General features: G+C 36.1%; 2 protein-coding genes across 2 annotated transcripts in view; one reads left to right on the forward strand and one right to left on the reverse strand.

Moving 5' to 3' along the window:
* Window positions 1-2,638: 2,638 nt before the first annotated feature.
* On the reverse strand, window positions 2,639-37,434 carry LOC100375940 (uncharacterized). Its single transcript, XM_002741816.4, has 3 exons — window positions 35,075-37,434; window positions 7,912-8,060; window positions 2,639-5,362 (listed from the first exon to the last, which is right to left on the reverse strand). The coding sequence occupies exons 1-3, from the start codon at window positions 36,352-36,354 to the stop codon at window positions 5,214-5,216; spliced, it is 1,578 nt and encodes a 525-aa protein (XP_002741862.2). The 5' UTR covers window positions 36,355-37,434; the 3' UTR covers window positions 2,639-5,213.
* Window positions 37,435-48,614: 11,180 nt separating this feature from the next.
* LOC100653401 (fringe) overlaps window positions 48,615-72,089 on the forward strand; it is a 36,014-nt gene continuing 12,539 nt past the window's right edge. Inside the window, exon 1 of the mRNA XM_006825333.3 lies at window positions 48,615-49,354. Coding sequence (XP_006825396.1) covers window positions 48,719-49,354 — 636 coding nt within the window. The 5' untranslated portion in view covers window positions 48,615-48,718. The remainder of the gene's footprint in view (window positions 49,355-72,089) is intronic.

Below are 72,089 nucleotides of genomic sequence, written 5' to 3' on the forward strand. Positions count from 1 at the left end.
ACAGAACCGCATGTCGTAGAAGGATGTGGGTAAATACAAAGTCCTTGGAGTTAATAGAACGTCTTCATACTAACTGATTTAACGAATTCGGTGTTAGACACATCGAATGATGAATGTCACGGTACATCTATATACGACATGAAAACTCACGGATTCAGTGAGAACCATTCTCCAATAATTTGTTTACAGTACAGGAAATGGTCTATACATTAAATTCAACAATCGATAATACAGTCATAACGCTCTTCGTTTGAATTGATAACTTACTATGATATAAGCATATCACTGTAAGCAACTATATGATATTATATACAATCCGACAAACGTTACAGTGGCGTCAGCTTGGTGATAGATAGACGGCTCTTGCCCATTAACTAGTACGTCACCGACGCGTTATCGGAACGTTTTATCAGCTTAATCACACGGACAGAAGAAGTTGTTGTAGTCGCCATGGCAACACGCATCTTTGTCGTGTTTTGCTGGCGATTATGACATTAAATAGTTGGATACAGGTGAATCGATATAGCGCGTGTCATGAAAAACTACATTGGCAAGGACGATGTAAAGCTATATAACTGGAATGGAACGAATGTGGCGTAAAACCAGCATTTTTACATTAAACTTCTGGTATGTACGTCTACCTGGAAACTCTAAGCAATTACTGTGGATTTAGAGTACAAGTACTATTGTTGCTGTCAGTGGTTCTACACATGACGTACTTAAAGTAAACCTATGCTTGCCTAAATGATTACTGACGTTATAGCCAGTGGTTCATTCCGCCTGACTTAATTAATCAGGCGGTTTTACTATAAAATATTACCCGCATTCATCAATAATCGTTACAGTCAAATATTCTAATAAGACATGTTGCTGTACTATATTTTTTCGCTGTGTGTACCACCACTCCACCAAGATTGGTCACGTGCCTACATCCAGCATTTGCCATGCATAAATTAACGCGATGTACTTGCATCAATGAACCCGCGATCTTTGATATTTGTTTTAAGGACAGCAAATCTCCATATTAAAAAAAAAAAGATGTAACAGGATGTATTTAGTTCCGTTGCTAGGATATGCAATTACGTATGTTGAAGTGCTCGCATACATTAATGTGCTTTCTTTTTTATTCGAGAAGCTGCGAACTACTTTTCAGTGTGTTAACGCTTGTTCGACGTATAGGAATACCTAGAAGCAGTACTATCGATCGTACTTTGCGTGTGTTGCCAGAGATAACGGGTGGTATTTGGGAAAACAGTACAACTGATGTTTTTGAGAACTATGCGCGGTTGATAATATTCAATATTGATACCAGTACTTATATTACAGTTATCGAATTTTAATTATTGCAAGGATCACCTGCTTGCCAGCTAATTTGAAGTCAATGCAGTTACACTTGCACGAGAGTGATACATAATTAATAATGTATGTGGTCGTGGGAATTTACAAATCTTAGGTTGTCCCATGTGTTATCTTAAGTTATCGCTTAATCCAAATGCACACCAAGTCACCCAACTTGAAACGATCGCTGACGTCACTTATATCCGCCTGGAGTATTAATCATTTCGTTGATTCAGAAATAGAAGTCACAATATAAGATTAGATTATTCTCGAGGTACTAATACAATCACGAATCTTTGTATCCTTATTTTTAATAGGTGCCTAAATGCAAATGTTTATCCGATTCTCTGCGTGCATTTTACAACTAGTAATTGTGTTAAACAACTCCCCATGTAGTTTCTGCCGAAATAGTATTGACATATACGGATTTAAATTGGCGTTGTGGTCTTTTTAATCGACGGTGTTACTAGCAGTCCAGTCAAGTGTATGTCTAATTCTATAACGTAAGGTTTTAATCAATGTGATGTATACACATATGATGTCAACAGCACATTTGTTGGTTCATCCAAAACACTCGGGTTAAGCGCACCTCCGTCAGAATAGACGGAAGGGGTCCATTTATTATTCGTGTGTGACCACGTTTGTCTCAGTGTTTCACAGAGTGAATAATCGCACTTGTGGGTTTTCACCGAAAACAAAATTATTTACGGATACTAAGATGTTATAAATTTTATTATGTCTAACTTCATTGTGAGTGTTTGTAGAAAATGTGTTCCATATTTTACGTAAACTTTCAAAAGTAACGTGGATGCCTGAATCAACATGTTTCTGTACAAAACTGAAGCTGATATGTGCATACATCACGTCGATTGAGTGTATGTCTATTTACAGTTTGACTTGTTTGATGTGTTACTGTTGAAAACCGTCACGTTTACAAATATGAATACATTATCGTAGGTTTTGAATCTTATATCCCACCATGTCCCATCTATTCTGGATGTCGGTATGAGGTACGTGTTCTTACATACCAGCGGTATCCCATGCATTCTGTGTGTCTATATTTACTTATACTTACCCACTGACACACTGTGTCCAGTCTATGCTAGGTGTCGATATGTGGCACGTATTTTTCCATATCCTTTTGTGTCCCTTCTATTCTGGGTGTCGATATGTATTCGGTTGTCGCTTAAACAAATTAATATTTTGAGATCCTAAACCGTTGTGGAAGATGGTATGTTGTTAGCTGTGTTTTGTGTTCAAGGTTTTCATCAGAAATGATCAGACCGTTAACACACGTCCATTTGTGGTTTCGATACTTTATTATGACGCATTTTAGCAAATTTACACAGTTTTCAACAACGAACATTTCATTCAAAATTTACACATCCAAGTACAAATATATTATAACCATAATCTCGTCTTGACAGCGGTTGCATCAACATCACGTGTTTCTGCAGTACACGTATCACGTGATATACGAGATTTTACAATAGAGAATGTCCCAAAGCTCGGATATTCTTCGCGGAATCTACATGTAATCACACAGTAACGGTTTTTTTTTCTTTCTACTCCACCCAGATTTATGTGTACAAAATTGCTTCAAAATTATTATCTGCTACTGAGCAATAAATGTGTGAGTAAATAACAGAAAAACTGATTGTGTTGATGCGAGCAGATAACCGGGCGAATGGCTGTGTCTATGTGAGCACATAGCAGGGCGAATGGCTGTGTCTATGTGAGCACATAGCAGGGCGATTGACTGTGCCTATGTGAGCACATAGCAGGACGATTGACTGTGCCTATGCCACTGGCGGATCCAGCAAAATGTATTGGGGGGCCAAGCTTCGCTTAAGATATACGGAGCGAAAATCGCAGAGAAACTATGCGTAATCCAGATAATATGAATCGTCATGCGTTTGTGGGGGCCATGGCCCCCCTGCCCCCCCCCCTGGATCCGCCACTGGCCTATGCGAGCACATAGCAGGGCGGTTGACTGTGCCTATGTGAGCACATAGCAGGGCAAATGACTGTCTATGCGAGTACATATTAGGGCAAATGAATGCGCCTATATAAGCACACATAGGACGATTGGCTGTGCCTATGCGAGCACATAGCAGGGCGGTTGACTGTGCATATGCGAGTACATAGAAGAGCGATTAACTGTGTCTATTAGGGGGAAATAATGCCTATGCGAGCACATAACAGGGCGATTGACTGTGCCTATGCGAGTGGGTAAAATGGCGAATTACTGAGACTAAGTGAACACAAAGTTACTGTGTCTATGTGGGCACATAATATGGCTAATGTATGTGCCTATGCGAGCACACACCAAGGCGAAAACTGTGCCCATGCGAGCATATAGTGGAACAAAATACAGTGCATATGTGAGCAGCAGGGCGAATGACTGTGTGTGCGAGGACATATTGGAGTGAATGACAGTCTATTCATAGAGTAAAATTATACAACAATTGAAAAAATAACAATAATATAATGTATCAGTACTCATCTTATGATATACGTCAAGTGAAATCGGTTTCTATGGAAACAATGTTGTATCTCTCGTTAAAGTTATTTTTAACGAGAGTGGAGTTCTCCTAACGTTTATGCACCTAGTTTGGCAATATTATAATTACAGTCGTTCGTACAAATACGTATTTTTAGCTACAATTCCCGACACCATACACGCCTTGTACAAAGCCAATATATTTGAAGAGGTTTCGGTGGTCGACTACCTACACGTCGCGTTCGTTCGCGACGCAGACGCACACGCCTGATATTCTTCTTCGCTGTTATAACCTAATCAATATCGTACAAAATGGTGGTTGTAATTGTACTCCGAGTCACTTTCAGAAGTTGGATACTGACGAACAAGTTATCTATTTGGTCTACTAAAAACATGATCTTTAATTATAAACAACTCAAACAATTATCTAATTATACTGACGTGAATGTTCTATTTAATGTTCTTGAATTTATGTACACTAGTGCTGATTTTCTACATGCATGTTTACTTGACATACAGGCACAGTTAGATTCGAGTTGTTTCCACCCGCATAAATAAAGCAAATATGACGCTACACTCATATGAGTATGACAATAACAGAAGAAATTAAGCGACGCCAAATTACGACACACGTATGCAAAGCAATCCGCACAGATTCTTACTGTACTAAAAGAATCCCCAAATTTATCAACTACGTCTCATGAATATTTGTGTAATACGTACTCTCATATCATAACAAATACAAATGACGTCACTCATCACATGGAAGCCCCTTAACGACGGAGCAAATAAATTATTAATTAATTAATTACCATATTTACAAATTACCTTCGATTTCCCTCTTAGAATTTTAAATAATGTCAATATACTATATAAAAGATATTTAGTACACGAACATTTGCTCCAGTTACAACCAGTGAACTAGTACGGTTATGACAAAATGCTCCCATTAAATGACAGAACATAACCGTAACTACTGAATAATAATGATATAAACATCTCATACTAACTAGAAACTTCTTGGGAAATACTTCATTGTTTATACTCTTGGTTGTTGTATGTTGTAAATGATTTCCACAGTTTAATTTCAATTACTTAGTAATTATTAAGTAATCCACAATGCTTTTGATCCTGTTCCGCTGACTGTTCTGTTGTCTAAACCGGTTTGTAATGTTTTACTTCAATGTAGAAGCATCAGTGTTATCAATATCGACATTTATGCCACTCGGTCACCTACCATTCATTATTTGTTCATTGCGGTAACTTAAAGTTTTAACACATCCAATGTCGTGTTTACATATGCAGAATAGGTGTACAATCCACTCTTGTCAAATCGAATATTCTTGTATGAACACATATGCTATCATATGATTTATTGAATGACGACACACCATGGCAGATGCATCATGAAGTACTGTATCAGCTCAGGAGAAGATCCAGGGCAGTTGGTTAGCTCCAGTTCTTCCAGGTTACGTAATTGCACTAGTCCAGATAGCCCAGCCGATGTCAACAACGGACAACCTACAGAGGAACGGGGATAACATGATATATTCAGTTACGATTGTTCTAAATATCTTTGTTGCGATAGTTAGTGTTTAATGATACTACTGAGGAGGGGGTCCTCCTAATTGGCATGTCATGCTACGTATTTCTAATGGGCAGAATGAGGGATGTGTATCCGAAAGGACACACTGTGGACGTGTCTATAAAAGGACACGATGTAGAATGTGTCTCTAAGTACATATGGGTGTCGCCAAATGATCATAATTATATGGGATGTATTTCTAAACGAACATAATATCAGATGTGCAATGTATGGGACAAGAAGTGAAAAGGGCACGGAGTCGAACGATTCCATTCAATGTGCACGTCAATGTAGTTTAAAACCATGTGTCATTCTTGGAAACATTGCTTATGAGCGTATGTAACATGCAATAACATTAAAAGCATCGTCTATATAATGGATGGATAATTTAGATTGCAGTCTTCAACTGATTCTTGTGAACAGATACATTGTAATATATATTCATGTCGCACACAATAGAACATCCACTGCAATTTAACATATCAATGGCCCAAATAAAATGTCAAAACTGTACTAATGTCGAAGTAATGTATTTTAAGTAGCTACTGAACGTCATTTTCTCCGTAAATAATGTTCATTTATCGTCGTAAAACGTTTTATATCACAGTGTATAGTATAGTAGTGTGTGATTCATGACGAGATGTTAGTGAGACGAATTCCTAATGTGGACGATGAAAGATTATGCTGGACTCGCTAATGCGTGATTTTTGGTTCAGTGCGAGATTTCACGTATTGCGTGATTTTTTGTTTAGTGCGAGATTTCGCGTAATGCGTGGAAGGCGCAGATCAAACGTCTGCCGCAAAAATATAATAATTTGAACTTGAATTCCTTATATTTGTGTATTACTCTCGTTGTATACGTCATATATACTTGAATTTGTCATAGTGTCTACATGTATGTGACTATGTAGGTGCACGTTTTCATTTGGGACAAGTTTTTATTGGTATAAAGTTATAATCTAAATGCCACCTCTAAAACAACCATATACACAAGGCTACTTTTGTTATAGTTGTTATATGCCGATCTTTCATAGGTAAATGTGGCGTTGAGATCACAATTGATTATTATCAAAATTGTATAGCACATTATTGGGCGTGGAAATACCCCAAATAATATTTCGCGTTTCTCGAATGATTCGGGCGATTTTTTGACGTTGTTTCCCGCTCCCATGTTCAATTGCATGCACAACGCTGAGTCTCATAGTGAATTGAAAATGATATATATTAGTCATTTCCATAAATTACGGTTTGTATACGACTATGAAATTACGCCTACTCAATGGATTCAAATTGGGGGAGCGGCACTGTTCGTGATTACCGCCTCGTTACGTTAATTTAGCGACAATAGTGTGCGTGCATACGAGGAATGGTTTCTGTGATTGGTTTTGCTGTATTCAAAAAATAGTGGCTTTTATTTAGAGTGTATTCGCTATACATGATGTGAATAATAATTAATTCATTTGGATTTACCAGCCTCAATAAATGTGGATAACCTGTGGCCTGTATAAAAAATATGCCCCATTGTAAGCAATTTAATAAGCACAATATATCAACGTATATGTCCGTTGTTGGTGAAATAATTGGGAGTATAAATCTTTGTTTTGATTGCTACTAGCATCGGTTTGTAAAGGCCCCATCCTCCGTAAACACAGTGTGTTTTTTGAACGAGTAGCGGAATTGTTGTTGCAGAGAATTTTACTGCAATCTTTTATGAGTCGATTTCACAAAATCTTGTTTTAAGATTACGTTCATTCACAGCTCAATAAATATTGTTGTCCGGCATGTCCTGGCTACATCCATCAATTATAATCGACTGGAGTTATTCACTGATGCAATTAATTGGATCCCAGATGATTTGAATGTGTCAAAAAAAATCTAAAAAGTCAAAGTCGGTGTTTAATGCATAAAGCAGCCAGATGAAAACTATTCTTGCTTGTCATTGAGAAAACCCAGTGGTTTCACTATTTGCATGGCCACCGTCAAATAAAGCATATTGAATGAAATCTAATGGCATGTACATCAACATGTGTGATGGTTATGTCTATAGAAATATACTCTCCAGTTGTCGGCCAACCTCAAAATTTGTTCCATTGTTTAAGACCAGTAGACAATGAGACATTATGACCATTTGGTCAAAAATTATAAAATCAAATCAAATTAAACATTCACTGCGTACGACATCCAATAGCCTACGTCGGTGTGGACGGGTTTCACATTCTGCACGTAACAAACTCGGTTCTTGGGCCGAGGGAAAACATGCTCTGACGTAAGGCTAGGTGAATAGGCGCCCAAGCCACATGTGCCAAATATAGATATATTTGTAAACATGTCAACTATTGCATCTTTTAAGGTTGCTCGCCGTATATAATGTTTCTGACTCGTAAAAATTGTGCTATCGTATATGTTATTGATAATTTAAGACCTCATTAAATGACGATTGCTGAATACTACTTATATTAATACTGCATATTGTACTATATAATACCTGCTAGTGACAACACGTGTAAAGTTCTCATACTGTAGAGATGTTGTAGTCCGAAGTCTTGTACTTGGCAACACCATCTCAGATAGAGTGTCTTCATGCAGCTCATCGTAGACAGAAAACCCATACCTGTGTCTGTAATCCGTACACACCTAGGGATGAAAAAAAATTGAATCAGCAATAGTATATGTGATAATTATCAGTTTTGCTATACAATCAGACTAAAGACACGCACACACTCACTCACACGGAATTGAACTCTCGTTAACAGTGAAGTCTTGTTCTGCTAAATAACGTGGCGAACTGTTGCATTTCGTAAGGTGCCATTAGATAGCGTTTGTCAACCAAGACCGGTCAATATTCTTCATTTGTCTTCTGGCCGTGACCATGCTATATATATTTGTTTTGTTGCCTTTAAAATATCATAGTCGTATGACTGAGCGCGGAATGTGTATTACCCGTGTTGTATACGTCATATATATATATTGGTTGTTGCATACTAGTATTACAAGTACGTGAATTGGGGTTAAAATGTTTAAAAGGTTGTGTGTATTGCAAGATACATTATGAGTAGAAAACCAGCGTGATTTTCTAAATGATAGAATATCATTAAATCCTTGTATTGTTCGATGAGTATCTGTTTACCACACAGCTTGTCCTATTCACTTTGCACTCTTAAAACCTTTCAGACGAAATGTCATACTGATCTTCCTTTCATCGAAAATGTTAAACCACTTAAACTCGATGACACCTTTCCTATTGAGTGGATTTCTATATGATACGTTGACATGTGACTAAGCGAGTATTCTATGTGCGATGCACTGTTGCTAGTCCTGATATTTTTAAGTGGAAATTAGAAGTGGTATTCTTCAAATAAAGTACATTTTTATCACAGAAACATTTATTCCTTGTTCCGGTTGGGAACTACGCGAGTCCTTATTTCAAAATGTATTTTTTTACCACACAACATAATGTCTACGGACATTAACACAGGATTTCAATCCGGGATCTATCAACAAACCACCACGCTTCTGGTGACAATGCCATGTCCACAATGAAGAAATATATACATAATATTTATTCTAATAAATGCATGTAAATCAGCAATAACGAAATGATATTGTCCTACAATCAAATTAGTTTTCGTACTAGAAGCCGATGGCACTGTATAATACTTTACACATTTTTATGTAATTTACATCCCAGTAGATGATAGTATTAAATGATGGAAATAAGTGACAGTTCGTAACGCAGATACGGCAACTTATAACAAATTATAAGTAAAAATTACTTGACAGGTCGTCTTTCCGTGTCACTGTTCGACATAAACTATGGTTGATAATTTATGTGTTCGTTATATGCATGCCATAATTAATATATAATCGTCATTTGGGATTAAAATGATATATTGCAGTCACCTACATCGTCATTACGCCGTACTCAACATACATACATAATACGGTACAAAGCGAGGCTCTCTGTGGGTGTTACATTACAGAACAAATTAGGAGCGCTCGCTTTCTAAAATGCAGCGATAATAATCATATTGTAATCTTTGTATGACCAAGATCGCAAATATTCTATTAATAAAGACACGTCGGCATATGTGGCGTCACGGTCGTCCCACACGACGTATGCTGTATATGTAAAATTATAGCTTATTTGCATCAAATTTTAAAATAATCGTTTTACATTTTTGTATTATAATATATTTATCATATAATTCCCTTGTCCGATCACTGTCAAAAACAACTAAGTAACTATAGACATGCAAATATTACAATGATCATGTCAAATTATACATCTAATTTACACACTGTACGTAACTACAGATACGCCCACAATAAATCAGCCAAGAAAATAATTCTGTGTTCTAATTATCGGAGTTATATTTTAACTTGTTGGGTTGGTTGCTATGGACACGCAACACTCCTCATCAATGTTGCCGATATCCATTTTATAGTACGTGTGTATATACAATAGCATACTTTTATGTATATGCCACATTACCCGTCATTCCCTCTCCATAGCTAAAGACTGTTTGTGGAAAGATACCAAAGATGATTTTTCTTCATTAACTCTTTCAACGATATCGTCAACTTTTGTCACTTATTACAAAAAGTAAATTCTGTGTTTTTAGCTTTTGGAAAATAATGTTTATATAAAGAAAATTGGTTCTTCTATTTTAATAGTTCGCGTTTGTAATTTATGTCATCATGTCAACTAAACTATACCGAAGATGGATTTCAAGGGTTCAACCCCTAACACCACGTCGTTTTATGATTATCCAAAGGTACTCGACCTTATGACGCAGCTGTTCATATCAACCCTACACGGTACACAATTTGAGAAAAAGCTAAAATGATTTGAATTGGTGAGATAAATTTCCCCATACACGGTTGTCAACACATTATTATTAATGCAGTTCGGTGACCACAGGAGTAGCTCCCCGGGCAGCCCAATGCCAATCTAAAAGTCCCCTCAGACATAACTAATGATCTTTGCATATCGATGTAGGGGGATTGGCAAAACAGGCTAAAAACTTTCAGTATTCGAATATGCTTACAGCCAATCATTATTTTTATTTACGATGAATTATACTTAATTTTTCATACAAATGCAATGTTAAACAACAAATTTTAACATGCTCAAAAAACTAAAATGTATTCACATTAAACGGTCCTCTTATGATTTATTCCAATTACTCAAACGGTGACGTATCGAATTTGGTCGTGGAAATCCCTGATCAAACAACACAAACACATTCAACCTACTATTAGACCCCATGATTAACTATTTCACCCCATCCACAATCTCTGGGCACTATTTCACGCAATCTTCATTTCGTTTACACCATAAGTAAACCCCATTCATCCCACCTGCAGCCCATTTTCGATTCACCATCACTAAATCCCATTCGGAACAATCTCATCCCATCTGCAGTCCAATTCATCCCATCTTCATCTCATTACTTAACTACAGTTGGGACTACCTCACCGAGCCGCAGGCCGTTTAAACCCCATTCGTAACCCTCTCGTCCCATCTGAATTTCAATATCGTTCAATCAGCTGCTCTTTTTCAACATCACTTTACCTTATTCGAAACCACCTCACCCGTCATCACATCACTAAACCGCATTCGCAGCCATCCCATCTCATATGCAGCCATTGTCACCATCACTAACCCCAATTTGAAACCAACACATTCCATCTGTAGCCCAAATATCTTACCGTATATGAAACCCAATCTAGTCCTATCCAATCCACAAATTATTCGTCGTCTCAATAAGTCTAATCATATACCATTAAAAATAATTATTTCTCCATGACCAACCACACAAACGTCGCTTCATTAAAGTCTACCCGCACATATTTCTCCAATTTTAACTAACATTGATTTGGATTTGACTTTTGGACACGTGTTTTGGTGGCACGTTTCTGTAAATTTGATAATCAGTATTTACGACTAACCGAATAGAATCTGTAAGATGTAAATTACGTACACCTTTCTTTTGTCATTCATATCAATTGCACTGAATTGAATGTTAGTGATACTACTAGTATATTAAGCTGAATGTAAGACGATCCCGTCTGTTTTCGTAGGAGTGTCACCCCCGCATTTGCATATTTCACATTTCTCTTCCGGTTTTGATAATATGGCTGTTCCATGGACGTTAACATGAATCGTGAGTCAATTTCAAACCTCATTACTGTTCCACCCACGCCTCATTAATTAAAGAAGGACGACAGGTTCACCGCCGTATTGAATGCATTTGCATAATATTGCAATGTTTCAAATCTCATAGCACGAGACACCTGATTAAAGGCGACGTGAGCAATGTTATTTTTTTAATCTGACTGAGTAAATAAATGCAAAACTATCATACGTAATTCTCGGAATAACATTAATCATATATCATAACATAACAGGTGATATACTTTAAAGGTGAATAAAGCGATATTATTTGTTTTAATGCTACTGTATGAATGAACGAACGAATGAACGAACAAATGAATGAATGGTTTGAAGGACAAAAGTATGATAATTATATTTTAGTTCTGTCGATGGTATTTACAAGTTATGAAATATTAATTTAACATGGATTTGGAAATTGTTCCCAAAATGTAATTTTGAAACAGTTTTATTTACCAATCACATATTTCGTACAAAGCACAAAATCCAAAAATTTGGTGACTTATTAGGTTAAAAGCTGTTGCTGACATTTTTGAAACAAAAATGTAACAGAGTTCCCTATTTATTATTTATTGGAGTTATAGTTATAATATTTAAAATAATTCCGCCCACATACACATATGCAATTAAAGCCATTACATTTACATACTTCCAAATTAATAGCATCACAATTCGCTTTCTCTGATTTGGTAGTTTCCATGTTTTTTACGGTTAAAGTGGTAAATCAATATAGTAGACAATATCGAAACGATATATACGTGGCATATTAATTATTGTGTCGAAAGGTTTGACGAATTAGACAAGTTTCCGTTTCGCTTACAGGCATTCAACCATGTTTAAATCTAACTATTGCTTGATTAAGTAGCACTTGATTGAGTTGTTTTTAATTAATTAATTAATTAATTAATTAATTAATTAATTAATTAATTAATTAATTAATGAATAATGTTATGTCAAAATTAAACACGTGATACTTTACGTAAATTATTTCAATATATTAAGCCCGCATCGTCCATAATTGGTGTGAGACGTTTTAATAATAATGATTTTAGCCAATTAAGTAATCACCGGTATGATAAATTTGGGAAAAATGCAATATATGTGTCGACAATTTCCATAATGTCAAAGGAGCATTATTGATAACTTTGAGTATTCGGTGGTATTTTGTTGGTAAAACATAGCGTTGTTTTACTCATAAACTGACTGAGTATTCGTTTGTTAATACAATGAACTTTTTAATGAACTTTTAATTGCGCATGTTCACTGAATTACTTGTACGTACTATTAATTCAAAGTGAATTCCCAGTATTTCAGCGTGTATTTTCTCATCAACCGAATACCATATGTAGTGCAGAACAACATTTTAATTTATAGTTATAAATTATAGTGCAGTGCGTATCAGGTATATCGACAATATTTTAAACAATATACGAACCATATAACCCTAACGATCGTAATTAAGCAACGTATTTGAGCTTCATAAGCATAATGCCCAATACAAATGCCAACGCTACAAAAAAGCCCATGACTGGCGTACATCATAATAGTTTCTGGAAGTATATATTTCCTCAATAACAAGTCAGTTTATTCATATATCAGCTAAATGTGTTGTAGCCATGTTAAATGAAATCGTTCTTGTTGTTCAGTATTCACAAACTTACTCCATCCCTACACGTGATGCACTTCAATGAGGTTACAGGCAATCAGAAATGTCAGAAAACACTGAATACATCCTGATATGTTACATGTTCTGCACCATAATGACAAGGTCAATTCATATAACCTTTATCATCTGTTTTAAATTGCCTAAACGTAAACACTAAGCTTGGCAGCAACACCTGAACTTATTCATTAATTCGTCTTTATTGTAGTTTTCTTTTCAAAATGATATTTTTAACAATATCAAGCTTTGTACATGTAGTAAATAACACAGGCGGTACAAGATGACTTGTAATTTTACGTAGACGCCATCTTATTTCACTCAATGCAAAACAACGTACAACCACAGTCCCGGTGTTGAGGGACCAGTGGTCTGAGGTACAACCGAGTGTATTTCACGCTGTCAGCCAGCCCAGCGTAACGAGTCGTCGGATTTACATTGTAGAGCAGTGGTATAATCCAGCCACAATATATATTTGCTGTGTCATGATCTCCTAATATCTACCGACCCCCAATGTCTGTGAATCACGGTAACTGGTGGGTCTCACCACGGTTACCAACCGTGGTCTCACGCAGAAAATCATGCAAGTGTTGACTTGTGGCATATGTCCTGTTATAAAAACAAAAGCATGGCACGCCGAACACGCTGAGTTCTTTCCGGCCGCTGTGTGTCTGATTGTTAGTACGTGGCGGTGTGTAGACCATCTGTACACACAAACCTAACAATACAGCCAGAACGTGACATACAGTATATACATATATATAATATTTAACATAATATAAATGAATTAAACGTCACAACAATACTAGATATAGGTAGTTTCGGGCACCGTCACTGAAACTATGTTGAGGAACGGTGTTTCAGTTAAACGTGGTATGGTGCTAATCGTGATATCGACGATGGGTTTATAACCAATCGTAAGTTATTCAAAATAAATAGCAACTTAAGTAACGCAAATGTCAACTTTCTCCTCTCAGGCTTCACTTTACGAGCTCCATCAAATGTGACAGATTGTCGCGATGTCGTGAATTGGATGAGTTATTTCATTTGAGGACGTCTCATAATGTTATCTAGCATCGTATGTCTAACGTGCTCCATGTGTCAACCACATCTATTCTCATCGGAGTAGGTTCGCTCAAGCGTGAATATTGAACACTCGTGATGTACTGCATTCTTTAGCTTTTGTATGCAAGCCAGTAATATTACTACACGCATGCGTAGCAAACCCCAAATGAAACGTTATGGAACTGAAGAGAAAACGTTTCATGAATACAAGTGAGACAACAACATACACGGGCCTCAAATAATAAAGCCGAGTGTCAGGTACACTGTCCAGTATATCCTGTCCCGCATGTCGTTTTGGCACAGGTTGGATGCAAGAAACAACTATAGGGAAAAGAAGTATAGTATATAAAATAAACCGCAGAAATGCAGGATACTAAAAACTTATATACAACACGTACTAAACGCCTTTTCACATTGAACGGTAACGTACCCTGTTTATCATAGGGCTTATGAGCATTTGACTCCTTAAAGCCCCTCATTTCATCATTAGATATTCGATGATTTATTTTATCACCATATAAACCTCGTGATAAATAAAGTATAAACATTCGATTTAGATTTCTATTAAATTCACCATTTAGGCTAAGCCCTGCCACGCAAACATTGACACGAATACACGTAGTCACGTGCCTAGTAATGGCCAATCATGGATGCATGCATAAGTGAGTTGAAAAGAATAGGTCACGTGCCAAGTGTAGATAAGCAAGATAACATCGAGGACAGCGTTTATTATCCAATTAAAGCTCGGTGGTCATCGCGCAGCGCGTTTTCGAATTTCATGTAAATAAACAATGTATTTTACACGCGTTGTATACGTCGCTATGAGTCTCATATCGAACAGGACTGTGACCTCACAAAACTGCTATTCTTCTTAAGAGTGTGCTTGAAATCCAGTACTTGGTAAATTAAGGTGTACTAGTAATACACCATGCCCTCTAGTGGCGTTGTTGCGTAACTGGTATCCACTTCGACACAACCTAACATTGAAATTTGCAGGTGATTATCAGAAAGCGTTACTTTTGGAGGTAATTGGAGTACTGGATATTTGCTGAAGTCGTGGCAGAACACAATAAATCAAGAATAGCCTAATTACTGTATAATGTAAAAGAATGAAGAAAATACGAGCCCATTTCAGAGTCCTGCATCCAACAGTGTACCGGTATATTGTCGACCATTTGGCGTCAAATGTTAATAACGCCGAGGGAAAGTTAATGTCTGCGTCACATGTTTGATACACGCATATTAAAACAATTCCGTGATCGTGTTGTGTTTGCAAATCTGTTGAACTGAATCAGCTTAGCAACTGAATAAACCGAATACTACTTTATTAATCGACAAAGGTTACATTATTATCCCATTAAAACAAAGGTCGCTCACGCGATTACGCAATTCAGTGCTAATAAATAGACATGCGTGGCTAAATGTGTTGTTATACAAATTACTTATGACATAAAATATGACATACAGCTGAATGTATTCTTGCTCTCAAAATCACTGAAAACATATTGTAACATTACTGCTAATTATGGTTCTTGAGTTCATGTTCAGGTGATTGACCTTTTGTTTTCATTTCACCTTTTTCATTTCCATTTAATTGTGCTCGTATGCTATCACGTATGACAAAATACATCAATCAGTGTCACTGACATTTCCGTGTTGTAATTGTTTTAAACAGGTAATGTGTCTGTGTGTGTTGTTTTTCGCGAACGAGCCTTCTCGGGCCTCTTTTGTCGCCGATTCCATTCGTTGCCATGACAACGAGCGATTGGACGTATACATTTTTCAAAAACGCGACCAGCTACACGCGCACGGTTTTAGGGAATGCAATGTTCAATAAATTGAGCGTGTTGTTGTAGAAAGATTGTGAATGCGGAAAGACGTCGTCTTGAAGAACAATAAATTCAAGATATCGCCGTCAGTTTTCACACAAATTATGGGTTGTGGAAGAAATGCGTGCATCGTTGTTTTTTTGTTATTGGAACGTCCCTGATTGTAACTGTGTGGGTTCCCCGAGTTCTGGGTCATATCGTGTCACCAGCACGTTGAATCATATATAAACAGCCGGCAAATACATTGGTAATGAGGCACATTTTGAACTCTGAGTTTATAAATACTTGCCTGCGAACATCTGGAAGCTCTTTTTTGTGTCATGGTTGCATTACCATATTATTCAAGACACAACTAATAGTCTGGGTGCGGATCACTTCCGAACTTTGGTTTGACCTTCTCAGCAGAAGACTGCTCACCCACAATGCATTCCAAATTCTCGTTTCCTGTCATACACGTATTACGAGAGGCCTATTTACCCAATAACTTAATGTTTACTGCGACCTATATATTTCGTGCAGTTCCTTCCCCAAGAGACATGCTTAAAACGACAGCAGTCGAGAGAACGTATATATGTTTGGTCCTCTATCAAAGAGTCATCTTCAAAAATTAAATTAAATTAGCAGTAATTGTGGAAACGCGTTTGTTAACAATTAACAAATGACTTCCACGTCTGCACTGCTCGAGCTCCTGTGCAAAACGCAAAACGATGTTTGAATCATTCATTTCCAATAAAGGGCCTCGATCCGTATTACATTACTGTTCAATATTTACACTACTCTTAGTGGTAGACAGCACATTGAGGTTTAGTTTAAAAATGCAGGTAATAAGGACATTTAAAGTTGCTAGGTAATTACAAGGAATTATTGTGACCTAATCAGCGAGAAATTTCAATGATCGTCTTTGACATGATTTCATCAAAAATAAAGCCAGTTGTGTTATGATATTTGTTTGTTTGTTTTTTGATACTTTATAAATTGAATAATTAAATGTAAAAATGATGCTTGGTATATATTATGTTCTCAATGGAAATATAAGCAATATAAACTATATTAATATTTGTATAAATCATATAAGGTATATCAATATTTTTTACAAAACACATAAACTATAATAACATTTTTACAAAACAAATAAACTATATTACTATTTTTACAAAACATATAAACCCCCTAATGAACATGAATACTTAGATAGCGACCAGGTGCATTGTTCAACTATTGCGCAGACAAGCGGAAATGTGCAAGAACCAGTTTGTCTTTTCCATCTAAAATATGCATATATTAATTTGGTTCCAGGAGTGACCTAAATTCACATTAAAATCAAGGTGATCGGCTCATCATGAGTCACGCCGCCTCCTTTTTTGATACCAGATTCTCTAATCTAAACTAAAAAAACATTCAAAGTATATGTCATATTCATAATAAAATTTATCCCATGAACGACTCTGACAATTTATGAATATGTACAAAATCTTTAGTACACAGTGTTAGCGCATTACAATTGAAATCGAAATTTGAATAAAATAACTTTTTGATATTCAATTTATATATCAGAAAACAACAGCAACAAATATCGCTTGAATCATTTTTTTTTTTTTTGAATTGAGATGTGAACTAACCATCGAAACAACACCGTGGTAAAAGTAAATGTCACAACTCGCTAGTAAGCCTTCAGACTCCAATTCCAATGATAATTGTTTGATCGAAACTGTCGATAGTTGCACAGAAACCATGATAATGGGTTACTGGTATATCGGTTCATTTAAAGCGCGGTAGTCGTCGCGCTGCGCATGTGCGAGATATATGGGTCTCATATAAACAAAGATGGCGACTTTGACTGTTGCGCAGATCAACGAATACGAACTGACACGTTTCCAAGCTTTTTTCATGTGATTGGAAGGTATCGAAGGAGTCACCGGCGGTAATCAATGCAAGTCGCGCCAAGGTCAAACCTCATACTTGTGATTTCCATTTGAAGAGCGCATTGGATTGTGGGAAAATCAATGTTTATCAACACAAATGTCGAACATGCGCAGCGCGACGACCACCGCGCTTTAATATTACTGGTGTAAATATTTGAGTAAGTGTAAACAAATATTTCTTCAAAGAAGCGGAAGAGTGAATTTAAATATCTCCTCGATGCACAGACTACTATATTTTAACGACGTCGATTTTCATTTCTTAAAGGTTATTTTTAACTCCGACTGCCTCAAAAAATTGCAAAGCATCAATTAAAGCACGACTTTTTTGTATTGATGATGAACGCAAGGCGAAGGTACTCCCTTAAAATATACCCATATTTTATAAGCAAGTAAATAACAAGACGAGTTTTCCCTGAAGACGTCAATTTATGTGACATGCCGTTAAAAGCGTATGCGATGACGTAAATGCAACGTGATAGGAATCACTAATATATATATTTTGGTGGACGATTCCATATGTCAACGAGTAGGGGGGTAAAGAGATGATGCAATGCGAGAGTGGGTGGTGGTTATGTGTGCGCGCGATGACAACAAAGATATATGCACACACACACACCCCCCATCTACAGCAACTGAATATGTGTTGACTATATCGGTCATCTCTCAATGAAAAAAACGGAATAGATATATTATACATTCGATGCCTAAAACAGTACCAGCGTCATAGCGGTTATACAAAGAAACCATGGATACGGTTGGTGAAATAGAGACACAATGTCAGTCTATGTATAGTTATTTAAAGGTTATCGTTGCGATGCGCATGCGCGAAATATGGGTCCCATGTTAACAAAGTAGGTAGTTTGATTTTCGCATAGATTAATGCGTACAAGAAAAGTCACTGCTAAGGTATAAGGTGATTTATTGGATGACTGGAATGCATCGAAGTATTAAGAAATCAAATTTGGTATTAAAGTGAAAATCGTGACCGAAATTCACATACATGCCTGCTACTAGGAGAGCGAACCGGGTTGTGGAAAATTCATTTTATCAACACAAATCCCACGCATAAGTTGCGCATATTAATAAGTATTAATTGTGTATTTCGACGGAAATAATCATAAGCAGTTTTGACAACAATATCAACGATGACAACAAGAGAATAACATGCACCATGTCATGCTAATCAGCAAATTGGTTACTTTAAATGCAGTAATTTATTGATGACGTCAATGTTGACATTGTCAAAAATCTAAAATTATCCAACACAGGTTACCTTATTAATGTAGGTCAATACTGGAAATAAGGAGTGACTATATGAGTGGATACAGCGAGGATTGAGTAAATTATATAGCATTACTTGCTGTCAATTATCGGTGATTACGTCGGAAAGGTTGGTGCTTTTACGCCCATTATTACTATTACACATATTGATGCATTTGTAGCCGCCAATTCAACCAAAAAAATACATTCTAAATGTAATTTTGTCATTGCGTATTTTAAATAAAATGTTCCAATGTGAAATAAACACAGTTACAGCACACCGAGTTCGAAACCCAGTGAAATCAAATACGAGTTAACATACGAGTTGTAATTTATAACCACCCTCTCGGATATAGTGCATGGGATTGCGGAGCCGCGCTTTAAGCAGTAGTTGGCAACGAACTAGAAAAGAAATGTACGACAATCAAAAAACTGTGTCGTGTATCTGGCAAATCTCCATGTTTAAGGAATGAGTTGCCACAGTTATGTATTGTATTCATATGGAGATTGTGAACCACACACTTTTATTCATACGGAGAATGAAAAAAACACAATGTAATCATATGGAGATTGTAAACCATGGCAACAGTAATCATAATTAGGTTATTAACCACACCTTTCATATATTCATATGTAAATAGATATAGGTTCCCATATGACTACAATTGTGTGGTTTACAACCTTCATATGAATACAAGTGTGTGGGTTATAATCTCCATATGAATACAAGTGTGTGGTTACAATCTCCATATGAATATAATTGTGTGGTTGTGGTTTATAATCTCCGTATGAATACAAGTGTGTGGTTTATAATCTCCACATGAATACAAGTGTGTGGTTTACAATCTCCATGTGAATAAAAGTGTGTGATTTACAATCTTCACATGAATTGAATGTGTGATTTACAATCTCCATATGAATACAAGTGTGTGGTTTGAAATCTCCATATGAATTCAAGCGTGTGGTTTACAATCTACATATGAATACAAGTGTGTGGTTTATAATCTCCATATAAATACAAGTGTGTGGTTTATAATCTCCACATGAATACAAATGTGTGGTTTACAATCTCCATGTGAATAAAAGTGTGTGATTTACAATCTTCACATGAATTCAATGTGTGGTTTACAATCTCCATATGAATACAAGTGTGTGGCTTACAATCTCCATATAAATACAAGTATGTGGTTTATAATCTCCACATGAATACAAGTGTGTGGTTTTCAATCTCCATGTGAATAAAAGTGTGTGATTTACAATCTTCACATGAATTCAATGTGTGATTACAATCTCCATATGAGTACAAGTGTGTGGTTTGAAATCTCCATATGAATTCAAGCGTGTGGTTTACAATCTACATATAAATACAAGTGTGTGGTTTATAATCTCCATATAAATACAAGTGTGTGGTTTATAATCTCCACATGAATACAAATGTGTGGTTTACAATCTCCATGTGAATAAAAGTGTGTGATTTACAATCTTCACATGAATTCAATGTGTGGTTTACAATCTCCATATGAATACAAGTGTGTGGTTTACAATCTCCATATAAATACAAGTGTGTGGTTTATAATCTCCACATGAATACAAATGTGTGGTTTACAATCTCCATGTGAATAAAAGTGTGTGATTTACAATCTTCACATGAATTCAATGTGTGATTTACAATCTCCATATGAATACAAGTGTGTGGTTTGGAATCTCCAAATGAATTCAAGCGTGTGGTTTACAATCTACATATGAATACAAGTGTGTGGTTTATAATCTCCATATAAATACAAGTGTGTGGTTTATAATCTCCACATGAATACAAATGTGTGGTTTACAATCTCCATGTGAATAAAAGTGTGTGATTTACAATCTTCACATGAATTCAATGTGTGGTTTACAATCTCCATATGAATACAAGTGTGTTGTTTACAATCTCCATATGAATATAACTGTATACTTTATAATCTAAATATGAATACAAGTGCGTGGTTAGCAATCGATATATGGTACAGTCTCTGCATGTACATACGCTTATTGCTAGAGACAGTAATTTGAAATTATAGACCCGCCGGATCAGTGAAATAAATGTTGACCTTAACCAGAGATCGGTGACAGTGACTTGATTAAAAATCTTTAGTCTACTAAAAAAAGGGACATATCCATAATCAGGGTACAAGTCACTCAGATGTTGGATGAAGAAAACACAGTTTGGCTGATGAAAAATGTATGAAGGCGAAACGCGTAATTTCACCGTGTGTTCACACAAGATGTGCACTCGTGTGGCTGGCTGACATTTTCAAAGTAGTTTCTAAAAATAATGCGTTCAATATTGGCATGTGTGGGTGGGTTCTGAAAGAGAAATCGACGAAATATCGACTTGGTTTTGAAACAATCTCATGTCAATAGTACAGGCTTTCTATCAGCCCTAATTTTATGGCTTATCTCGCCTGCTTTGTATTCAATATTAATGACGTACTTCCGATAAAACCTATAAAACAAGCTTTTATTTATAAGACCTGGTTTTGAAGTAATTTGCTAAGCGAAACGTGTTCTTTAATGTATATCGCGGCAATTCGCGTACCAGACTTTTCAAAAAAATCCAATTTGTAGTCACCTGCTTACGTCACCAAAACATCACTCTGACGTCAGAGAAACATTGAGCTGTCACGTTATCGAATGAAGTCATATTGTTATTTCGTCCACTCCAAGCTGCGTTTTAATATATTCCATGTACACGAAGCCTTTGTTTTCACAAACGTAAAATGAACGTCTAAAATCCATCCAAACTCACAGTATTATTGGAGCATCTTCATCTGTGACTTTTACGCACAGATCTTTTCAATACGTGCTGTACACACACCCATAAAACTGTGTGGGATATTACGATATTATTTCAGTAGCTGATCCTCCGAGTTAACGTCGTAACGTGTAGTACCGTTGTAAATATAAAGTCGTCATTGTATCTCATGTTTGGGTCATAACCGTTTAATAAGGGTAATATTTCATGTTTATTTCAAACATATATGTTATTTGACTCAGTTATTACAATGGTGTTAACATCATCATACTAGAACGGGTTAATAACTGAAGATACATGTAGGCAGTGATAAAATAGTTTGTAAATGTACGGTTACAGTGATCATGTCGAGAGGTCACAGAAAACATCGTAATTTTATCGCAACAAATGCGATATCATCATTATCAGTACCGTGTCATCAATTCATTTTACAATTGGACATTAATGCATACGTAAACCGATCTATGTTTTATGGAAAAGGTTGGGAACGAACTGATGCATGCGGATAATAAAAGTAGAATACGGACATCAGTATTACTCACAATGTATAAGGCAAATTGTTTGCAAATGATTAGTTATTGTGGATTGTGATTGCTTGAAGAGAACGCGACTGCAAATGTTGTTACAAACTTGTTATTTTCAATAATAAAATAGGCTGATTTTACCACCAGTGTGCTCTAGTTTATTTGATGGGTTTCAGTTCTCATCGAATATAGCAATTTGGTTAAACAGGAAGCAAGATTAGATTGCAGAATGTTGTTATTGGCATTAAATTGGTTTTTTAACGACGTTTGGACATTTGGTAGAGCGGACACGTACTACTACAGAATGTTTTTTTTTTCTCTCTCTCTTCAGGTTTATTCAGTTATTATGCAGTGTTTGATTGCAAGTTGTGATGCGTTGTAGACGTTAAATGCGTGTTTTTATACTCTGGGTAGTGTTTGATGCGTTGTAGACGTTAAATACGTGTTTTTATACTCCGGGTAGTGTTTGATGCGTTGTAGACGTTAAATACGTGTTTTTATACTCTGGGTAGTGTTTGATGCGTTGTAGACGTTAAATGCGTGTTTTTATACTCTGGGTAGTGTTTGATGCGTTGTAGACGTTAAATGCGTGTTTTTGTACTCTGGGTAGTGTTTGATGCGTTGTAGACGTTAAATGCGTGTTTTTGTACACAGGGTATTTTGTGGTGAATTCGAAACGTTTAATAATGTGTCTTTTATACTCTGGGTAGTGTTTGGTGCGTTGTAGATGTCCAATTCGTGTTTTTGTACTCTGGGTAGTGTTTGATTCATTGTTGACGTTCAATACGTGTTTTTATACTTGGGGTAGTTTTTGATGCGTTTTAGATGTTCAATACGTGTTTTATGAACTCGAGGTAGTTTTAGATGCGTTTTAGACGTTCAATACGTTTTTTATGAACTCGGGGTAGTTTTTGATGCGTTGTAGACGTTAAATACTTTTTTTAGTACTCAGGGTAGTATTTATTGGCTTGCAAACGTTCAATACTGTGTTTTTGTACTCAGGTGTAGTGTTTGATGGGTTGTAGATTTCAATTCATGTGTTTGTACACAGGGAAGTTTTTGATGGTTTGGAAACGTTTAATACTGTGTTTTTGTACTCAGGTGTAGTGTTTGATGGGTTGTAGATTTCAATTCATGTGTTTGTACACAGGGAAGTTTTTGGTGGTTTGGAAACGTTTAATACTGTGTTTTTGTACTCAGGTGTAGTGTTTGGTGGGTTGTAGATTTCAATTCATGTGTTTGTACACAGGGTAGTTTTTGATGGTTTGGAAATGTTCAATATTGTGTTTTTGTACTCAGGTGTAGTGTTTGATGGGTTGTAGATTTCAATTCATGTGTTTGTACACAGGGTAGTTTTTGATGGTTTGGAAACGTTTAATACTGTGTTTTTGTACTCAGGGGTAGTGTTTGGTGGGTTGTAGATTTCAATTCATGTGTTTGTACACAGGGTAGTTTTTGATGGTTTGGAAACGTTTAATACTGTGTTTTTGTACTCAGGGGTAGTGTTTGGTGGGTTGTAGATTTCAATTCATGTGTTTGTACACAGGGTAGTTTTTGATGGTTTGGAAACGTTTAATACTGTGTTTTTGTACTCAGGTGTAGTGTTTGATTGGTTGTAGATTTCAATTCATGTGTTTGTACACAGGGTAGTTTTTGATGGTTTGGAAATGTTCAATACTGTGTTTTTGTACTCAGGTGTAGTGTTTGATGGGTTGTAGATTTCAATTCATGTGTTTGTACACAGGATAGTTTTTGATGGTTTGGAAACGTTTAATACTGTGTTTTTGTACTCAGGGGTAGTGTTTGGTGGGTTGTAGATTTCAATTCATGTGTTTGTACACAGGGTAGTTTTTGATGGTTTGGAAACGTTTCATACTGTGTTTTTGTACTCAGGGGTAGTGTTTGGTGGGTTGTAGATTTCAATTCATGTGTTTGTACACAGGGTAGTTTTTGATGGTTTGGAAACGTTTAATACTGTGTTTTTGTACTCAGGGGTAGTGTTTGGTGGGTTGTAGATTTCAATTCATGTGTTTGTACACAGGGTAGTTTTTGATGGTTTGGAAACGTTTAATACTGTGTTTTTGTACTCAGGTGTAGTGTTTGATGGGTTGTAGATTTCAACTCATGTGTTTGTACACAGGGTAGTTTTTGATGGTTTGGAAACGTTTAATACTGTGTTTTTGTACTCAGGTGTAGTGTTTGATGGGTTGTAGATTTCAATTCATGTGTTTGTACACAGGGTAGTTTTTGATGGTTTGGAAACGTTTAATACTGTGTTTTTGTACTCAGGTGTAGTGTTTGATGGGTTGTAGATTTCAATTCATGTGTTTGTACACAGGGTAGTTTTTGATGGTTTGGAAACGTTTAATACTGTGTTTTTGTACTCAGGGGTAGTGTTTGGTGGGTTGTAGATTTCAATTCATGTGTTTGTACACAGGGTAGTTTTTGATGGTTTGGAAACGTTTAATACTGTGTTTTTGTACTCAGGTGTAGTGTTTGATGGGTTGTAGATTTCAATTTATGTGTTTGTACACAGGGTAGTTTTTGATGGTTTGGAAACGTTTAATACTGTGTTTTTGTACTCAGGGGTAGTGTTTGATGGGTTGTAGATTTCAATTCATGTGTTTGTACACAGGGTAGTTTTTGATGGTTTGGAAACGTTTAATACTGTGTTTTTGTACTCAGGTGTAGTGTGTGATTGGTTGTAGATTTCAATTCATGTGTTTGTACACAGGGTAGTTTTTGATGGTTTGGAAACGTTTAATACTGTGTTTTTGTACTCAGGTGTAGTGTTTGATGGGTTGTAGATTTCAATTCATGTGTTTGTACACAGGGTAGTTTTTGATGGTTTGGAAACGTTTAATTTTGTGTTTTTGTACTCAGGTGTAGTGTTTGATGGGTTGTAGATTTCAATTCATGTGTTTGTACACAGGGTAGTTTTTGATGGTTTGGAAACGTTTAATACTGTGTTTTTGTACTCAGGGGTAGTGTGTGATGTGTTGTAGACTTCAATTCATGATTTTGGTTGTTCGTAGACGTTCAATGCGTGTTTTTATACTCAGGGGTAGTATTTAGTCGCATTCAATACGCATTTAGATGGCTTAGAGACGTTCATTACGTGTTTTTTGCTCACTCGGGGTGATTAAGATGTACTATGACAAGGCTTCCTTCTGAGACTCATATGATTGGGTTGTATGTATGAGGGATTTATTTTTCGATAAAATTGGACATATTGTCCACTACACTCTTACTAACAAAATGTTTCATACTCATCTAGTGAAAACCAATGCTGAGTTCTTCTTTCACGCAAGAACTAGATGCAGATATTCGTGACAAGATAGATGGTTTGGATTATAAATGAGACGGAAGATAACGGTTCAACAATTGTCATGTAGGTCAAACTGTGTTAATGTAATGGTATATTCAATAACATCGGCCACACGTCCGTATGTTGCAACTGTTTACCCACTTGGAATGGACCGGTAAGTCGGCTCTCATGTCCCCGTATAATGTCAACTGCAAATTTCCTGATTACACCATTATTACCACCCATCTAATATTCCATTTCGGTTTTACTGATTCGCTTTGATGTTTAGTCCGCATATGTTACCAATCTACTCACTTATTTCATACTGTCTAATATATTATGAAATCGGTAAATGATCTATATGTTAATTGGCCATGGTTGTGACATTATGGGACGCTTGATCTTCCTGATATCTACCCAGGTTACCCGGGGTATCTTTCATGTTCAGACATGCAGACGCATGTAATCGAATCAGAATTTCCAGGGACCAATGTTATCTATTTTCATTAAATGTGTGTTTTGCGTAATTGTATTTGTAGAGTCCCGCGTCCAGTTGGTCCTGTCATAAGTAGCCTAATAATAACGTGTACTTAGTCTACAGTTATTCCTTGCAAAGTCAAAGTAGAGATTTAAGTGTGGCATACCGTTCTCATGTTCTACTACTCCGTATATCATTTACGCCGTCGCCATAGTTACAGTAGCCATTGGAGCTCTTGGTATTACATTCTGTTCTGGGATAATTGCTTTGGGAAATACGATAACAGACTCTACCATTCTGGTTTTAGGGATGATGGATAAAACTAATATAATATCCTAGCATATTAGTGTGTGTTTTTGCCAAATCAGGAACTTGTTTAACTAATCGGTTATTCTCACATTTCTGGATTTTGTTAATAATGACCGGACTGAATTTCAAGTGCCGTCATACAATCTTATATTTTGACGAAGGCCGTTAAATGGCCATTAAGAACGTCATTCAATGTGGAGGTGCGTCATTGGATACTTTATCGTGTGCATAATCCTCCCGATTATTTATAGAATTTGGAGATGAAAATAAGGAAAAACAAATGAACATCCAAATTCATAATCATATAATACAGGGAACTGAGCTGATTTTCAAAATGTTCATAATTTTGAGTTACATTGTGCTATTTTGATTATTATTGCATTTTCTGCTAGTAAGAAGTGAAATATTCATGGTCATAATAATTCCATGTTGCTAGAAAACACAGTTTGAATTGTCATTAATTGTTTGATTACATCTTCAATGTCAAATAAGAATATACTGGTCAATGACTGGTTTCCCGAATCTTAAGTTGCATTGAAATCGCTATACTAGTATTTAGGATTGTTTGTGGGAAAACATTCTGAATGTGAAATTAAACGAATTTGAATCTTCTCGTCTTCTGTTTTGTATACTAAGTTTACCACTGATACATACCTACTGTATATACTGGTTTGTAATTCTTGGTCATTAAAATTCATCGACGATTGTCAAAATATTCATGTAGGTTTCCATAATTTAGTCTACTTTATATTATATTATATCACATTGAATAAGAATCGTGTCCGTTATAATGTCCCATATTTGAACTTGAACGGCATCGATGCCTGCAGTGCGTGTACATATAAAAAAGTCAAAACATATCACACCACACATTGGCCATGGATAAATAAACACCGAATTCCGACAAGTCTCAATTAAGGTGTATTGTTGCATTTCACATTGGTACATTTCTGTCAGCGGTTTCACAATATGTTATATTCAGCGCGAGTGAATAGCCTCCGGTTGACTTTTAACAACTGTAGTCGGTTTAACTTTTTAGTGAAACTAATACGTAAACAACTACAAGAATCGGTTGCACTGGTGTTGTCTCGTAGGCATTGCGGGGCGTAGGAGCGTGAAATAAACATGGTCTGAAATAAACACTATCCCGATTGACAACATTATGTCTGTTTTGGTGAAGTCTGCGCCGAGGTCAACAGAACTTCATAGTCATACCAGCGGGAATTGACAAGAAGGGCATGAGAGGGGAAGCACGCCAGTCAAGTATGGGGGCAAAGAACGCTAAAGTATTCCGTAATTCAAAACACATCGTAGTTTCGCACAAACACAGACAGGCTCTTTCCATTACGCAATCCACTAGTAATATAAAGATTATAGCTGTATGTAATACTAAATTAGCTACTGTAAAACCATTTCTTTTCACTGACATTTTATTTCACTATTTTGATGTTTTGAGCATATTCACTAATTTGTCAAGGAAACAACGAGTTTTATTGTTATTTTACATGTTCAGGTAGTCTTAATTTAGCGGATTTTACTTATCAGCGAAAATAGTGAAATTAAAACCCAGTAAATAATTAATGCATTTACAGTCCTGTCTGTCTGAGTTGTCAGCAACAATAGTTCTATTATTATTAAACTCAGGTTGTCACATGTCATGCCAATACCGAAATTCAGGTTTTATGAACCTAAATATAAAGTGACGTCTTCTTACACAATACCCGTGTTTGTATTTCAAATTATATTGGGAATAACCAGTAGTATTTTACTGAACAATTTCCGGCACTACGGAGAGTAGGAGTCAGCTTGGTCAATAAATAAACTTCGAGTGACGATTCTGTTTAAAATTAGAGATCTTTTCAAATATTACTAGTAGTCATGGTCGGCGTATAACATGATCAATGCGTAAACGAGAAGTTTTTTTTTATCTACATTGAAGAGTTTAATTGTAATGTGAAGCATGTTAGCGTAATAATATAACTACAGTGTTACAGTACATTTAATGACAGCGAATAGGCTAAGCTATTTCACTAATAGTGAAAAACAAATGTTTTAGGTATCGTGGTCCACAAAAGTATTGGTGTTCTTAAAAACAGTAGCAAAGAACAGTAATGGACATACACATAAATTTAATATATTTGTGTCATGAATTAACCTTTAATGAATTATAACAATTATAATTAACATGGTATATTTCTGGAAAACCCAGTAATACATGTAATTAAAAAATACAAAAAATCATTGAAGAGTCATTTCATTGAAAAATATGCACCATCAGAATTTATTAATTATTCACGACAACCACAAGTTATAACTCAATTATTACCTGTGATCTGTTCTCCATATTTTACGAAACATACTTTTGAGATATGATGAAACCTGCGATATGTTGTTCAAATGGCGTCGTGGATCATGGAACTACGTATACATTTTGTGCGAAGATTAGTTTGGTAACCATAATTTATCGGGATTTTGTGAACAATACTATAAAATAAACCACATTGAATTCAAGGAAATCTGATTTGTCAGCTTAGTGGTAGTCAATTAGCTTTATTACTCACCTGAATATTTTCGTCGGCAATTACTTATAGGAAGGCTATTATTTAAAGGGCGGCGGTCGTCGCGCCACGCATGCGCGAGATATTGGACTTATATGAACGAAGATGGCGACTTTGGCTGTTGCGCAGACCAACGAGCACAAGCTGAGACGTTACCAAGTTTTGATTTGGTAATTTTTAGGTGATTGGAAGGTATCAAAAGAGTCACCGGCGGTAATTAGTGCACCTTGCACCAGGTCAAAACTCGTACTCGTGATTCTCATTAGAAGAGCGCATTGGATTGTGGGGAAATTTATCAACACAAATGTCGCACATGCGCGGCGCGGCGACCACCGCCTTTAAGCACGGGACTTGAAACTGAATTAACACATATTAATGCCTGTCTGAGTTGTCTTAACAACAATAGTTGTGTTATTATTAAACTCAAGTTGTCACATATCATGTCAATATCATATATTAGTAGATGCGTGCTGAATGTAGCCTGATAATGATCGACGGGCTGATCGGTAGACCGCGAGCGCTGATGGGTGCACCCAGGCGCTGATGGCTGTACCCGGACGCTGATTGGTGAACCCAGGGCGGATTTGCTCAATCCCTACCGCACGTTCTCGGCTTCAACTATTGACAGATATTTAAAGAAAAATCGCTAGTCTTTGTGGTCGCTTGATATTTTATCGCAATCAAATATAGGTATACGATATGATGAATTTGGTACGGTCTGAAGTAATAAAGCATTCTATAATATATTATATTGTGCTTCAATAGCAAAGTGGCAAGGTTGCCCCGCCGTTAGGAGCATACTGAGTGAGTCTGAGTATACTGGGAATGTGGTTCTAAAACGGTCAAACTTAGTAGTTAAACAAATAGCACACATGAATATATGGGTTTAACATTCTGAATTGTTCCAGCATACCTTCATAAAAATCGCGTTATTTTAGATAAACGTGACTTGGGGCATCGAACAGACAGACAAGTACACCCACATCTTTTTAAGGAAGTCAATAAACTTCATACTGAATGATGTTGTGTTAGTACAAATTCTCTATTCACGAACATTTCACATTTTGTACCCTTTAAAAATTGTCAGCAGTTGCAATCGAAATTGTCAAGTAGTTTACAGAATTTTAAGTATATATTGTAAATTATTGATGTTATAGGACAATACGTTCAGAAAGCGCAGGATATGTGACCTTTGGGCCCGGCCTTTAGAACGTGCATAAGGCCTGTTCCGTGTAGATTAACACGTGATGTCAGTTGTGCTATATGATTGGTCATAAGATGTTTATCAACTTACAAAGGATGTTATAATTAACAAGGTAATAACGTAATAAACAAAAACGTCTACATTTGTTAATGGAATGTAAATGACGTCATAACCCGTCTATTTTTAATATTTTCAGACTATCCACTTACTGACTTTTGAAAACAGTGCATTTTAGTATGATGAAGGCTTCCTGTCTTCCCAGCTGACATACATATGTTGAAATATTTGGACTTTAGTGGCGTACTTAATACACCATTTTAGCAGTAAATGTACTGAATATAAAATTACCAAATACGCGATAACAGTTTCTAGAATGTGTTTGTCATAAGTTTGAATTAAAATTGTCCAAAAAACAGCATTTCTTTACAGCCAAAAAACAAAATACATGTTATTAAGCCTCGCTTTGAATATCACTTATGATATACTGTAAAAGTATTAATTTTCGCTGGTACGTGTATTTATTTGTTCACTACAAATCATGATGTCACGTTAATTCCAGCATATTTGGTATTGATTTACCAATGTAACTAAGTATTCAATGGCCGTGTGGTTTGTGTGTCACTATATGCAGTATTGTTGAATCATTTGTTGCACACGCGTCTTAACGAAGTGCATTTTAATTCATATGATAAAACACAGTTGAGTGACTGTGGATAAAACAATATGATCAGAATCAGGCCATCTTGACTGGTGCATTGTGGGTAGAACTTTAACCGTGTGTAATTCATGCATTTGTAATTACGATATTGACTTTTTTGTAGCAGTCACAATTCATCTCAAAGAATATCGATTTAAATCATTTCTGCTTTGAACGTCCATTAGCAATCGATTTAATTACTGTAGTATTTGCTTAAAGTGGTGAGAATTTGAACATAATGCAAGTTGAATGCAGGTATGTATCTAATACCAGGTACTATCACGGTTACTTCTAGTAACCGTGGTTCTGTCAACTAGTAAAAAATCCACTCCAAGACCAAAAAATAAAATATTCCAAATCCCGAACGTTGGTTTAGTCTGATTTTTTTTTTTATTCAACGGATATGCATGTTCTGCGGATGGATACTTCCAGATACATAACTTCCGGTTTGAAGCCTAGTTTTGTACAGAGGAAGCTACAGACAGACAATTTTGTGAAAAATAAGCATGTATTTTTTTTTTAATGGAACTTTAGAATTAAGTAGACGATGATGTAACGGTAAACATACACGTACAAAACAGATAAATGTGCCTAGTCACGTTCAACGTGAATACACTGATTACACTTTACAAATAATAAGTACTAGTACATGTAATCTCATTCAGGTCGACGTAAACATATCCCACTACTTGAACAAGGAGATTATGCGACATGTTTACGTACGGCATGGAGGTACGCATGCGTACAGTAACCCACGAAATGTTCACTTCCATTTGGCTATAGAAGCAACGTTTCATTGCTTAGTCATTGTATGCGGAACTCATGGAATAATAATTAATTAAATGTGCGTTGAGGAAAATGATTGAAATGATACTCACGATGCAGCACGGTTAGAATTAGCAGTCAGTCCAAAGATAAGCATTATGACTCAGTTTGTGGCTATATATTTAAAGATTTCCTGTATGTAATATTAATTTAAAGCGCGGTGGTCGTCGCGCAGCGCGTGCTCGAATTTCATGTAAATGAACAATGTATTTTACACGCGTTGTATACGTCGCTATGAGTCCCATATCGAACAGGACGCGGCACGACGACTGCCGCCCTTTAAACTTAGCATGCACGTCTTTTTATAATGTTATCATCATGTCTATTTCATCTAGTATATGTGCAATTATAGTCATAATTACTGCAAATAAGACATCTCATGATATTTATTATCAAAGTATGTGTGAATGGGCCAATTGCACAATAAAAATACTAGTAGTATAGTTTAATGTTGCTAATGTTATTATATATTTTTACTTAAAGCGGGAGAGTCGTCACCTGCGCATGCGGCAGATGGCCATAGCGTGTCATTGTTTACAAACAAGCGTCTACCCATGAGCCTTTGCGATTTTATCATCGCTTGGGACTCAATTCCCGCGCGTGCGCAGGTGACGACACTCCCGCTTTAATACATTAATATTTCAACTTGATTGATGTCTATAATCAAAAAAGAAATGTAATAATTTCTTTACGGTGTTAATAAAGTACTATTCTAATCTATTCTATCCCGATATGGAACAAGGATGAAACCAATGACCAATCCACGATATTATGAATCGCTCTCTGTGATCAGAACAGCAACGTACGTGGAGCAACAATTTCCCTTACCGTGGTTTATTCGTGAGTAAGAAATGGTAAATTTGAAATCGTATTGAAGATCAAATAAAAATACTTGATTTCGTAAAGCAAAATATAGCTATAATTAGCATGCATAGAGTTCGTTGTTAAAAAAGAAAATATCGCATCAGATTATTGCACACTTTATCTTCCAAACCCACCCCTTGTTTACAAATGGTCTGCCCCTAGCTGGGTCATAGTGCATTGACTTGTGATCTTTTTTTGAGATAAGTTATTGCATACATTACTCCATGTGGCGTAAGTTATGTGTAGATCTACAGATAACGAGACATATAGCTCTAAAACAGATATATTGGCACGAACTAAGGCGCCAATAATCACGTGAACAAATGACACGTGAAACATATTCTGAATATTAAATTATGTTAATTTCAAGACTTTGTGATGTTTGTTGTTAATCTGGGATTTATATGATTTCAGATTATAGTATATCACGTTAAATCAAACTTTAAAAAGGCCTTTAAGTTAGCGAGAAGAATGTGGTGCCATTTTTGAATGAAGATTTCTTTGTTTGTTATCTTATTCGAACCCTGTAATAACCACATGTTTTAGAAAGCATGGATATAGTGGAACACGTCGAGCATACTAGGTAGTCATTCGTTTGTATAATTGTAATGTGATAGAATGATTGCCGACCCTTGTGATGTCAACATGACCAAACCCGTTATTTCTAGAAAACACAGCATTATTTCCCGCTGAATTCACAGCATACACCGACTGTTAGTGCATGTGAACGTGCCCCGACTGTAATTCACATCTCGTTAGCACATTTCCATACCGTTATTCTGTGATAAAACGTTGCCTTTCAAAACCGGGACACATTCAACTTTTTCATTGTCTTGTGAATCGTCTATGTGTCGCTGACACAAATAGTATATTTGACGACGTGGGGCAAGTGAGATACGTGTATAGTTACTTTCATTATTCAAAGTTGTGACAACACAGAAAAGGTGTAGCGGCTTCTCAACACAAATGATTAGTGCTACTGTGGAGTATATTTATCACGTTTTTTGATGACTAATTTTATATAAAATGTGGCAAATTGTGCAACGTGCCAGTATGTTATTATTCATTGTTATGCAAATACCCAAGTAAAGGATAATCCAATGACAAACTGATAACAGTTATAGTGCAGGTACACCTGATAATAACACATGTATATAATAAACAATCACATATGCACTTCCATCTAAGCCTCCCTAAAGACAAACAGTGTGCAAAACTATCTTCTCTGGGGTTTTATGGCAGTGCAGTAATAGTTTTTTTATTTTATTTTCTCACAAACATTCATCTGCGCAGCGTCCCCGGCGATTTTACCTACAGTGATTCATGATTGAAGTAATCTTTCAGATATTTAAATCTAATTATATTGAGAAATAGTAGGGCGCGGCGCCGGCCCAGGTATCTAACAAAAATTTCCACGGCAATTCTACTGATTGATAAATAATGTGTGTATTCAAAAGACAGGGTTTACCACCTGCCATAAAAATATCAGTTTCGTAAAATAACTGGATACCAATACAAATACTAATACACACAAGTAAGCGTCATAATTGCGCATGCGCGGCGCGTTTTTACGATTTACAGGTGTCTCAGAAAAAAGAGCATGGCATTCGCGTATAAATATAAAAGTACTAGCACTGTAACTTTGGGACCCATTCACTTCATTCAACTCAATGAACAAGATTGATATAGTTGAAATGGATAAGACCCCCATTGACAATATCTCAGCGTGATGTCATTTCATACGAAAACACCACATCCCAAATATGGTATATAAATACAAATATAAATACAAAGATTTTCGGCCCGATTTTTGATTTGCCCTTTTTCTTCGAGGCCGTGTTTATAATGCACGTGTGTCTTCCCGTTATACTCGGAACCAGAGTCAGGCGCCCACTGAAATACACTGAAATCTTATTTATAATTCGTACAATGTCACCTCAATCACGGATAATGGTTGCATATCTGGCAGTTACTGGTTGCCAGGTTACCAGTGTTCTGTAACGAATTCCCTAATTAAAATTCCGCTGTCTTGTTAATCATACCTACCCCCGACTGGGAAAAGGAACCATACCGCTGACCAATGTAAACATATCCTTGTCCGACGAAAGACACACGCTCTAATTATCAATGGGGGTTTATAGTTACTAAAATGAAGATACTGTGTTGCTAAGCACACCTACCTGTCCAAAATCAGCTCTTCTAACTTAGGTAGATCACAGGCGATGTATTCCAGCGAAGCGTCCGTAATTCGCGGGCACCAGGACAGATCGAGCGACTTCAGCATATGCATATTCTCAGCAATTAGCTCGACGCCATCGTCGGTGATTTTGCTGCACCCTGATAAGCTGAGTGTTGTCAAGTGCGGTAGCGTGTGCACTATGTTTAAAATAGCGTGATTAGTGATCTCCCAGCAAGATCTCAGACGTAATATCGACATTGTGCAGCTCTGCTTGGGGGTGAAGTACGACATAACGTTGTCAGTCACGTGGTAAGCCTGCAGATTGAGTTCGTGTAGACAAGGTAACCTCTGCGCGATTGCGGCGACACTGTCGTCACCAACATTAATACAGTCACTTATACCCAAAGAGGTTATCCGTGGGTTCAGACTTGACCATAGGCCTGCCTCAGTGAAGTCGTTACATCCGCTGAGTTCGAGCTTATTAACAGTGGTCAGCTGCTCTAGCATGACCTCAAGACCCGCATCAGTAACGGTTGAGCGTTTCAGACTAATCGCCTTGATGCACTTTTTAGACTGTGGGTAGTTGTCAATAAATTCGCAGATATCCAGATCTGAAACATTCACGAGACATACGTTTTCGATGCCTTTTTGGTAGAAACTAGATAAGTCGGTGAATCTTTTTTCATCTGCCTTTTGGATTGAGTCGTACAGATCCCGTCGGTGCAAGATAGGGGTGAAGTCACGCCAGAATTTGGTTTGATATAGAATGGCTCTCCATTTCTTGCATACCTGTGCAAGAACACACCTTTCGAACGGCCAGAAATAGAAAAACAGTCGCGTTAAAAATTTGTCATCAAATAAGAGCTCCTCCACCCTCTTCGCTGCGAATAACTTCGGCTGCAATTTTTGATAGATTGAATCCAGTCTTTTTTGCCTGAGCGACATCGCCCCGTTCTCTGGCGGCTTCATCGTGCTGTCTTGTGGGTCGCCAACCTTTTTGTCACTGCCAGTTCTCCGATGCGAGGTTGGAACACATACCGTAGTAATATTAGTAGCACACGGCATGTGATGGATCCCGTTAACGGATCCGTTGATCGGGCTTTTTCTGTTTTTTGCCGGCGTCACCGCTCCGTCAATTTCTACTTCCCCACCACACGGTGAGGGGGGCTTCTTATTCATGTTTACCCGTGCAGTCACCGGAGCCACCGCCGCCGTAGTCGCCGCCGCAGAAATGTCCATCTCACATTCGATGCACTCTCCCGACGAATTAAACAGACTCATTTACCTATTCTGTTCACGTTGTGCTGAGCTCAGAACAATGCTCCTATCATTGGTTAATGGATGGTGACCAACTGAAGGCTTGCTGATAAACACGGGCCAATTCAACATCATTCATCCCGACCCCAGGCTCTCCAATCTAAGCGACTAACCGTATATGACAATAACAGCGATATTATCTCTGTCTCTTCTTTTGTACTCGATTGGAGTAGTAGATGCGACGATGTTATAAGTGAAATTGTGAATCGTCGAAAAATATCGTTGCATCAAGGACATTTACGATGTATCGGATGACTTCAGACGTCGAGAGGCGTGGAGTCGATAGTGTTTCAGCTAGCGAGCAACCGGTAATAATTCGCCAAATTTCAAGAAACCAGGAGGTTGTTGGAAAACAAGCAGATGCGTGGATCACTCTCTTCTCGGAATAACTCTCTTCTAGTTCAATATCCTAATAAAATGTCACCGAGTTCATTTGAATGAGCTCATTTCGGGCTCGAATATTATAATCAGATTTGCATATGCGAGGTGATGCATCTATCTACCGGCGTTCTATGTGAGCTGGTGGCACCTTACCTTTAATGCAAGCGCTTTCGATGACAGCGATGGAGACTGAAACACAGTACAAACGTAGACTCGAAGAGATATACTACCATAAGATGACATTCAATGGAATCTCAGTGAATGTACACGCAATTCCTCCTTATGCTCATTTCAGCCGGAGGTAATTACGGCATTTAATCTGGAAGATCGAATTCCTAATAAAAACAATCTCTGAAAGAAAGCTGAATGCAGCTGACAGTATCATCACACCGGCCTAAACGTGGTGTACACTCGTCGCGTGTCCGCTACGTATCCTACAGTGGTTCATCAGTGTATCCACTTAAAGCGAGGCAGGCGAAGGAACGTCTGATTAACCCGTTATATGCATTCACCATGCGACTCTCGCACATCCCGAGAGCGACAACATCGCGTGAATTACGTTTCTATATTTTGCTTTCACGTGTGTGGGCTTCTGCATGCAAAATCCATCACCCTAAATGCTGTGTATTTCTAGTATACATATCGCACGCATTTAACATTTGCTAGTTGTGATGGTATATGTCGAATTACCCATACCTTAAGTGGCCTCTCACCTTTTTAACGGGTGAGATGATTTAATAGGAGGGATGAGCGGGCGAGGTGCGCGGTGTCGTAACATCGAATGTGACATCATTGTGTAAACAACCGATTGTCGATTTTCAAAATATGTAGTAATTACTACTATGTTCTTCAACAATAATATAATACAATTCTTCAAATGATATGAACGTGTCTCATAAATATGTATTTCATGCGACGACAATTATTCATGAACGCATCGTTTAAATTGTCAGTCACCGAATGCGGACACGCCCCTTAAATAAGCTGCCACCCCTAGATTTTTTTGGAGTAGACCATTCATTCAGCAATGCACATTATCATAAATCATGTAAAACGCCGTGTTCGCCAGGCGAATCAATTTCACCATTTCTATATTAACAACATGTCGAGATTTAAACGGAAAAACTGGAACCATTTACATAATTCAAAACTAGGTCACGCGCCGAAGATCTATCCATCACCATGACAATAATCGAACACGTGTTCTTACTGTGGTTCGAGATAATAATAATAATAATAATAATAATAATAATAATAATAATAATAATAATAATAATAATAATAATAATAATAATAATAATAATAATAATAATAATAATAATAATAACTTTATTGACATTATTCATTTTGAATAGAACATAGTCAAAGACTATTTCTAAGAAACAAAACAAAAACAAAAAAGAAGAGATTTGTGTTATTTTTCCAATAATATTCTTTATTGCAAATATTCGGGATCTTCGTAGAAAATTATATTTCAGAACAGCAAACAAATACAATAAAAAGTAAACAAAACTATAAAATGTTGACTATAAAATAAAACATAAAAAATAGTAATAAGTACGCATAATACATTTTTCAATATTTATGCTTCACACGGTGACGTCACAGCTATATTAGTATAAAACAGAGATTGTTGTTCATATTTTGTGTCGGAAAATATCCTTCAATCAAGGGCATGACGACAAAACAGTTACCAAGATTATCCTGGCACTATGTATACATATAGACTACTACATGTATTTGTAAAGTAACTACTTTATTTCTAATAGACGCCAGGTGAATTGACATTTGCTCACTCACTCCGGCCTCACCGGATTACTAAGAGAGTGACACTGCAATACACTAAAGAGCGAAAGTGACTCTGCTTCCGCATATCAGGGATTAACCCAAAGATTATAACAATAAAACAAAAACGTTCTCAATAAGTTGAGTGCAATTATAAAATAAACGATCCTTCGTATACAAATATGCCTATTGTGATAATAAAACTGTCTCACAGCGCCCTCACCGGGAACATTCTGATTTACTATTTATTGTTGCTATACATGTAACGGCATGGCTTATAACGTCAATTTAAGTGTCTCGTATGTTCATGCGTCCCATCTATGTGAAATACGATAATACATTATCGAGCCGAAAAAACAACATTATAAAATAATAAGATAATCGATGTGATGAATAACAAACACTGAGCTATTCATAAATGTATCTATTGAGAGGACCCTCAATTGTAGAGGATGTCCAGCTTACATACTATCGGTACATTCTTGGTATCTCAAAAAATACACCAATCATGGCAATATATAGTGAATTGGGAAAATTACCTCTTGACTTTTTTATTAAGAAACAAATGATAAAATATGCCATCGTATTGCAAATTCCACAAATACTCTACTTCAAGAAGCATACTATGTCAATAAAATTATTAAAAGTAAATGGTTTAAAAGACTTGATTTGATATTAAAAAATATAAACCATTCTTATCTTTTAAATGAAACAAATATTATCTCATTATCAAAACTAAAAACAATTGATGAGAAATTAAAAGAAGAGTTTACAACTGAGTGGAAAAATGAAATAAATAATGACAATAGGAAAAAATCAAATTCTAAAAATAAACTAAGAACCTACACACTTTTTAAAACCAAAATTGAACAAGAAAAATACTTAACAATTATGAAAAACAATGAACTTCGCAAATCCTTAACAAAATTTAGACTTGGCAACCACTGTCTGAAAATTGAAACAGGCCGGCATATAGGTTTGAATTTTAAAGACAGAGTCTGCAATATGTGCGACAATGACCATGTTGAAGATGAACAACATTTTGTCATAAATTGTCCTCATTACAAGGAAATAAGATCAAAACTTTACATTGTAGCTAATAAATGTATACCAAATTTTGACAAATTTAGTAATGAAAATAAATTCATATCATTACTAAGTAACGAGAAAATGTCAATTCCTTTAGCGCAATATTTAAAAAACTGTTTTAATACAAGACAGCAGCACCTACATAAACTAAACCAGTAACATATTCCTCGTATACCAATTTATCTTTCTTTTTTTAATGCTTTTTTGTTCCCTTACTTTTTAGGTAGTTATTTTTCTTTTACTAATATTTGTTTTGTAACTCTTTTCATCCCCTCCGGGGGATGTTGTGTGTTAATAAATAAATAAATAAATAAATAAATAAATAAATAAATAAATAAATAAATAAATAAATAAATAAATAAATAAATAAATAAATAAATAAATAAATAAATAAATAAATAAATAAATAAATAAATAAATAAATAAATAAATAAATAAATAAATAAATAAATAAATAAATAAATAAATAAATAAATAAATAAATAAATAAATAAATAAATAAATAAATAAATAAATAAATAAATAAATAAATAAATAAATAAATAAATAAATAAATATTAAGCAAAACTTTGATCCAGTATTTGAAGACATGGGCACTTGCAACATGAGTTTTGGGTTTTGTTAGGTTTAAATAAGTATTGTATAGACAATATTTTCTATCGTATATTGGGGTTATATAACCCTCCGGTTAAAATTGTCTGTGTTCGACCATGGACGTACTACTCTAGTACGTCCATGGTTCGACTGAACATGGACTGAAACGCACTGCTAAGTTAGTAATGTTCTACTTGTGTCGTTCACGAGATCATACAACGTGTTAGTGGCATGGAGAAGTTTTTACTGCTGTTTTACCCGATAGAATTGATGTTGCTGTCTCTGAATATTATCTGTACGATCAATATAAAATTAAAATCTAAAAAATATGTCCGATTCGACATCCGGCGACGATCTTTGACCTTTGTCTTGACCTTTGACAACCACGCACGATTCAGGTTTTTTCTATTTGTTAGTCGGATTACTATTTGCATACTTGTACTAATCTTTCGATTGTGATGAAATAGTGACAACTAAGAATTTGCAAGGTATATCACGGTTACTAGAAGGTCTTCTAGTAACCGTGCGTATATAGACTCCAAGCGTTTTTTCAGCCGGTATCTGGTAACTAACTAGTACACCATATCCTTGTAGAATTCTTAAACAACTTGACTTGTTCTTAAACAACAGTAAATAAATATAAAAAAAATCATTGAAAAGTTTGCTCGGATGTGTTCGTGTTTCTCGCATTATCGCCTGGAAGTTGTGAACTAATTGGTCGCTCCATCATGGTCACCCATAGACCTTAGAAAGGACTATTCCACGATATAACGTAAACTCCAAATCTTTATATCACCATATCTCCATTCCTAGAACTTCACAGGATATTCTTGAACAATACTCAAACAGATTCTGAAAACATTGAATAAGGATATTTATTAATTCAGATATAACTATATGTAATTTGATTTTCTATCAAGTTGTCTCCGAGCAGATAAATGTAAGCATATCTATGTTGCCTTTTTATTAATTATTTCAATTTTTTTTAAATCTGTTCTTTGTGAATTTATATTTATTCAATTGAAACGGTTTAAGATCATATGTGAAGTGTAAAATACTCTTTTCATCTGTTTGTGATAAAGGTGTCAGACATGAATTTGCGATTTACCATCTATTAAAGGGAAACATTACATCACTACTACATGCAGAATATATGTGTATTTTTGTATTGAACCCTGTCACTCTACAACTATTAATTTGTTACTCAAGCACGAATAACAATAATGAACATTGTTTTTGTTTTTCAATTTCTGACAACAGATTCTATTGTGTCATACTTTGCCCATAATCCTTTGCTTGAGAATCAAGATGGCTGACATAATACTGATGAAAATTTGAATATCTAGAAAATGAAAAGAGATATACAAAAAATGTAGATTTCATTCTCCGACAGTTTGTGGAGCTTTTGTTTGAGTGGTCATTATGTTGTTCGCTTGACCTTTCCTTCAAATATTGACAACAGGCCAAGTGAATTTTCGATTCATACCCACATTCATATCTTGGACTGACTTATTCAAAAAATGATTCTTCATCACAGGGTAGAACCATTTTATATAGTGAAGGCTTTTTCATTTACTCGTCTCGCCAATTATGCTGTCTTCATCCGAGGTTTGGGAGTATCATATGAACATTTCAACCAGAAATATGTTTAAACCAAAATATCATAACCTGCATCTAAAATTCTGCTAATCAACTCTGGCTGTTTTAAAACGAACACATTATCAAGGAGTGAAAGAAGAATTTAGATGTTTCCCACATAGACAACATTCACCGATTTTACACACTGCCGACTTAGAATCAACAACATTTTTTGATTCTGGTATTAAAACCTGAGTATGTAATATCAAACGTTTATTATCTATAAACGGTGATAGATATATGTATATGTCTATTGTGGATAAAACTTCGGTTTAAAAAATAATTCTGGTGTCTTCTCGTCTATTGTCGCTTTGTCCGAATAAGGTTGAAAATGTTCTATAATGTCGAAAATATGGATACCTTAGAGAAAACTTTGTTTTCAACAATGCCGTATTTCAACAAATTAGTAACTCAAATAAACTTCACATCATTTCACAGCCTCAACGTAATGTATCATTTTTTATTTCCTATCTTTTATACCAAATGTATAGGCAAAATGAACTTTATTCAAAACCTCTTATGGTGGGTAATGGATAAATAAGTATATAAATAATATAATAAAATGCTGATTAAATTATTATGTCTACGATTTTTGTTTCATCCGAATACATATTATATCATTAGTAGAGACATGTATGCCCATATTGACAAACACTGCTTTATTGGTACACAGTAGAAAAGATTTCATGTTTGTCTCGCTTCAATATACAAAATATGTAAATGACGATCGATCTATAAATATACAATGTTGTTTTGTTTTTTAATTGTTTTTTTTCCTAATAGGGTTATTACAAAATAAAAAAAAATATGTCTCACACTTGTTTCAATCCCGTACGTTCATACATTCGTTTGTAGTAACTTCGTCAATTTGTTCCCTTGCGGTCTTTGTTTCAAATAATACTTTACAAGTGTCTCGAGCTTGGTCTCGAGCAGCGCCACCATCAGTTCGATTATGATGAATAACGAAGTTAAAGATAGACGAATTTCCCGGAAGTTGCGATTCTGGGGTGCAAAAATACTCCTGCTTTGTCATGGCTTGAAAAACAAACATGTCAGTGTCGATAGAAGAGATTTTGTATTTTGGTGACGTCGATTATTACACCCAGAAGCACAGTATCACGGTGCAAGTTACGTTACACCCCAAAACGGAAATATATTCGACTTCCGAGAAAGTAGTCTATTGACAGTACTGGTAAACACAATAGTCATTCTTTACTAATCACTCAGTCCCCTTCTAACCAACAACTAGGAAATAACACCTGAAATATCTTACTTGTACACCCTTTGTTCACATCAATATCTGTAATATGTGGGGGATTATGTGCATGAGCCAAGTAGTAGAATAAAACACATAGAAATGATATAAACTTCAAGGCTTGCTGGGAAATGCTGCCAATCATTTTTGGTAGATGTTTCATTCAAAAATATTATCGTATCCCATCCAATGCCTAAATGCAGACCCCAAACCGTTAATATAGTGAATAATCCAGAATGAAATGCATCGTACACCCTAATATTTCCCAATATTAACAATTAATCAAACAAAACAAACACACAGAATGTTAGAATGGGTATTCTTGCTCGTCGTTGTTCACTCCACACTAGCTCCAATCCGATTCTTTACCATATGAAAATTGGTGCTTACAAGTCTTAGTAGGGGATTTGGATTATAACACGATCTAAATCCAACGTTAAGCCTATAAACGTTCTATTTAGTGCCAAACCCCTTTGTTAAGTACAACAACAAATATTTCGTTGGTGTTTGTGAGCTCTTGTGTGATTGGTCAATGCATGGACAGCTCTTCCACTTCCGTGTTTTACTCCCTATCAATTTGGGCCCTTTTTAACCATAGACAGTATAGTAGTATAGTAACACCATGGAACTATAAAAGGTTTATAGTTCCATGGTAACACCAATGTCAAACGCCGTATGCCCAACGTAAGCAGGGCTGGAATATTATGATGAGCAAGTAAACAATGACGTCATATTTACTTCAATGCGATGTCACTAATTAATTGAATAAAATTAAAAGTTAGTTTCAGACGGCAGTAATGTTTCCGTACATGTTATATTCAGTCTGTACCCCATTTTCGACAAAATATTTGAATATTTTTGTTTTCATGGTGCATGAATCTTATTATGTTATTGTTTACCGACTACGCTAGTTTTTTATTTTTCTCTGCCACGCATTTTTTTTTCAAACAGACTTTGAATCCGTATGTTCTCTCGTCTGTCACCATCTTGACAATAGCTCACACTCTTTCAACCGGAAGTCATGTCTAAGGTTGTACCCCGTTTTCGACAAAATACTCGAATATTTTAGTTTTCATGATGCATGAATCTTCTTATTATGTTATTTTCCACCGACTGTGCTCGGTTTTTGTTGTTCTCTGTCTTGCACTTATTTTGAAATTAACTTTCAATCCGTCCGTTTTCATGTCTGTCGTCATCTTGACTACTTATTCACACTCTTTCAAACGGAATGCATGTGTAAGTTTGTACTCCGTATTCGACAAAATACACGAATATTATTGTTTTCATGATGCATGAATCGTCAAATTTTGTTATTTTCACTGACTACACTTGTTTTTTGTTGTTGTCTGTCTCGCATTTTTTTAATAGACTTTCATTCCGTTTTCCGTTTTCACGTCTGTCGCCATCTTGACTACACGTCCAGTCTTTCAGCCTGAATGCACGTCTACCTACGTTATACCCTGTTTTTATTAATAATTTCAACAAAATAACTCGAATACTTGTGAATAAATGAGGCACGATTGTCTTTATTATTTTATTTTCATTATTGTCTGTTTTTTGTTAGCGTTTCAAAGGGTTTCTTTTACGTGACGATCAAGAAAACGCAAATCTTCGCTATTTTCGATGTTGATGCCCGGGCTCTGACTCACACACACACAGATGTTAACATGAATTGCTGTGTCTACTGCGTTTGGATCTTCTTCACTATCATTTCCACCGTCATCAAAATCCGAAAAAAAAAACATCAAGCAAATCATCTACACACGGGAACTCGTGATCAGCAACGGCCATTTAGAATACCGATGGAATACCGTAGGCGACACTCATCAACGAAATTACGCAGTCCGCTTCATTGATTGTTTAGTTTGATAATTTATAAACATATATTCAGTGTGAGACTGTTGCTTTCAAGTTGTGTTAATACAAAGATGATTTAAACTTGTCCCTTCCGTTACCAACGTATTCAATATACGGAAATAGCATGTGTGTGCGTTTGCGTGAGTAAAAGATGCAGGCGAAATTTCTCGTCAGTTCTATATATTTCGAACGCGCGTGGTCAGCGCCTTTGATTGCGTTTATTTTTGTTCTTTCATTCGCGAAATCTATCACTGGCACCGTTTATTTTGTCATGCCTACCCTGCTACAATAGAATCGCTGGAGTTGCTTGTCCTTCCTACTATATTGTCCATGGTTTAACTCCGGGGTTACGTCCAAACGCCACCCTCTTGACTGGAGATCTGTGTTAGAAAATAAACCTTTGTTGTTGCGGTGTACGCAAGAAGATGAACTACTTATGTTTTTAACATCACTTCACCTATTAACAATTCACCCCTAGACGTGATAATTTCATTTCAATAGTAAAAATCCGTTCTCAAAAATCCAAATAATGACAACCTCACCGAACTTCATTTTCTATTCTTACCCACAAGCCACACCCAGACCATTCATCAAAACGAGTGGTCTGGTGTATACTTGTACTCTGACCCATGCCGAGGACTTCCTGTTTGTACTGCTATATGATAAATCAGATTAACTATCACGTGAAACCAAAGACAATTGTCTTTGTTGAAACCAAATGAAAATCATTCTAAAATAACGTACTTATACCCAATTGATTCTGGAAAAAAATGACATTTGCAATAATAATCGACGAGCAGGTCCGGGTAGTGACGTTCGGTTGACGAAATAGACGATACAACAGTACTGATTGAACCTACATGAATGCTACTCTATTTCACATAACCAAATGTTGTTGTTTTTTGCTGTTGTACATTATCTTCGGTAATAACTCCGAAAGTGAAGTCTTATATCTTCAGAAGAACGTAGCCGTTAAAACTTGCAAAATGAGTCTGTTTCGATCCATCATCGCTTAAGCAGCATACAATTTATTTATTTATTGACTCATTTAAAAAATACGAACGGTGTCAATATTTAAAACTGCATTTTGTCTGTCTCTAGCGTGCCTCAGAATGATATAGATCTTGGCCGATCGTATTTTTACAAAGGACCTGAATGTACATCACTAATTTCACCCAACCTCCTGCTCGCTTCTGCTTTTCGATTATCATTTTTAATCGCTTTTGCCTGTTGAATAATTTTCGCTTATTTTTTCGAGCGCGCGAACCCAGAAATATCGCCCGTCTGCATGCTCGCATTTTAAATACATGGCCGTGGCATCAATATGTTCCTGGTGTATCTGCTCTCTGCCCTAAGGAGTTAGCATTGCCTGTATCACGTAGTTGTCTCGATAATCATGTTGTTGAAACGATATAGCAGCCCTGGATTCAAACGGAACACAGTCCCGCTGTACGTTCGCGAACGAAACAAAGTATGATGGTTTGGAAGTGTCGTTCGAAATTAAATAATGGTTAATACTCATTGAATCCTCAAACTTTAGCACTAAAACAGTGTTTGAACAAGCGGTCAGTGTTTTTAATAAGCGAGTGAGAAAAAAAGGGATAAAAACATGGTCGTGTTTCCGGTCGGAAATTAAGTGATATGTTATAAAATGTTATAAAAGCGAAATATTGGGCGAAATGAGTATTGATGCCCATTTATAGTTGACATGCGTCACCAAATGGGAACATGGTTAGAGTTGGTATTACCATGGAAGGTACTAATCCATGGTAGTACCAGTACTAGTATACGCGGGGAGGGAGTCCAGAGAGGGAAGAGCCAGCATCCCTTTTACGGGAAAACGTGAAATCTCGACGGATTTGTTTCGTTCTCACATGTAATATCAGGTTTTGCGGGCTTCTGAGTTCAAAAATGATGACTAAATCAGCTAAAAACCAAGCGTTTAGAAACATACCTATGCAGAAGTTGGTTTCCCAGTGCTTAATCCATTTTTAACACCTAGGCTACTCTATTGACATTGGTTGTTTATTTCATGGATTTGACACTTGAGGTAGCTGATAAGCCGTGTCGAAAACGTGCACAAAACGACCATTCTGTGCACGTTTTCGACACGGATTAAAAGCCAGTTGTAAGCACAAATTTTCATATGACAATATACATTGTCTATTTATAAGTAGTAAATATGATCCATTCATCAAGTTGTGAAACAATAGATAATTAACATAACTGAATTTTGCGTACACCTTATGACCGTACAACAATGAGACCGAAACAGACTATCATAAATCAGAGGGACTGTACTGTGCATAAATAAAGACGTTTCTGTCCACTTGAAGTACTGGACTATTGACAAACTTCGTAGAAAAAGGGGGCGTGGTTCTAATGAAATTCTTTGCCCTAAATAAATTACAGTGAACAGATTATGTATGTGATTTACTTGTAGATCATTGGAATCACTTATTGTCGATGACCATGCAGTGGCGGATCCAGAGGGGGGCAGGGGGGTCATGGCCCCTCCCAAACGCATGACGATTCATATCATCTGGATTACGCATAGCTTCTCTGCGGTTTACGCTCCGTATATCTTAAGCGAAGCTTGGACCCCCCCCCCCAATACATTTTGCTGGATCCGCCACTGTGACCATGGGTCAAGTTCAAGTTATGAACAGATGAATTACTACTGAATTAGGTTTATTTATTCGCTAGGTTTTAAATTTTGCTTATTTCTCTAATATGGCAATTTACCTATAGAATGACGCGTTCCTTCACAAACAAGTGACTTTGAAACCCAGTGAATTTCTATAGATGAATTGTATAGGTGACACTCATATTGAATTGGTATAGCCATATGAATCATGAATAATTAGTTTCGTACATGAGCACGTATTCTGGTTTCCTGCTGAACGCTACACAGCTCAATTGGATTTTATAAGCTTTTTTAGGGACAAATTTCATGTTGCAGACATTTTATTAATAACATTGTTTTTAAAACTTAGGCACCTGGAATCAGTGATTAACTACTAATAGGCAGGTTTGAAGAACAGTTGTAAACTGTTTTGGATTTTCTGGAATATCATATAAATTATTAAGGTATCAACAAACGTAACATGCATTAAAAATTAAACTGTGATTCAGACATCCTCTAAAAGTTTCTAATCATACTGCAATAACATCTTATATATTATCTAAAAGCTTAGATATGGGCGAATACGGAAGTGTATATGCCATGTCATGACGGCCAGTATCGCGTTTGTGCTATTTAGACTATTAAAACATCGTTTTTGCAATAAGGTAGGGGCGCAACCCCACCCCAACTCAATACCCCCACTTCTCTGCATTTTTGGAGATTCAAACAAAATCTTTCGGTGCCTCGCATTTCACACATTACTTTAGAAATCTAAAATATGCTACATAACTAATTTGTGATCTCTAGCGTCATCAAAAGATGGTATATGAGTACACAGTCCCTCTATCACATAGAGGGACTGTGATTAGTAGTACTGACACAGTGACAGCAAACTCTTTCAACGCTCAACTACACATGACGCCCTCCGTTGATGACAGCCTGCTCTTGTGCAGCATGGTATGCAAATTTCAGGATGCGTGCGCAGCTTCACTCAAACTTAAAAGTCTACAGAAGTTAGAAGAGAGTGTGTGTGTGTGTCAGTTCGTAGGTAAAACATTCCGATACTGTCAGATGTTGTTTCTCTGTGAGAGTTACCGCGAACGATGCGACTCCGAGCCAAACGGACGCTCCAAGGCTTGGTACTGACAGCGATCCTGTGTCTGATTGCTCTCCAACTCAGCATACCGAGCAATGGCTCGGAGATCACGGCGGAAGTTGAACGAGGAGGGGGACATGGCGATGGTGTTTTTGATGCTCTTCCATTCATGAGTGAGAAAGTGGACGGTGCAGGTATATCGAAAGCCCTCTTTCACGATAGAAGGCACATACAAGGACTGCCAGATGCCCAGATTGATTCTGTGAGGAGAAAGGCAGTCGACAAGTTCCAGCAACTGAATTCAAGCGACGAAGCCTCCTTGTTTTCACAGGACGAAGGAGACATTGTTGACCAGCGACCAGCTGCACACAAACCAAAACATGGATCGCTTGCCCAGATTCACTCGAACGTTTACAACCGTAATCGAACTCAAAGTAATAATTCAAGCAATGTTCAACTCGGTGGATATGCCAAGTTGAGCATGGGACTTCTCGATATGTCTCAGATGGTCACGTCGCCAGTAAACAGTCCTCGGAGGACGGAACTCTCTGACATATTTATTGGGGTGAAGACGACGAAGCGATACCACGCCGAACGCCTGGATTTGCTACTTGATACTTGGGTTGATATGTCCTTAGAGCAGGTAATTACACTTAATTTGTTATCGCGAAAGTCTCCCCGACTTCATTAAAATTCCAGTGATGTTTTCAGGGCTTTTCAAGTTTTCTCTAGTATTTTTTTAACATTCAAAACACTTAAATATTTAAAGATGTATCCCGAATAAAATTTAAATTTTTTTTTTTTTTTTTTTTTTTTTTTGCTGCATATTTAAATCACATTCACTGATTGCAACTGATCTATTTATATCCGCGCCCCCGCTGTGGTGGTCGCGTTTGGTACAGAATTTTAATATCAAGCCGATCATGATTTGTGGTAGTACGGGTCTCCGCATTGCAACGGGATTCCTCGCAGCTGGACGGTTCTACTACCGGAAATTGAGTATATCACGAGCAATTCCGGCATTAAATCAATGGTCCAACTCTACGGTTGAAACCAGACCAGCTGGTCAGGGAATTTAAATGTCCATAATGGGCGTGACAATGCCGTGAAATTGAAAATGGTAGCGCGTCTACCAGGCCTGCCAGTCTCCCGAATGCCTTGTCACGAGTATTTATTTATTTTTCACAGTGCGTTGACACTTCACCAAATAAACCTCACCATGTGCAAAATCAAACATGAAAACAATGCATTTATATCACACTGAACATGAAAATACATGTCATGGTGCCAGCTAAAAAAATGGTCAGTTTCTATTGATAAATACTGTACAATAGTGAGTATATGCAGCATCTTTCGATTGTGTTAACTAGTGGGGCAACCAAGACAACGGACAAACCACAGTGGGGAGAATGTGCTCAATGACAAAATTGATAGAATCATGGAATAATCAACATAATATTTGTCTACATACATAAATGTAAATTGTTTGCGAAGGACATTATCGGAATTAAAATTTTGGCAGTATGATCGATGTGCGTGGTTGCTCTTCTCTTTTAGAGCAACTATAGTGTGTTCAATTGTCCCTTCACAGGTTGATTAATTAGGGTCCACTACTTTAAAATGAATTGAATGAATAATAATGTCAGCTATGTGATCAGATTGACTGTCAGACCACTCAGATATTTATAAAATGAGCTGTAGTCAGAGAAAATGATGGAATTTAGCAATTATAGTATAAAATTTCTGATGCGGAAGGAATCTCTCAGTAAAATGGTTAATTGAATCCCACATGGCTTGTCAGTTCTTCAAAATTTGTCAGACTCGTGTTGGACATGAACATTTGTTTCTCGTGAAGTTAATCAAAACAATCTAAATTCCATTTGTAGAACTTGACAACTTTTGACAAATGTTAATTAAAATGCATTGTTTATTATCACAATAGGAGCCTTAAACACAAAATGGTAAGTGCAAATGGGTTGAGATTTTCTCACATCAGCCTATAATGTTTATGCTGATCTTGCAACATGAAGAATATCCTTCAAGTTCACTGTTCATCAGGACCCACCTTTACACCATATTTTGCATCCATCTAAAGTTTAAAACCAAGGACATGGTGACTGCACATATCAAGTGTTCACTAATGCCAAGTTTTATCCCGGCTACCTATTTGGGACTAAGATCATGATTGTATGGCACCTCAATCCGGATACTTGACATATGCAAAGATCTCCAATTTGAATACAATCTTAATCACATATAATTCTGGATTAGTGATGGATCAATTATTATGCATTATAAGAGATCAGATCAACAATTTATTATTCCATATATATTCCAAAATTAGATAACGGTTCGTATACCACACTGACTTTTTGCACTTGAGTTGTCCGTGCCTTCTGGATCTTTTCATATCCAATGCCCCGTGTAAACTGGCAGTATTTTTATAATAAAGACATTTAACTGATGAATAATAGCCATTTCCAATCACGTAAAACTGTCTAGGTGATGTCAGGTCACTGCATTGTTCTCACAGTCAATGATTTAAATGACTCTGTATAAAGGTATCTATATTTTGTGGAGTCTTTCAAAAATAATGTTATTACAAATTCTAATTGATCTCTTGTAGCTTAAGTGTAAAACGTGACACGATTTATTTCAGTTCAGTTCTTTTGACGGTTCATGCTTATTTTGTTTTCACTGTCACATATACACATGTAGTTTTTGATTTGTCTGAATATTGAATTTTAATACATTACTTTTATTTAAAAAAATGTTCATGGTCACTGTGCAAAGATATTGTATTAAAAAATCTGAATGTAGACTCTAACTCTATAATGATGACCTGTTTTGTACTTCTGGTAAACTATTTGTCAACTAATTAATCAAGTCTGTGTCATACATTCAAGTCTCTCCAAAGTCATTCTGGGTTGCATTTTTAGCTCCGCTGTCAACTTTGTCGAGCGGAGCTTATCATTTGAGTGATTGTTCGTCGTCGTCCGTGTCAATGTTTTACTTTTTTGACTTCTTCTTGAAAACTGTAAGCCTGAATGCTTTGATACTTGGTGTATATATACCCTATGTAGACCTCTCTCAGATTTGTTCATTTCATGATGATATCTTCAATTCTCTAATTTTGGTGAATATTTTTGTCATTTTTGGTAAAAAGTGATATTTTCGACTTCTCATTAAAAACTGCAAGTCCAATTGCTTTGATATTACATATATAGGTACTACATGTGAACCTCTCTCAGATTTGTTCATTTTGTAATGATATCTGTAATTCTCTAATTTTGGTGAATATTTTTGTCATTTTTGGTGAAAAGTGATATTTTCGACTTCTTGTTAAAAACGGCAAGTAGCTTGAAGTGAAATTGAATTGAAAATTCAATTTTGTATAGCTATCTATAGCAAAGATCAACAAACCGTTCCCCCCCCCCCAATTTCCAAATGGACTATAAATTTATAATCATTAAGAATGAAATGAAAAAAAAGTATCAGCAGTTATTATCATCTGTCAGTATTCCATGAAAAAACAGACTATAAAAATGATTTAAACGATTAAAACCATTAACAAAACTAATCAGGAATTGTCTATTTCTATGCCGTCAGCAATAATTTATAATTAGTTCAAATTTAATTTATTTGTAGATTACAGCTCATTCACGCTAGTGTCCTATTTTTCTATCTAATAACATTCTCTAATTTCTATATTTCCACGTTGAGTCCCGTGAGGGATTCATAATCTCGTTTTTATGGTCAAATTGTCAATTAAACATTAATATTTAATAAGTATATATTGTCACCCACAATTTTAATGCATATATTGTGTATTTTTCACATATTTAAGATGGTTATTAATATTAATGATGAAAAGTATTTTAATTTACTTTGTTAAATTTGATTATTATCCACTTTGTGTATGCGAAATGCGCAGTGATGATTTAAATTATAATGCAGAGAGAGAGTCAGCAAAGGTTGTCCAAATAACGATGGGCTCTCGTATAATTGTTATTCTATACAGGGTTTTATTGCGTTCCTGTTGTATTAATAATACAGTCTTAAAATGAATGCTATTAGTTAAAGATGAAATACTAAACTTAGGGGTTAACCATTATAACATTGAGGGGGGGTTATTTGGTAGATTTGAAAAAACAGGGAAATTTACCTAAACAAGTATATTACCTAAACAAGTATATTACCTAAACAGACACCCATATTGGATAGAAGCAATAAAAAAAAATTCACATCATCATCCCTCAAAATAAACTTATAGTAGCTCAAAACTACATGTAAGGCAGGTAGGAAACCCCCCCAGAGTTACTATGGTCAACCCTTAAATGACACAGTGTATTGCGAACATTATTATCGGCTGTGTTAGTAATTGTTTTCTCATCTAGAAAGATATTTGAGCATCATGTCTAGTTACGATTAGGAATGTTGAATGATGACGTTAAAGGCTCTTTTTAGAAACCAAGAAAGTTGCTTCAGAATGTGTATGATACTTTGTCAACTAAAGACCAAATAATGGCAGTGAAAATTTTTGAATGGAGTAGGAAAATGTTTCACTCTACAGTTTACAAAAAAATATCTTTAATATTTGTAAAGCACTCGTAATCAGAGATTTTTCATTCAAGAAAATAAATGTTCATTGTCAAATTTAAGACATAAATTAAAGATCATAATTGCCAGTGTACACCTGATTCACCAAGTCTTCTCTTTCGTAATATCATTATCATCTCTTACAGTATTTTCACTATAATCACATTAAATTATAATAAGACATTTGTTATCTTTTTAAAGAGGTCAATCACCATCTTTAGGGAGTTGTTTTCTCATTTTGGGATATATTACCTTATTATCAAAACTATAAAATCATTTTCTAGCCATTTGATCATGGTTTTATGTATCCTGGGAAATCTACTATTAGTATTTAGTAACTTTATGGTTTCCAAAAATGGCAGTGTCATGGTAGCTTGTGATCTGATCCCATGACGTATCCAACACTTGTTTGTTTACACTGAATTTGAATGTGCACTCCACATCAACTGTGCTCCTTGAATGTTTTCTCAACTGTGCATAATTACTTATTGAGGAGGGGGGGCAAGGTGGGGTATATTTTTTATAATTTGTCATTCAAGTTGAATGATAAATTGATTTTGATTGATTGATTCTACAATAATGCAATAAAATATTACGAAATATCTTTTCTTTTCAATAAATTTATATTAACTACCCGGTACAAGTTTTAATCTATATGTCAAGGGGAGTTACCATGTATAATGTATTTTACATGCATTGTTTTCATTGCATGGGGCATGTTACAGCCATTTTTTTAATTGATGTGTGTTATTCAATATTCCTAAATATTATTAATTTATTAATGGATTGTAGAGTAGTGTCACTTGTAGCTGTGGTAAAACAAGGCATTGTAGAATTACATTGTATCCCAGAATCCTCCGCTGTTGCATCTAGCAGATATAACCATTGATATCATTAGTGTTCATAAATATGTCTTCACAATTTGAATTTAAGCAAGACAGCTGGAAGGGTAAACTCTGACTGCGATGACATACAGGCCAATTCTCTGATAATTTTATAACTTAAATGTAGGCAACTGTTTAATTGCACAATTATGGATTGACAGAAACCAGTGCCAAGGAACAAGTAGTCAAAATGCATATAATGTATCTCCCAAAATTTACAAACTCAGATACCGTATTTGCTCTATTTGTAACACTTGCACTTGTAATATATTTTATTTTCGCTTGGATTTAATTTTCGCTGAAGGAATAATTCATCAAAAATCAGTGAAAATAAAATCCATGAATATCATCCAAAAAGTCTTTTCAGCGAAAATCAAGTATTTTACAGTATTTTACTTTGTAAGGTTGGTATAATCAAAGACTGGTGTCTTTGATATAATGGGTTTGTGTAAATAATGAATTCTTTTTAAGTCAATGAATTTGTTTTCAGTCTCTATCAGGCTATGTCGTTTAGTGTATGATGCTACTAAATAAAAGTAAAACTTTTTTTACTAAATATTACTAATGAATTTGTATTTTTTTATGGTTTAATGTTGTTGTTTTTTCTGAAGTTTCATTGGTAAGAAATGATCACAAAATTCAGTAGTGGTGAAAATAACACTGAAGTTACTCTAGTCTGTCTCCTTGTGAGTACCTCAAATTAATTGTCAAACTGCCAGTATTTTCCAGCAGTGAAAATTCAGTGGTAAATTTGAGGGAAGGAAGTAGGAAAGGGTTACTGTACAAATATGTGTTTCTATACCAATGATATCATAAACGTAACAACTGATGGAGAACATATGCTAGAATAAATGTCAAAGTGTACGGTAGTCACTTAATGTGTACTGCATTATCTGAACTATGTGGAGAGAAAGATACGCTGTATCAATATGATATGCCGTTTTCATCCTGTACTTATAACAGGCATTCATCTAAAATAAACTTCTGCAGCTTTGAAATGCAGTATGCAAAAAATTTCCCTTCTTTGGAACAAATGTTGTCCATTAATCATCCCAGATAGACAGGGCTGCCAAGACTGACTGCTGGCTGTGTTCTCTGCACACTTTCTTACTTACAGTCATAATATTACTTTTGTCATTCTACCCCATCAGTCAATAAGAAGTGAGGGATATGAGGCGTGTGTCCGGTGTCTGGTTTAATCATTACGCATCTCCTGGTAAACATGTTTGTGACATGAAATCAGAAATTTAATATGACATGCGTTACGGTTGAAGAGATGGTTGTTGAGTGTTCTCTCATTGGGTACCAACCATCATATGCTCCATCCATACTACTATTTTTTGTATCTTGATGCACACAGCTGTTTGACCTTTAGCCAAATTAAAAAGTCGTCCAAAAATCAATAAATGCAGCTAGTGAAATGTGACGTAAATTGAAGAAGACGCTAAAGTTCGTGTTGAACAATCTTTTATTCAAATTTTGCACTAATCTTCAGTTGACAATGTAACAATATACAGTCTGATCAGTGATTCACTGATTCACAAGTGCTGTCTGTTGGCATTTCAAACTCTGGTAGAAATTGTACAGACATTGGGATCAGAGGATTGTGATAAAAACATGCAGAATTTATTTTCGTCTTCTCTGCACATCCTCATTTGGATCATATTTTTGGTCTTGTTTCATTGAACAAAATCCTGGGTATTATTCTGCAGTACATTTTTAGTTGAATCAAACTAAGGTGCTGCATTGTGCCTATACCTTGCTGTCATCTGGGTGGTTGCTATGGTAATCAATCTTCTGTATGTTCAATTGGCTTATTTTGATGGTTCTTTCATGCTGGAGAATTGATTCTGTTAATACTTGTATGATTACATCACCAACTACACATGATTGCAGTTGGTTATCCGCTACTAACTTAGTAATTTGTAAAATTTGTATTAACTTTATTTCTCTTAAAAATTAAATTAACATGTAAATACATCCTTTGAGTAAAAAAAAAAATCTGTATCCACGATGTCACAGTAGAATTAGTTCTGTCTTCATTCTGTAGTCATGGCAATAGATGATTGAAGTCTAAATTGGCATCTTCCTCACATCCGCAACATCTAAAATAACAGCGTGAGATTAGACTGTCAAAGTGACAAACCCGATCCATCAAATTTAGCTAATTTCATGAAGATTAACGCCTAATTCTAAATACAAGTCCATTCAATTCATAATGGGCACTTACACTAATTAAACCAATAAGTTACCACCCCTTGGTAAACTATGTGAGTGACTCAAAACAGTAGTACAACATGTTAACTCTTTGTTGCTGGACTCTTACCCCCCATGAGAATAAAAATGTCCATCCCTTCCTTCATTCTTTACATACTCCATACCCAGTAATCTGAAATCAACAATATTCCAAAGTCATCCAGTCTGTTAAATTACTCATAATTTTTAATCTTCTTTTACAAATACTGATTATTCACAGAATAAGTTATTTGAATGGATATAAGAGGTAAATGTGGAACGAATGTTTAATGTTACAGAACTTAAATTTCAAATTCAAAATGGTCAACTTGTAGTCATTTTGGTGTCTGTGATTCATTCGACAGTGTTCACATTTCTGTTACAGCTTTAGTTTTGTCTTGGGGTCATTGCATAAACACATCTCTTTTTTTTTTCATCCTTTTCATCCCACATCGGGACATAAGGCTGCAATCAGGTTCTTCCATTCCTGTCTATCCTTGGCCACTATTTCTGCACTACTCCAGGTCAGGTTTGCTTGGGCAAGTTCTGTGGTAATGGTTCTTCTCCATGTAGTTTTTGGCCTCTTACAATCCAAGTACCAATACGAAGTTTTTGTTTGGGCTTCAGAAAACTGTCCATCGCACGCCTGACTTCTCCAATGGAGCTTTCATCAGAAGTGGCCATCCTGCCGATTTCCCGGCTACAGTTCTCATTCTGCCTATTATTTCTAATTAGTTCCTTTCGTGCAGTTTCTGTAACAATAGTTTGAACTGGGTGGGTTGTTGGCCCTCCGCAGTAGGTATCTTTTTGGGTTTTCCTTCCCTTAGCCAGAGCCTCGTTTGCCTAGGACCGTGAGGAGCTAGTTGCCCAGGGTGTACCACGGGGAGGTGAGGTTGACTTGGATGCTCTACGATTTACTGGCAGGCAGTCTTTTCACTCAAGACGAGCTAGTCAGTCCCAACATCACTGTCTGTGATGCTGAGCGCTTGAGCACCCCCTGACACCCCACATCTCTTACTTTTTTATTATAGTTCACTTACAATCACAGTCAGGGTGTTCAATAATTTAAATTGAGGGAGTTGTCACCTGTGCATGTGGTAGTCATCTATAGTATGTTGTTTTTTACAAATACTTGTCTACACTTGAGCCTTTGCATTTTGAGCATGTGTTGTTATCACCGCTTTAATTCAGTTTATATAAATGCAGTTAACTTACAAATAAATAAGTGCTCACAATTACATTGTTTATTCACATAGAAATGTGGAGAAATCGAAACTACCGGTACTGTAAAACCTGTATTAGAAACAGCGGCTTCTATTAAAATGGTACAATGCAACAGAGGGAATGCGGCTTCTATTAGAGCATCTATCTACACATATGAGAAATGATGAATTTTTGGTTTTCAAACATTCAAAAAGAATGGGTGCGACTTTTATTAGGGATGCGGCTTCTAATACAGATTTTACGGTACTGTGTATAATGCAATCTCAAACACACATGGTGTTGTTTCTCTGACTTTGAGAACACAGCCCCATTAAAAGCCTGGGAAACATTTGAAGATAAACTTCTGTTTGAGAATGTGATGTTGCTGTTAAAAGTAATCATGTTTTAAAAATACTGTCCATGTGTTTTCACTTGAATGATGGCTGGAGCATTGACTGTGGGAAAGTCTAATCTGTGATATAAATCATGTGCAGGATGTCTTCATTGAATTTCATTGCATTGGCTTTACCTCTGCCTAGAATAGAATTGAATAGAATAGTTTTGGTATTTGCTGTATATGGTTTTTAAAAAAAACTACAATTAAACTACACATACTATACAATATTGATGTCAGGCTTAAAGGGGCTTCAGAACAGAACATATGTATACATATAATCAATAAAGTTCAAAATTATGGAATTTACTATATACTGTACTCTCTCTATTAGTGCCTATGGTCAAAATAAGTTATAATGAATTTAGTATACTTTATTGGAAATGCACGTATATAAACTTTGTGATATTTCACAGATTCTAACTAAAACACTGATTTGGGTTTACTTAAGCTATGACTTCGTTCTAGAGCCTTCATAAATTGAGTTCAATTTTGTACACAGTGTTCACAATATGACTGGCATTTTGGCATTTAATACTATAATGGTAGTCTTAATTTTTCTTTGGAATGAACTTCACCTTGGAATCAGTAAAGAATCAATGCAAGATTCAAAAAAATCTTAAAATGAAAAAAAAACTGTTCCATGATGGTATCCTACATGGATGCCTCACAATACATGTACATGTAAAATGAAAGTAAAACTCGTTTCTATTTTTTTTTTGGTAAAATACATTCTATGTTAACAACAATGTTCTGTAGATGCTTTAAACCGGACATCATTTTCATGCTGACATTTTGGTGCAGGGTTTCTTAAATTGTTGCTAATTTCAAACAAAAGTTTAGAAAAATGTTTTTTTTTTTTTGAATAATGACAAAAGTTGGCTTTATTATTATTTTAGTGGCTTTTATGTGAAGATATGAATGATCAAAATGCACACCCATTGTACATATATTAGGGTTTCCACGTTAAGGTCACATATTGTTTAGGGGTAACTGTCCACTGTCCTCATTTCAAAAGTTACAAAGATAGTTCCATGCGTAATCTTCATAGATAAACTCCCTAGCTCAGGGATGTGTCTTCAGTGTTAGATATCTTAATTCTGTTGCCCCTTAAGGTGGCTGCATTTCACATGGGGAAAGGTCATTGTGGGAGGAGGGAGATGGGAAGAAATATGAGATATAAATAGTGCTGGGAGAGAAATAAAGCTGTCAAAACGTATTCTGCTGGCATTTTTCCGTAAGGAGGAAGTCACATGACCTACCAATGTAATCGTGTGTGGAATTGCAAATTGTCTTTATAATTGCTGATGGTCCACCACATTTTGCAAAATGGGGTTCCATTGGAAAGTGTGGGAGACTGGTTTACTAAAGTCTTCTATTGTGAGGGTGGGAGACTGTTTTGCTCGAGTCTGTGGTGGTAAATGTTTTTGCACAAAGACATAAATGTACTCGACATTTTTATACCATGTATAAGTTCCAGTTGAGGCATCCATGCAAGCGTGCAAGCCTGTAAGCGTGGCATTTGGTTCCAAATTAAATGTAGTTGGCACGTGCAGTCTTAAGGTTTGCACATTCCACACAAATATTTCCTAGATGAAAATACCTCACTCATTGACTTCTTACCATTCAAATTCTTTCCTTGGTTTTTTACAAAATGTGAGTAAAATGTTTCTTCATGAGGGAACTTCTGTTACAAGCACTTTTCAGTAGAGACCACAATGATGGATAATATTCCTGATTTTAGAGACTATGTACCACATACAACCATTTATTGTCACATACCATCATGTAAAGATCAACACCCGATACAATTTCCCTAGTAAGAGTGCAAGTTTCTGACACAAAACTTATTAGCTGACAGATGTCAAAGTTGTTTCCATACTTTTCAGTCTAACAAAAATTACTGAGTTTTTCTGTTATTAAGACATATTAATACTGCTTCAGAAAAAAACTAGATTGCTAGCAAGCTTAGCCAAGACAGTTGTTAAAATAATATATCCTCCAATTTACCTCATAGTAAATTTATTGATTTATAATTTATTTTAATAATTACATGCTTTATGTGACATACATGTAAACATAATTATTATTTTCACTATCTGGAACATGATGTTAATAATGATAATTACTGATTAACATAAGTACCAAGTCAGTTTAGAACATTATAACAGAGGTGTGCATTTAATATTAAAAATGTGTCTGTCTGTGTTCAGCATAATAGGCTGCTGTGCTGGCTGATACTTAAAAACTAGTAGATCTTTTTCAGGCAGGCAGACTTTAAGATTTTTGTACACCCATACTATGTCAAACAGGCCAAAATGGCTCTACTCAAAACAGTATGATGAGTAATAAAATATATATAGGATGGTCTTTATTGCAATCAAAGGCCTGTGGGCAAAATACATAAACTATAAATAAAATATAAAATAACAAAAACAGTAATGTCACACACTGTGTTTATAAATTTCGTAACGTATTTTAAGGGAATGAAAAAGAAAGGCTGCAAGAGATATCAATTCATTTCTGCAAGGTTAAAACTTCTCATATGAGGGTGGAATAAAATAATATCTAGGGATGTATGTTTTCCTAAATTCATCAAAGAAGGGACAAATCAAGTAAATGAGTAATAAAATAAAGTCTGAGTATTTTATTAGTTGTTGCTGTGTTATTTGCACGATTGGTCTACTAGCAAACTTTACTCTCTCTGAATTAAAATGACACAAATAGTTGATGGTTACCATGACTTCCATGATCCACTTCGTGATAACGTGCCTGCTCCTTCCTCCTGTCAGTATGTCATGAAGTCCCTTCTCTGCTGTTTTCTTTGATGTTCTAACACATACCACCCACGCCTTTGGAAAATATGCTTTCATAAGTGCTGATATAATTGACAATGGACACTGTGCATAGTTCAAAATGTCCAGACACACGACATAGGATAATAGATTTGAAGTGTTTTTCCACAAAAACATCAACAAACAGTGGAACTTTTAACAAAGCTTTCTTTTAGTAAAATTGTGCTGTCCTTTCCTTCAAAAATGACTGCATTCAAACAAACAGAAATACAATTAATATATAGGTGTGTGTTCGGCAAACCTTGTCCTAATAAAAAGGTGTCTGGGTTTGTTCTTTTTACCGAGTGTTATTTGTATTAATCCTAAACAAAAGTTATATTGTATACCGGTAGGTCTAGTAGTGATACTTTTGTAGGGCAAGGTGGAATATTATACATACATATACGTACCTGTTAAACCTGTTTATGAAGCCAATAAATTTTAAATACGTTTTTGTGCCGAGCTACTGTGTTCAGAAAAATTCCAATTTCAATTTGTAAATCTTTTATTTGTACATTTTACGTATCATAAACATTTCCACCGTTTACTTCTATAACAAGTATAATAGTAATGCAGACTACTGAATAGTAACCTACTTGCCTTATTCAACTCCATAAATTTTGAACAAGTTCTTTTACAATACAACATTCAAGCCCTGATTTTGTAAGCCTAATATTGCTGTTATCTTGCATTTTGGACTTTATAGGGGATTTTAATTACAGGTTTTTTCGACAATGGTATTCCTAGAAATTGACTGCTCCTCCTCTGTTAAAATTCACAATCACTGCAATGTGATTTTCACAAGATTGTTATCAATATCCCTCAACAAACAAGTTCAGGAAGAGAGGTTGCAACATTCCTTCTGCTTGGCCCCTGAAGGTCACTCATCCTGGTAGTCTCTGCTGGCTCAAATTCAATATCAATTTCTCAATTATTGAGAACAACAAATCCCCTATTCCTTCATGTCTTGACGCAATCCATGATACTGTACGACATTTTTGTTGGAAAAATCTTTTCCCAATTGCAAAGGTTAACATTTGTGAATTTTTAACAGCTGAGGAAACAGTTTATTCAAAATATAAAAGCTGCTGTCCCTTTAACCACTCATGTTATTCACAGCTATTAAAGATGCTAGTGGGTGGGTGATACAACAAGTTGGTGGGTGGGGCACCCACTCATGAGCGTTTCGCGGTGAACATGTCTCTATCCTGCAGGAAGTACCTTTTGTGATATCATATGTTTCTTTCAACAATTTTCTTTCTCATAAAAAAAAAAATCGTGTTTTTCCCAGCCAGCATCTGGCTGCCATCACTCCCAAGGGTTCGGAGCTAGGTATGCATGTACATAAAAGTGTTTCAACACTCACAGTAATCAGCCCACCCAGTATTTTACTACATTGTTATGAAAATTCAATGTGTAGTCCTATAGAATTTCCTTCACAGTGCCAACTTTCTCACCAATGAAGCCATGCTAGAAGCTGCCATATTGGGCACAGAACACACACATGCAGTCCCAGTGGAGTGCAAATGTGAATTACATAAAACCAACAAGAAGTGTAAACTTTAAACATAGTACTGCCAGAACATGTGTGAGTTTGTGTTTTATGTCACCCCACCCAAAATCAATCAATCAATTCTCTCTTTGACAAGTTGCTGTTTACATTCCTATAAAATGCTTGGTGTAAAGCCAAACTAGGACATAATTAGCAGCATGGTTTGGTTTAGTTACTCCCTGGTATCCTGGTTAGAGATTAGATAACTTGTATTTGTTTTCATAACCTTTTGCACTGTGTACAGGAATCTCATTAGCTGTAACTTGTACATAGAAATACAGTCTTATTTGTGCAATATAAGCCCTGTATGTGTGGCTATAGTCGCATTTATCATCTCATGAGCTGCCAATTGTTTCTCATTGTCCAACTGTTAGTCGTAATGCTGGTTAAAAGTCCATAGTTGCTTGACCGACCCAAGTTGACACCAAGATAGCATACATGTATGTATGACATAATGACATTGTGATTGTCACATTGTCACACAAGTCCCAATCTTGAAATATCTGTGGTAAAAGTTACTGTGTGTAGGGTCACAGTTGAACATGAGTCGATTACAAGACTTACAATATGAACAAAAAATCTGGAGTAACATTCATTGTATTTAAAATAGGTTTCTGAGTGAAATTTGTCTTGATCATTTGGACAGAGAAACAGGAGAGATCAACAAGGTTTGGATTGAAATAGCTAATCAAGGTTTGGATTGAAATAACTATGATTGACCATTTCCACTGAAGAACCAATGTACTGTAAAAGGGTTAATTATTCACTGGGTTTTAATTTTGCTTATTTCGCTGACTGGAAAATGCACTAAATTAAAACCCAGTGAATATGTAAAATTTAGCATAGAACACATTATCTAAATGATAACACCGTGAATTTAAATCCCCACTGAATATGCCTGAAATTTTAAATCAGCGAAATTTAAACCCAGTGAAAATTAGTCATTTTACAGTATATTTTAGTACTATGATTTCTTCCAAGTACATGCTTGTGCAAGGACTTTTCCTCCATTGTCATTGATTGAACATTTGACAGTGGAAAAATGTCAGTAGGAAACATGTACATGTATGCTGTTTCAGTTCATTGGTTCAGAGGAATGTCATGCCTATATACCGGTAGCGTGCAGGTGTAGGAAAAAACACAATGTTCCCATGCCCTCATGGCCCCCCTCCCCCATAATTTGCTAATGACTATCTTACATTTGCCAGGTTTGTTTCTGTCAGTCTGTGTTGGCCACAGATTATTTCACAATATTTAATAGTGTTATTTACAAATTGTGGACCTTATTATACTCTACCAGATCCACAACACAAACAAATATGCATTCAGCGTGACTTGTTTGTTCGTTGCAGTGTTCCATTGACGAACATCAGACATTAGCATACAAAGATATGTCGCAGTGACTACTTATATACTATACATGTATGTGGGAAGGACATGTACTTTAATCTTGATTACTTGATAGTAGCGGTGACCCCTGCTTGAATGAAATTCCTGCGTCTGTTTTCTTCCTTGGTTTGTAGTCATTAATTTTGTTGGTTTGTTATCAACTGGCCATTCCATAGCTGTGAATGTGCACAGTTTTCCTAGCTTAGTTCTGGGTCCCAAATTAAAGCTGATGGCAATCCAAGGCATGGAACAGGTGTAATACTTCAGAACACAGGTGAATAATCTGACATCCATATGCCAAAAAAAATTCACTTTAAGGATTAAGAAAAGCAATCATTAAATGGCAAAGATACTGCCTGTTAGAGTTGTAATTCCATCAGACCTCATACATGTACTAAATTGTATTGATGACGCTCTAAATCATAGCTACTGCAAATAGTTTGAAAGATGTGAATTTTATTACTCAGTTGTCACAGTCCAGTAGTTTAACGTGACGTACACATCTGAAAACTAGGCTGAAACTGATCTTACCGTATTGCTGTGTTGTGATGGATGTCGGTGCTTATGTTCTGATACCTCACACAACTATATTGTTATACCAAATCAAAATTAATCTAACACGATTGTAAATATTTTCTCACGCACCATGTTGTTTATAAATGTAACTAATCAACCTGGATAAGTGCCCAAAGCATGATTGAGTGGCCCTTGTGTCGTGCCCTTGATAGAATAATAGCTGACTGTTTAGTGGGTTTTTAGCCCGAAAGATGATATGTTTTTTTTTGAGAGTACACAATCAATTACAGCTTGATTATTTGATCCAGTGAGCTACATACATTGTATAGGAGGGGGATTATGTTTCTACCTGCATATAGAACTAGTTCTGTCAGAGTGAATGAATATGTATAATCGTGTTGCCAAGGAGTTTCCCGCCAAAATTTTGTATACTTATGTGTATTTTTCCACAAGCTAATTCTCCTTGTTAATTTAATTAATATAGTAACCTTCTACAGGTCTTTGAGAAAAATGTGGCAAACATGCAGGTTGATTTTGTAGTAACAGTTAATCACAGATTTCACAACAACAAAATAAACAAACTAGGTATGTGTAAGTGTGCTTTATTTACCGGTATGTCTTCTGTTGGTCACATGTCAGCCTATTATTAAAAATGCCTATCTGATACCTTATGCAATGTGTTGTACCGGTAATATAATTTTTTTCAAAAATGATTTTTTTTTTGTAATTTCATTTGTAATAAAACATATTATTATTATTATATTTTATTGGAAAATCTGAGAATTAATGAAACTATCAGGTTTAAAGTATGAAATCCGGGTCTTCGCCGTATTTGCTATATCAATAGTTAATTCATCCCATACATAAATGGTCAAAATAAGTTGTATTTTTATGAGCCAGCATACAGTTATTGAATAAATGCAAGCTTTGGTTTACTTGAGCTTCTGTCAGAGCATATATGGTAATACTTGTGTAACACGTACATAAATTCCCCCATAACCCCCCCCCCTCCACAATGACAATGGTCTGCCCCATTGAATGGCCATTGTGATTGGTGGTCTTGTCCTGGTTCATTAGTCGTACATGAGTGAATTGAGTGGGAGCATTGATAGTATAGACTGCTGAGTGAGCTTTGTGCTTTGGGATACATTCTTTTATTCAACAAAATCTACCTTCTGATTGGATTCATATTATGTAATAGACTGTTTGAGATAATTATGCAACAACGGATTCCAGTTCAGGATATGTTGCGTTACCTCTTTGGTTTTCTACTTTTTCCGCTTATTTTGTACTTCTGGGTAAAGTGATTGATGTGTGTATTTGGAACTGACAATGTAAATATCAGCTGTCAATACTTGTTTGCTTGGTAAGGTGTGCATAATTACCTGAGATGTTCTTTGTGAGAGAACACACCATACCTGTTAACGTAAAGTAGAGCAATTTGTGTGAATTTACTGTGATGCAATTCGATTTTTCAATCGAACCATTAAACCATTATATATAATATTGCCATTGTAATTAGGAGTTGATATGTTTTCATTTTTATGAAATTTCAATACATTTTGATACGATGTTGTCTTGCGTGATGTGAAGACAGTGTTTACAAATAAAAGTATGCAGTGGTGCTGCCGTAGGTTGAATTGTTGGTGAATAGGTGCAGGGTTGTGTGGTCAATCCTACATGGTTTTGTGACCAATCCCACATGATGATGTGGTGCAGGGTTGTATGGCAAATCCCACATGGTGAAGTGGTACTGGGTTGTGTGACCGATCCCACATGGTGAAGTGTTACTGGGTTGTGTGACCAATCCCACATGATGTTGTACCGGGCTGTGTGACCCATCGTACATGGTGAAGTGTTACAGGGTTGTATGGCAAATCCCACATGGTGAAGTGGTACTGGGTTGTGTGACCAATCCCACATGATGTTGTACCGGGCTGTGTGACCAATCGTACATGGTGAAGTGTTACAGGGTTGTATGGCAAATCCCACATGGTGAAGTGGTACTGGGTTGTGTGACCGATCCCACATGGGGAAGTGGTACTGGGTTGTGTGACCGATCCCACATGATGTTGTACCGGGCTGTGTGACCAATCCCACATGGGGAAGTGGTACTGGGTTGTGTGACCAATCCCACATGATGTTGTACCGGGCTGTGTGACCAATCCCACATGGGGAAGTGGTACTGGGTTGTGTGACCGATCCCACATGGTGAAGTGGTACTGGGTTGTGTGACCAATCCCACATGATGTTGTACCGGGCTGTGTGACCAATCGTACATGGTGAAGTGTTACAGGGTTGTATGGCAAATCCCACATGGTGAAGTGTTACAGGGTTGTATGGCAAATCCCACATGGTGAAGTGGTACTGGGTTGTGTGACCAATCCCACATGATGTTGTACCGGGCTGTGTGACCAATCGTACATGGTGAAGTGTTACAGGGTTGTATGGCAAATCCCACATGGGGAAGTGTTACAGGGTTGTGTGGCCAATCCCACATGGGGAAGTGGTACTGGGTTGTGTGACCGATCCCACATGGTGAAGTGGTACTGGGTTGTGTGACCAATCGTACATGATGTTGTACCGGGCTGTGTGACCAATCGTACATGGTGAAGTGTTACAGGGTTGTATGGCAAATCCCACATGGTGAAGTGTTACAGGGTTGTGTGGCCAATCCCACATGGGGAAGTGGTACTGGGTTGTGTGACCGATCCTACATGGTGAAGTGGTACTGGGTTGTGTGACCAATCGTACATGATGTTGTACCGGGCTGTGTGACCAATCGTACATGGTGAAGTGTTACAGGGTTGTATGGCAAATCCCACATGGGGAAGTGTTACAGGGTTGTGTGGCCAATCCCACATGGTGAAGTGGTACTGGGTTGTGTGACCGATCCCACATGGTGAAGTGGTACTGGGTTGTGTGACCAATCGTACATGATGTTGTACCGGGCTGTGTGACCAATCGTACATGGTGAAGTGTTACAGGGTTGTATGGCAAATCCCACATGGGGAAGTGTTACAGGGTTGTGTGGCCAATCCCACATGGGGAAGTGGTACTGGGTTGTGTGACCGATCCCACATGGTGAAGTGGTACTGGGTTGTGTGACCAATCGTACATGATGTTGTACCGGGCTGTGTGACCAATCGTACATGGTGAAGTGTTACAGGGTTGTATGGCAAATCCCACATGGGGAAGTGTTACAGGGTTGTGTGGCCAATCCCACATGGTGAAGTGGTACTGGGTTGTGTGACCAATCCCACATGATGTTGTACCGGGCTGTGTGACCAATCGTACATGGTGAAGTGGTACTGGGTTGTGTGGCCAATCCCACATGGGGAAGTGGTACTGGGTTGTGTGACCAATCCCACATGATGTTGTACCGGGCTGTGTGACCAATCGTACATGGTGAAGTGTTACAGGGTTGTATGGCAAATCCCACATGGTGAAGTGGTACTGGGTTGTGTGACCGATCATACATGGTGAAGTGTTACAGGGTTGTATGGCAAATCCCACATGGGGAAGTGGTACTGGGTTGTGTGACCGATCCCACATGGTGAAGTGCTACTGGGTTGTGTGACCAATCCCACATGATGTTGTACCGGACTGTGTGACCAATCGTACATGGTGAAGTGTTACAGGGATATATGACCAATCCCACATATTTCAATCTTTTGAAAGTACTGGTACCGTATAATGGTGACAAATCATTTACGCCAAAAAACCTGTACTCATCTCCTTCTACTCATAGTTAAGAAACTTATTTTACTTAATATTGTTCAGATTGTCCTTAGAATCCATATAACAAGATAATTGTATCTGCTGCTGTTGACCTTGCTCTTCTATTTGATGGTCCTGATGAATAAAGGACCACAAATTGTGGGAATCTTCTTGGAAGTTCCGGTCCAGTAACTAAACTGTTAAGGTTTATGGAGATTTATTTATAATGACTTTGTGAATAAAGGTTTAAATGTCCTGGCTTTCAAAGAGTTTCAGTCACTCCATACTGGTTATTAAGTAATCTAGTCTAATAAACTAATGGGTGTTTCTTCTATGTCAGTGTGTATCACTGATCTTCCTGCTGCTATGATGACCAACAATTTTCTCTGATTTGTACTATAACATTGCTCCAGAAAGTTACCATTCATTAGGTTCAGTATGTAGTTGTTTGTTGTCCCTACATGCCTATTTCTACTACTATTCTATTATTAAAAGTGTTGGATACGATAAGCAAAAGGTGATAAAGTGAATATGCATCGATAAATGGAACATAAAACTAGATTACTAAACTGAATAACCTTCAAAATGAAAATTGGAAATCAACACATGGTAAAAAAAAAGAAAATGCTCTTTAAAATGCTTTGTTGTATTGTGCACTTGTGAATGTAATTTGGTTCTTTTTGGAATGGACAGGCTTATCTGCGATTCCATTCTTTGTACTCATTGATGAATGAAGGCCATTGGAAGATCTTTTTTCATTGCTATTTAGCAAATGCGTGGCAGATTTCCCCAACTCATTCAGTGTTACCAGGCAGTGCAGTCAGCAGTAAATCATGTGTCCATACTGTACCTCCTTCATGATACATGTACTGTACTTCAATGGTTTTATAAATGTAAATATACATGCTGCTTCCAATAGTTTCCGAGGATGTAAAGTTTGAGCAAGTGTCGAAAAGTTTTTTTTTTATGCGATCCTTATTGCAGATTGATTGAATTCATAACAGGATTTGACATCAAATTAAGAAGTTTAAATATTCTCTTTGTTTTATTTAGTTACTTTTCTGACAGCTAAATGCTGTAATTAGATTAAAACTTTTAGAATATGAATTAAATATGCAATGTGTTATTTCTGTCACAAACAGAAATTAAAACAGGCAAATCAAATCTTTTAAAATTCAACTCAGTTAATATTTCTCTTATTAGAATCTGTGGTACTGTGTTAACCTCAACTCACAATTTTAACGACAACGAATAATTCTAATTTTCTCTGGATAATTTAAGTGTCCCATCTTTTAAAAACATTTTCATGAATTTTCATTTCATGTTAAAATGTTGTCAGTTAGTTGATCACTACCAAAAACTCTGTCTCATTTCTTTTATTGAAGCTTTTCATTTAAAGAGATGAATCCTGCGATTTTAAAAAAGGAAGCTTTCTGATGTATCCGCTTTAGAAACGTCGCTATGCTGTTTTCTGACACCTGGCTTAGGGAGGCTAATTCTGCAATAATCTGTTTCATTTCATTGTTACAATTGTAATTGCTGTACATTCAAATTACGGATGGGTTGAATGCTTCTTCCGCTGTCGAGAGAATAGAGGTGTAACTGTCTTAACATATAAATCACATTGTGAAACCGTATTTCCCACTGATTGATGAAATGATGTCATACATGTATGTAACATTGCCTACAGCTGGCAATAACTTTAACAATGTACTCAGTGTAGTCGATATGATTGGTCTATAGTTTTCAGCGCAAAGTGAATAAATTATTTTAAAAACACTTTAACAGTTAAAGGGAATATGGTGTTAAGCATTTTTCACCGTCTTTCCCGTGTGTACAGGGATTCACTTATTGTAAAATCACTAATTTTCACTGGGTTTAAATTTCACTGATTTAGCATTTCAGGCATATTCAGTGGGTTTTAAATTCACGGTTTTATCATTTAGATAATGTGATCTATAATAAATTTTGCATATTCACTGGCTTTCAATAGCGCATTTTCTAGTCACACACATTATGCATAAGATTATACATATCACATCAAAACTCACACATTAGATGATCCAATGGCAAGCATTTAATGTTAAAATGCATCAAAATCAAGCATTTCTGCCATTCTGGTATCAGTATCAGTATGGACATATTTTTTCATTCAGATTTGGTATGTACTTTGTACACAATGGAACCTTAAACTGTTCCAGGACATCTGAAATGCTACTCAAGTGCTGATTTTTAAAAGTTGCATCACCCCTAAAAAAAAGAAGAGTGTATTTTAATCTTGGTATTTTCCCATGGGGCGAATTATTCCACAGCAATGTGCATGGGGTATGTCTGTCACAAACATGTTAGAACTTGTTCCAGTCTTTCTGAATTTATCGGTTCATTGAAGGGTAATGAGGATGAAGTTATCCAGTACTCCCTCTTCTATCTACATTCAACTGTATGTACTTATTCCATTGGTTTTCCTGTCTTTATACATTATTATATAAAAAAATTTGTAGTTTATTAAGCACCTAATATTTACAAAAATGGAGCGTAAATAAAGCAACTATTCTAATTAACAATTAAATTTAGTTTGTGGGCAAAATTTAGTTCAAGCTAGGCCCTTCCAATTTTGAGTTACTTGGCCAAAACTCAAGTCTGAAAGAGTTCTACTAATCCAAAGTTGTCATATTGCACCATTTATAGATTCAGTTATTATTTGTCTTTATATTAACTGCAATTAGATGCATTTTGTAAATAACCTAGGAAGTACATTAATAAATTCATTGTTTGGAGTTCATTTGGACGCAGTGGTAAACATAGCATTGTCACAACATTTCATAATGATGGGGCCTGTCAACCAGATAAAATTAGGAAAAGATTTTTTAATAGATTTATTCCGAAGTTATTCCAGTGTGTTTGATTTCTGAAAGTTGCAATTGCATCATAGTTAAAAATAGGAGTAGCATCCTGGTATTTTAATGGATTTTTCCTTGAGGGCTACATTCCTTGAGATTTTTATGCTATGTGACATCTTAGGAGGTTGAATATCAAATAAATTTAAAACCATACTCAATGTGTGCAGTGTACATTTTCCACAGAAACCATCAATTTCTTGTGAAGTGTACATTTTCCACAGAAACCATCAATTTCTTGTGGAGTGTACATTTTCCACAGAAACCATCAGATTCTTGTGCAGTGTACATTTTCCATAGAAACCATCAATTTCATGTGACATAACAATTAAGGTCTGAGCAAGCAAACCTGCCGACCTTTATGAGATTCCTAAAAGTCACATCAATTTATAGTGAATGAATATACCTCAGAACAGAACTAGCCTCAGTGCATGACTTCAGCCTTCCCATTGAGTGTGTAGCGTACTCACTAAGGATACACATGCACACCAGTCCCTTATGAATCCAGGACAAATATGCTGTGCTACAAATGATCAAAATATTAGAACAAATTTCATTTTTCATTTTCCACTCTTTACTTTTTTAGCTCCGCTGTTGACTTTGTCGAGCGGAGCTTATCATATGAGTGATCGTCCGTCGTCGTCCGTGTCAATGTTTTACTTTTTCGACTTTTTCTTGAAAACTACAAGCCTGAATGCTTTGATACTTGGAGTATATGTACCTTGGGTAGACCTCTCTCAGATTTGTTCATTTCATGATGATATCTTCAATTCTCTAATTTTGGTGAATATTTTTGTCATTTTTGGTAAAAAGTGATATTTTCGACTTCTTGTTGAAAACTGCAAGTCCAATTGCTTTGATATTACATATATAGGTACTACATGTGGACCTCTCTCAGATTTGTTCATTTTCTAATGATATCTTCTGTTCTTTAATTGCCATGTGCATTGCTAACAGCGGAGCTATCTCAGCCGACAGGCTGCTTGTTTTGAATCCATCAAGTCTATTTACACACACTGACTCTGTTGTAAGTACTAGTATTACTAGTATATGAAACACAAAGTTTCTCTTCTTGTACGCTTCACTGAGGGCAGGTGAGACAACTCTTTCTCAGTTGGATTACCCTTTACATGTACTTTGTTTACATACTTGTAC

Source organism: Saccoglossus kowalevskii, chromosome 8 (genome assembly GCF_978046115.1).
Source record: "Saccoglossus kowalevskii chromosome 8, keSacKowa6.1, whole genome shotgun sequence".
Lineage (NCBI taxonomy): Eukaryota > Metazoa > Hemichordata > Enteropneusta > Harrimaniidae > Saccoglossus > Saccoglossus kowalevskii.

Coding starts and splice junctions, on each gene's coding strand:
- LOC100375940 (XM_002741816.4), bottom strand. CDS start 36,354: ATGAGTCTGTTTAATTCGTCGGGAGAGTGCATCGAATGTGAGATGGAC. Junction 8,061..35,074: donor GAAGAGCTGATTTTGGACAG/GTAGGTGTGCTT, acceptor TTTCATCCCTAG/GTGTGTACGGATTACAGACA. Junction 5,363..7,911: donor ACACGTGTTGTCACTAGCAG/GTATTATATAGT, acceptor GTTCCTCTGTAG/GTTGTCCGTTGTTGACATCG.